Below are 72,089 nucleotides of genomic sequence, written 5' to 3'. Positions count from 1 at the left end.
GAACTTGAGGGAGTTGGTGGGGCAGACAGAGTTCACAGATGGATTGGAGGCTGGATCAAGACGGGGTAGTAACAAAATAGATGTCTTGGTGATGGGCATTTTAGGGTTATGGAGAAACCTGGCACTAGTGAAAGCCCTAAGAATCCACAAGGATAACCCCAGCTAAGACTCCTAGTAATAGTGAAGAGGGCACCTGAACTGTAGTTAGATTGGTGACTACACTAATTGTCATCAGAGATACTCTATCCACTAACTGATGGAAGCAGATACAGAGATCCACAGCTATGCACTGGGCTGAGTTCCAGGAGTCTTGCTGTAGCAAGGGAGGAGGGATTGTATGAGCTGGGCGATCAAGACTGGGAACCCACAGAGACAGCTGATCTGTGCGTGTAGGAGCTCATAGACACTGGACCAACAGTTAGGGAGCCTCCAAGGGGCCAACCTAGGCCCTCTGCATGTATATGACAGTTGAGTACCTTGGTCCTTTTGTAAGACTCCTGGCAGTAAGATCAGGATTTGTCCTTGGCACTTAGCTAGCTTTTGTTTCTCATGCTGGATTACCTTGCCCAGCCTTGATGCAAGGGGAGGAGCTCAGTCCTGTCTCAACTTGATGTGCCATACTTTGCTCAAGACCTGCCCCATTTCTGAATGGAGAAGGAGAAGGAGTGGAAAGAGAGGAGGATAGACAGAAAGGGAGGGCAGGGAAGGGGAGGATGGAATGGGAGGAGAGAAGGGAGGGGAAATTGCAGTCAGTATGTAAAATAAATGAAAAAAGTATTTTAATTAAAAAAGTACAGCTACATATATAAATATATTTATGTACACATGTTACACACACACACACACACACACACACACACACACATATGGAAATTATTCCAACAGAATTTTCTTGACATTACTATGAGTCTGAGGAATAGGAAAACTATATTGAAGATTGGGGCTTTACTGAAATATATTTATTCAGGACATATTTGTTGTGTGATTACTCTGTGAAAAGTGTCATGTAGGTGTTAAAGGTACAGTTATGGTACAGCTATGGCAAACATATCTACCACTGGAGTTGACTTTATGAATAAATGTTGGACTAGGATCTTGGAAATTGTGTATATATGTTATTAAGTGGTGACAGGACAAAGGGAGAAGATAGAAAAATAAATACTTGAATGGGGAGATGGTCACAGCTTTAAATTAGTACTAGGGTTCTCCTTAGTCATCATTGAGAGGGTAATGTCCAAGTGAAGACCTAAAAGAGATAAGAGAGTAACACATCTGGATGAATAGGAATAAATACTCCAGATGGGGAATAGCCAGGTTCCTCTGAAGATAAGATTAGGAAAGTTCAGCTCTTTATGACCATGAGAGAGCGTGAGTTTTACTGTGACTAAAGAGAAAAGCCATTCAAGATTTCAGTCCCAAGGTATGTTACGGTTTTGTTTTTACTGTGGTTGTTTTGCTTGTTTATTTTTAAGAATAGTATAAAACACCTGAAAGCAGGAGAGAATGAGTCAATAGTTTATTGGAACAATTAAAGCAGAGATCACCACCTCATTCCCCTGAAGAACTAAGCAGTTTGTTTAATTTTTCCTAGCTTTTCCAGTGCTTATCTATTGCACAAAGGCATTTTGCACTGTAGAGGATGCTCCCACAGTGGCATGTGTTTATACTTGTAAGAAATGAATATGAATTTCTGATTAAATTCACTGAAATATTTGTTAAGGAAACTTCTAGGGTTGTGCTAATTGAGCATTTGCTTTGTGAATGACACTGTTATCTGTGGTCATATGTTATTCAATGGCAGAGCATGAGTCTAAGCTATATCTTTCTCCCTCTCAGCTTTGCAATTTCTTCCCTGGTTCCACTTATTTTCACTCTCTATGTGTCAATCAAATTTATTAATTTGTGAAATTTTTTTTTCAATTTAGAGAAATGCTAAAAATCAAAATTAAAAATTCACTCTGACATATTACACTTTAGTAGGAACAGCAGAAGCCTTTTTCCCAATTGTCTCTGCAAGGTAAATTTATTACCAAAATAATGTACTATCAGGTACATGCCTTCCTTCCTACTAGGGTGAGTATAGTCATGTGATAGGCACTTTCCATCCCAGTTTATTGACAGAATGAAGCTGGCCATTTTCTCTAGGATAAAGATATATACTTTATCCTAGAGAGATATTTCAATGGATAAAATTATTTCCAATTATTTTGTACTTTCAGAAGTCTAGAAGACTTTTAGAAATTATGTATGTTGTGAAACCAAGTTGTCAAGAAATTGCATTTTTTTTCGATTTCAAATTCTTTTTTATTTCTTTTCTGAGTTTCAAGTGCAGATTAAACATCCCACCATTCCTAGCTCTTTTTTCCCCTCCCAACTCCTTGCTTTGTTTTTTTTTTTTAATTTTTTAAATTTTTTATTTTTTATTATTATGTGTTTTAATTTTATACATCAACCATGCGTGCCCCTGTCCTCCCCCCTCCCGCCTCCATCCCCAGCTTCTCCCCACCACCTCCCCTCCATTCCCATGTCCTCCAGAGAGGCAAGAACCTCACCAACACTTTATTCTTTCATGTAGAAAGCACTTCAACTATAGTTACATAGCTTAATCTGATGTTTAAGCTTTGAATACTCTCCAGTTCTTCCTCTGAGTTTTTCAGCTTTTTAGTCAGGAAATGAACACTGCACACACAGAGATTGCATGTGCTTAAACTTAAAGAGATACTAATAAAATTAAATCATGCATACTGCCATTAAGTCACTGGTAAGATGAAGTGCACAGTGTCATAAAAGCTGAAACTAAATAAAATGTTCCTGTGACTAAATGAAACTTTTTCAGAGATCAAATTCCATGACTTCACTTATTTCCTGGCATACCTCATCACAGGATCATATTAAACCATTAAAACAGATATATTAAAATGTCCTAGAGACTGTAAATATTTATTCTTACAATAAATAACCTTATTATGAAAAACATTTATGAAACCCTGATATAGTGAGGATTAATATCTTGATTTTAAACATGGCCAACATAAACATAGGAAAAAGAATTAATTTCTTATAAAAGAAGCAGAGCTGTAATTTTTAAAAATAATGTGAATAATTAACAAATAATAGTGTGTTTGAGATATAGTAATAATTATTTTAATGCAACAAATAACAAACACTTCAAACCATATAATTATCTTTTTATAGAAAATATTAAAAATGTATTTTTTCATGAATTCAAATATATATATTTTTCATGAATTCAAATACATACACACACACACACACACACACACACACACACACACACATTACACTAATTTTCAGCATCTCACTGACTGGAACAGTACCACTTGCCCCTCCTGATTGAAATGTTACTTTGAGACCATGATCATTCCTTTCCACACCTACATTCTTTCCCAGACCTATGGTAAGCACCACTGTTCTCTCTGCTCTATAAGATTTTTATTTTCCACATATAAGTTCAGACAATATTATATTTCTGTGGTTATCTTTTGTCCTTTTTTAAATAGTCACCATAAGAAATGTGAGGTGAAAACTTGCTAAATCATAATGTTCACATTTCTGGTGATCAGTTATGATAAACATTTTTCATAAATCTCTTGACCATGTCTCTTTTTTGAGTAGTATTTAATCTGATCCTTTGCCTTCTCTGGAGGTTTTTTTTCTTGAGACTGATTTGATTTCTTTATGTATTTTAGATACTAAGCCACTGTAGTTCTAAAAGCATTTTCTCCTCATCTAAGAGTAGGATTTTCACTGAAGTAATTGTGTGGAAGTTTTTGCATTTTATACAATCCTAATATTTATTTTTGCTTTTATTAAGCCTTCACTTTGAAAGTTATAGATCGGTCTCAGTTCTAACATCAAATACAATAATCTTATGGTTTCTAAATATTTATAAAATATTTAGTGCTTATAATGTATGGAAATAGCATCTCCAAAAGAGGTGGTGTGCTTTCTTTAGTATCTCTTGTAAAGACATGAAACAAATGTTTTCTGAATACATTCTGAGGTAGTGAGGAAATCTCACAATTTCTAGAATTTATTCTTCATAATTTTTTCTGTTTTTAGTTAGACTTGTAATTTGTAATTTCAGGACAATTCTAATAAATGGCCCTTGAGTGTCCTCAATTTTCTTTGGACTAGTGAGTTCTTGAAACTAGATTCAAGTTCAAACTCAAGCTTTGATTACAATGAGAAATGAATCATGAAATTTCTCTATAGCATTTTCTCCTATTTTTTTCCCTTTGGCCACAAAATTCACTAGTTACATTGGAGGCTAATAAAACTCAGGATACAAATGGAGAAAAGGGAACTTTGGAAGAAACAATGAAAATGAAGAAAATTGGCCCAGTTTGTATTTTATGAATGAACAGTAATTATGGATCTAGAAACATAAACAGAAACTTCTTTATCATATCAATTGATGAATAAATAGTTGAAAGTCTAAATTTATCATATAAAATCAAGGATTATCATTTAAAAGAGATGAAGGCTGCACTATAGCAGGCTAAAGGTCTCAGGCATTTATATATTGGTTTTACATTTTCTACAGGGCTAAGAATATTAAATTACCATTTGCACTACAAGAAAAGAAGAGATTTTTTTAAATCACTACCTCAAGATGCATAATATTTTATTCTTAAATTTCTGTTTCTTCCTTGATGTGTGTGAGTATGTGTGTGTGTGTGTGTGAGAGAGAGAGAGAGAGGGAGAGAGACAGAGACAGAGACAGAGACAGAGAGACAAAGTGGACAGAGAAGTCAAACCCAGAGCCTCTCACTGTGCTAGAACATATTCTACAGAGTCATACTCCTAACTCTTCCTATGATTTTTATTAGTCTTCTTGAGTCTAACACACATGTAAAAATAGCTGAAGTAAAATGTTATGAGATGAAATTGGGCACTGAATCTGGCAAATGGAAGTTTAAAACTAGAAACCAAACTGCTAATAATTACAAAATAAATGCAAGCAGAAGAAAAAGTGTTACTTGGAGGATTTTGGTGACAATACAGTTTAACAGTTTAAATTACAAACAAAATATTCATTAAACAGAGCCCACCTAACTAAGGATAAGGAAAGAGCTAGTCATTCAGCTTATCACTTTAATTGGATGAACACTGTGGTCTCCAGATAGTTGTGGGTTTTTCTTTTCTTTTTCACATTTTAGCCAGATGCTTCAGCACACAGCCTTTTCTTTTGTAGGTGTGATATTTCGCAGGTTCTTCCTTCCCTGCTCTTCAACTTTCTGCCATTGTTAAAGTTCACATTCTAAACACTTTACTCTGAAAGTGAAACATGGAGAAAAAAGGATTTGGATTCTATCAATAAGCCTTTTCAAAGCCAAAGTTTCTTTGTATAAAAATCTTATTATTTCTAATGGTGCTTACACCAGATCCTAAATAATTACTCATTCTAATTTAATAAAAACAAACAAATAAAAGTAAATGCTAGTGAATTTCTTTGATAACAAAAGAGTCATAAATTTCATATCAGAAAACCTACCATTACAAAATGCTCCCATATAATTGTTGTAATACCCAAGACTAGAACACCAAAAGCAACTATGCAAAACTCTGTTTGCAGCAGGAGGCATTCTTTCTCACAAAACCATTGACTTGCTCTATGGGAATTATCCTTTTCATTCCATAGCAATAATTTATTCCAAGGATTTTTTCAATCTAACATCTGTACCAATTTATATGTATTAATGGACAATAGGCAAAAAGAAAAAATATAGAGAGGTAACATTTAGACAAAGCTAATATTACCATGTTAGAAGAATGTTTCTATACCAACAAACAATTAGATCAAGAATTAGATACATAGTGGTTTCCAATGGAAAAACACTGATAATTTAATTTTTTTTTCCTAGTGCAGGGAAATTTTAAAGATATTTCCCTTAAAATAGGTCACAACAGAAAAAACAATTCTGTTCTTTCCTGTCAATAAATTTTATGTAGGTATACAAATGAAAATATGATGCCCTTCTTCTAGCAGGCCTGAATGAACCACAGAGGAATTTACTGGTCATGTAAATATCAAGAAGATATACGGAGATGGGCTTGTGTACTTACTTTAATAATGCTCTTTTTCCCACATGGATATACTATTGTTTGAAGTATTTATCTATACCACAATAAATAACTCAAATAAGTACAATACATCAAGGCAACTTTCCAGTTAAATGGATATTCCTGAAAAGATAACAAAATACGGAGAGTAGAAATGATAGGTAGTTGATAGATGATAGATAGATGGGCAGATAGATGATGGATAAGTAGATAGATTATAGATAGATAGATAGATAGATAGATAGATCTTTGTCATATGCTTATTACCTTAGTAGGCTTTTAAAATATAAGGAATATACCAAATAAAAATAAATCAAATTACTAAAGCAAGAGCGGAACAGGTTGAGCAAATATGAAAGCCAGAATTGCTCTTCATTGAAATGGTGTCATGGTACAATCAGTATATTGAGACTTCATACAGAAGTTGAAAAGACAGAATTGATTTTAAGTTTCTTGAATTAAAGCAAGAACCTTGGGAAAGTTCCTAAAGATATGCAAAATTCTCCACTATCAAATGAAAGCAAGTTTGAGAATAGTTTGAATGTTGACTTACATCTTTGTGATGTATCCATTTATATTCTAGAAATCAGATAGATATTTACAGTCAAGAAAACCAAACATGTGAAAACAAGGCCAATACAGCATAAATCAACTCAAATATAGGCAGTAGTCTCACATATTGATGAATTTGAAATTTTATAATTATAAACTGTAATAGCTATTCACAAAATCATGTTAACATGATCAGTCATCATTCCAAAAAGCACCATGAATGACTCCATAGCTTATTAATAACAGCAAAAAAAAAGAAAGACTATGAAAGAGGAAGGTTGAAAGTTCTAAGGTAAGAGTTTGACAATGCAAATGATCAAGGAGCAATGTCTACATGTATAGAACTGCTAATTAATAAGCAAGTAATATACTACAAAAAATAAAACGAAGTATAATTGTTCTTTGAGATGTATAGATAATAAAATAGCTGAATTTTTAAAAGAAGCAAGTGATAATGCAATATCAAAAGTGATCATTTATAAAACTAAGGTTTTATAAATGAATATATTTGGTTTTTTTTTCATTTTAAATTTATTATATTTGTATTTTACACATCAGCCATGAGTTCCCCTGTCCTCCCCCCTCCCGCCCCTGCCCCCACCTTCTCCCAGCCCCTTCCCTCCATTCCCATCTTCTCCAAGCCCAAGACTCCCCTGGGGATTCATTTAACTTTGTGGATTCAGTACAGGCAGCTCCAGTCCCCTCCTTCCAGGCTGAGCAAAATGTCCCTGTGTAAGCCCAAGGTTCCGAACAGCCAGCTCATGCACTAAGGACAGGTCCAGGTCCCACTGCCTGGGTGCCTCCCAAACAGTTCAAGTTATTCAATTGTCTCACTTATCCAGAGGGCCTGCTCCAGCTGGGGGCTTAATGTGCTTCCATTTGTTTGGCTATTTGTCCCTGTGCTCTACCAATCTTGGTCTCAACAATTCACACTCTTACACTCCCTCCTCTTTCTTGACAGTTGGACTCCTGGAGCTCCACCTGGGGCCTGGCCTAGGATCTCTGCATCCACTTCTATCAGTTATTGGAGGAGAGTTCCAGAACAACTGTTAGGGTGTTGGCCATGTCAGATCAGGATTTCTCTCGACCATTGCCAGCAGTCTATAGAGGATGTATCATTGTGGATTTCTGGGGACCTCTCTAGAACTCTGCCTATTCCGATTCTCATGTGGTAATCATTTATCATGGTCTGTTATTCCTTGTTCCCCTTTCTGTTCTTGATCCAGCTGGGATCTCCTGATGCCAGCTTTCTTTCCCTCGAACCTTTCCCTTTATTACTCCCACTGTCGTCCAGTTTGTTCATGTAGATCTCATCCATTTCTCTGTCATTGGGCAATCCCTGTGTCTTTCCTAGGGTCCTGTTTCCATTTTCTAGGTAGCCTCCCTGGAGTTGTGAAGCAGTCTAGTCATCTTTGTTTTACATCTACTATCCTACTAGGACTGAGTATATACCATGTTCGTCCTTCTGAGTCTGGGTGACCTTACTCAGGATGTTTTTTTCTAGGTCCACCCATTTGCCTGCAAACCTTTTGATGTCATTGTTTTTCTCTGCTGAGTAGTACTCCATTGTGTATATGTGCCATATTTTCTTTATCCATTCTTCAGTTGAAGGGCATCTAGGTTGTTTCCTGGTTCTGGCTATTACAAACAATATGATACGAACATAGCTGAGCAAATACCCTTGTGGTATGATTGAGCATTCCTTGGGTATATGCTCAAGAGTGCTACAGCTGGGTCTTGGGGGAGATGGATTCCCAATTTTCTAAGGAAGTGCCATATTGATGTCCAAAGTGGCAGTACAAGCTTGCATTCCCACCAGCAGTGGAGGAGAGTTCTCCTTGCTCCACATCCTCTCCAGCATAAGCTGTCTTCTGTGTTTTTGATCTTAGCCATTCTGACAGGTGGAAGGTGGTATCTCAGAGTTGTTTTGATTTGCATTTCCTGGATAATTAGGGATGTTGAGCAATTCCTTAAATGTCTTTCAACCATTTGAGCTTCCTCTGTTGAGAATTCTCTGTTTAGTTCTATAGCCCATTTCTAATTTGGACTGTTGGGCATTTTGATGTCTAATTTCTTGAGTTCTTTATATATTCTGGATATCAGCCCTCTGTCAGTGGTGGGGTTGGTGAAGAACTTTTCCCATTCTGTAGGCTGTCACTTTGTCTTGTTGACTGTGTCCTTTGTTCTACAAAAGCTTCTCAGTTTAAACAGGTCCCATTGATTGATTGTTTCTCTCAGTGTCTGTGCTACTGGTGTTATATTTAGAAAGTGATCTCTGATGCCAATCCATTCAAGACTACTTCCTATTTTCTCTTCTATCAGGTTCAGAGTAGCTGGATTTATGTTGAGATTTTTGATCCACTTGGACTTAAGTTTTGTGCATGGTAACAGATATGGATCTATTTGCAGCCTTCTACACATTGACATCTAGTTACGCCAGCACCATTTGTTGAAGATGCTTTCTTTTTTCCATTGTACATTTTTGGCTTCTTTGTCAAAAATTATATGTTCATAGGTGTGCAGGTTAATGTCTGGGTCTTCAATTCAATTCCATTGGTACAAATGCTGGTTTTAATGCCAGTACCAAGCTGTTTTTATTGCTGTAGCTCTATAGTAGAGCTTGAGGTCGGGGATTGTGATGCCTCCAGAGGTTGTTTTATTGTACAGGATTCTTTTGGCTATTCTGGGTTTTTTGTTTTGCCATATAAAGTGGAGTATTATCCTTTCCAGGTCTGTGAAGTATTGTGTTGGTAATTTGATGGGGATTGTATTTAGTCTGTAGATTGCTTTTGGTAAGATCACCATGTTTCCTATATTAATCCTGCCTATCCATGAGCATGGTAGATCTTTCCATTTTCTGACATCTTCTTCAATTTCTTTTTTCAGGGACTTAAAGTTCTTGTCATATAGGTCCTTCACATGCTGAGTTAGAGTAACCCCAAGGTATTTTATATCATTTGTGGCTATTGTAAATGGTGATGAATCTGTGATTTCCTTCTCAGCCTGTTTGTCTACTGTATATAGGAGGGCTACTGATTTCCTTTTTAGGTGAACTTGTATCCTGTTATGTTGCTGAAGGTTTTTATAAGCTGTATCAGTTCCTTGGTTGAATTTTTGGTGTTACTCATGTATACTATCATGTCATCTGCAAATAGGGAAAGATTGCCATCTTCCTTTCCAATTTGTATCCCCTTAATCTCCTTATGTTGTCTTATTGCTCTGGCTAGAACTTCAAGTACTATATTGAATAAGTATGAGGCGAGGGGACAGTCTTGCTTTGTTCCTGATTTTAGTGGTATTGCTTTGAGTTTCTCTCCATTTAATTTGATGTTGGCTGTTGGCTTGCTGCAATTTGCCTTTATTATGTGTAGGTATGTTCCCTGTATTCCTGGTCACTTTAAGTCCTTTATCATGAAGGCATGTTGGTTTTTGTCAAATGCTTTTAATGCATCTAGTGAGATGATCATGTGGTTTTTTTCTTTGAGTTTGTTTATATGGTGTATTACATTGACAGACTTTCATATGTTGAACCATGCTTGCATCCCTGGGATGAAGCCTACTTGATCATGGTGGATAATTGTTTTGATGTGTTCTTGGAGTCTGTTTGCCAGTATTTTATTCAGTATTTTTGCATCAATGTTCATGAGGGAGATCAGTCTGTAGTTCTCTTTCTTTGTTGCATCTTTGTTTGGTTTGGGAATCAGGGTAATGTTATCCTCATAGAAGGAGTTTGGTAATATTCCTTTTGTTTCTATTGTGTAGAAGAATTTAAAGAGTATTGGTATTAAGTCTTCTTTGAAGATCTGCTAGAATTCTGTACTGAAATTATCTGGTCCTGGGCTTTTTTTGGTTGGGAGACTTTTGATGACTGATTCTATTTCCTTAGGGGTTATTGGATTATTTAAATGGTTTATCTGGTCTTGATTTAACTTAGGTATGTGGTACCTATCCAGAAAATTATCCATTTCTTTTAGATTTTCCAGTTTTGTGGAGAAGAGGTTTTTGAAGTATGACCTGATGATTCTCTGGATTTCCTCTCATTGTCTATTGTTATGTCCCCCTTTTCATTTCTGATTTTGTTAATTTGGATGCTCTCTCTCTGTATTTTGGTTAGCTTGGATAAGGGCATTTCTATCTTGTTGATATCCTCTAAGAACCAACTCTTTGTTTCATTAATCCTTTGTATTGTTCTCTTTATTCCTATTTTATTGATTTCAGCTCTCAATTTGATAATTTCCTGGCATCTGTTCTTCCTTGGAGACTTTGCTTCTTCTTGTTCTAGAGCTTTCAGGTGTGCTGTTAAGTTACTAGTTTAAGATTTCTCCAACTTCTTTATGTGAGCATTCAGTGCTATGAATTTCCCTCTTAGCACTGTTTTCATGGTGTCCCATAAAATTGGGTATGTGGTGTATTCATTTTCATTGATCTCTAGGAAGTCTTTAATTTCTTTCTTTATTTCTTCCTTAACCCATTGGTGATTCATTTGAGCATTATTCAGTTTCCATGAGATTGTACGATTTCTGTAGTTTTTGTTGTTGTTGTTGACATCTAATTTTAAACCATGGTGGTCCAATAGAACACAGGAGGTTATACCAATTGTTTTGTATCTGTTGAGATTTGCTTTGTGGCCAAGCATGTGGTTGATTTTAGAGACGGTTCCATGGGGTGCTGTGAAGAAGGTATATTCTTTTTTGTTGGGGTGGAATGTTCTGTAGATATCTATTAAGCCCATTTGTGTCATAACATCATTTAAGTCCATTATGTCTCTGTTAAGTTTCAATTTGGCCGATCTGTCCAGAGGTGAAAGTGGGCTGTTGAAGTCTCCCACTATTAATCTGTGGGGATTTATATGTGATTTATGCTTTAGTAATGTTTCTTTTCCATACGTGGGTGCCCTTGTGTTGGGGCATAAATGTTCAGAATTGAAACTTCATCTTGGTGTATCTTTCTTGAGGTGAGTATGTAATATCTTTCATCATCTCTTTTGATTGAGTTTAGTTTGAAGTCTATTTTGCTGAATATTAGGATGGCTACACCAGCTTGCTTCTTAAGACCATTTGATTGGAAAATCTTTCCCCAGCCTTTTATTCTTAGAAGGTATCTATCTTTGAATTTGAGGTGTGTTTCTTGTATGCAGCAGAAAGATGGGTCCTGTTTTTGTATCCATTCTGTTAGTCTGTGTCTTTTTATAGGTGAATTAAGTCCATTGATATTAAGGGATATTAATGGCCAGTTATTGTTCATTCCTATTATTATTTTTATTTTTTGGTGGTAGTGTGTGTGTACTTCTCTTCTTTGGGGTTTTGTGCTGTGGTGTTATGTATTGCCTGTGTTTTTGAGGTTGTATCTGACTTCCTTAGGTTGGAATTTTCCTTCTAGTGCTTTATGTAGTGCTGGGTTTGTGGACAAGTATTGCTGAAATCTGGTTTTGTCTTGGAAAGTATTGTTCACTCCATCTATGATGATTGAAACTTTTGCTGGGTATATTAGTCTAGGCTGGCATTCATGGTCTCTCAGTGTCTGCATTATATCTGTCCAAGTCCTTCTGGCTTTCAAAGTCTCCATTGAGAAATCAGGTGTGATTCTGATGGGTTTGCCTTTATAAGTCCCTTGGCCTTTTTCCTTTGTTGTCCTTAATATTTTTTTCTTTATTCTGTATGTTTAGTTGTTTAATTATTATGTGGTGAGGGGTCTTTTTGGGGGGGTCTAATCTGTTTGGTGTTCTATAGGCTTCTTGTATCTTCATAGCCATTTCCTTCTTTAAGTTGGGAAAGTTTTCTATGATCTTGTTAAATTTATTTTCTCTACCTTTGAGTTGGTATTCTTTTTTTTCCCCTTGTCCCTATTATTCGTAGGTTTGGCCTTTTCACGGTGTCCCAAATTTCTTGGACATTTTGGTTCATGATTTTGTTGGCTTTAGTGTTTTCTTTGACGGATGAATCTATTTCTTTTAACGTATCTTCTACACCAGAGATCCTCTCTTCCATCTCTTGCATTCTGTTCATTATACTTGCATCTGAAGTTCCTGTTTGTTTACTCAGACATTCTATTTCCAGCATTCCTTCTGCTAGTGTCTTCATTTTTTCTCTTTCCCTCTTCAGGTCTTGGGCTGTTTCCCTTGTCTGTTTTGTTGCTTTTTCATGATTTTCTTTCTAGAACTTATTGTTTTCTTTTGCTTTATTTGTCCTTTCCTCTAGTTTTTTATAGCGTTCTTCCCATTTTTGTTTGTCTGTTTATATTTTATTTCTTCTATATAAGGTTCTAGCCTCTTCATGATGTTACTTTTATAAGGTTGTTTTCTTCTGCTTCATCCATTCTGTGATGTTCAGGTCTAGCTGTTGGAGAAGGGCTAGGTTCTGGTGATGCTGTGTTGCTCTTTATTTTGTTGTATGTACTTCTGCTTTGACGTCTGCCCATCTCCTTGTGGATTCATTCTTGGTCTTATCAGTGCACCTGGTACAGACAGAGCTGACAGATTTAGGGAGCCTCTCTCTGTTCCAGATGGAAGCTCTGGGCCAGATGGGAGCTCTGGTCCAGATTAGAGTGCTGGCTGGATGGGAGCTGGGGCCTGAACTCAGAGTCTCAGGAAATCTCTGTGGTCTCCTTATCTTGTCCAGATGGGAGTTCTGGGATGGATGATAGCTGGAGCTCTCTGGTCCAAATAGGAGTTCTGGGGCAGGATGGAAACTCTATTGTCCAGATGGGAGAGATGGATGGATGAGAGCTGGGGGCTGGTGTCTGAGTCTCAGGAAATATCTTGGGTCTCCGGCAGATGGGTGTGGGGGCAGGGTGTGGAGATTGCAAGGTCTGCCTGCAGTCTTGGAAAAGGGGAACCTTCCTGCAGGACCAGCCAAATGATAGGAAACTGGGCCCAAGTTGGGCAGGTCTTCCCAGGATGGCTCGGGCCAAGGGGTGGGGCCTAGAGGCAGGTACCTTTCTGACTATAACCCCAGATACTCACCTCTTGTCCAGATGGGAGTTCTGGGGTGGATGGGAGGGGGGGCTGGTCTCTGAGTCTCAGGAAGTGGCTGGGGTCTTTGGCAGATTGGTGTGGTGGCATGGCATGGAGATTGTAGGGTCCACCAAAGTGTCTTGGAGAGGGGGAACCTTTCCAGTGGGGATTAGGGGTCCTGCCCTATGGACAGAATCTTTGGCCCAGTTGGGCAGGTCTTCCCCAGAATGGCTGGTGCCCATAAATGAGGATATTTGTAATAAATATATTAGTTAATGCATTCAGTTTTTAGAATATGCCAAACTAAAAAGTGATTATTTCAGAGACATCAGTGAAAATCTTATTTAAAATGCAGCAAAGAGAAAAATGGGTAAAATAAATTTAGAAGAAATGTTAAGAAATATAGAAAACATAAATAAGAGCTAATATTAATTCATTTCTCCTATAAACATTCAACAAGTATTCTATGATTATCTGTTGTGTATACACCTCTAAGGGACAACCATAGAGGAAGACACATAAAATAATCAAAGCAGGTCAGATAGATGCCAGGGTCATTATAATAAGAAATCATGAAGGGACAGGTAGTAAACTCATTAGAATCACAGACATGAGAGAAAGAATAGAAGAGAAGATAGATTTACAACAATACTGAATAAATACAAATTGTCTAAGGCTAGAAAAAGAAATTAATCCAGATATAAGGGATCACATAATATACTAAAAGATATAATTGTGTCAAGGCTTTGTGTAGCTGCAGAAACTCTAAAATAACATCTTTGAAAGGTCATATGTTGTGATATTTTTATAAACTGTGTGAGGATGTATTTGCTGTGGTTGGTATAATAAAAGGCTGAAGGTCCAAGAGCTAGGCAGGATTTCTTGGGAGAGAAAGAAAGAGGAGGGAAATCTAGGCACACAGGAGATGCCAGAAGACATGGACAGAAAACAAGAAGTTCAAGATCGAAGAGAGGTAACACTAACTGTCAGAATATAGATTAATATAAATGGGTTAATATAAATTATTAAAGCTAGTGGGATAAGCCTAAGCAGTAGTCCAAGCTCTCATAATTAACAATAAATCTCCATGTTATTATTTGAGATCTGTCTAGCAGAACAGAAAAAGACTCATTACAGTCACATACATACACCTAATAATACCTATGCTCTTAGCATGCTAAACTAAGGCAGGAAATCTGTATGTTTGGTTTCAGATTGGGCATCCTAGTGAGTCTCTCTCTCTCCTTTTTAAAACAGTCATTTGGAAAGTTTTTTTCCATGAAATAAAAACAAGCAGAATAGTGTATTTTTTTCCACTACAAAATGGAAGCTGCAGCCATTTATTCCTTTATTTACCAAAAAAATAAATATGGATTGTGTGATACAAAGAAGTTAAAGAAAAAATTTTCCATATAATACTTATATTTCAGTGTATGAAGGTGGATGGTAAACTAGTAAATTAAACACACTAATGAAGAATGATGTATAGTCCAACTTTTTCTGTACCATGAGCCAGCTCCCAAATAGCTACAACACTGACTTATTAAATATAAAAGCTAGGTTGATAGCTTAACTTGGATTTTTATTAATCTATGTTCTACCACATGACTTTTACCTCTATCCCATTTTGTGTGTACAATTTGTTTGACATCTGGCTGGCTTCTCTCCATGTCTCTAACCTTCTTTCTAGCATCCTCTCTTATGTGAAAATCCTGCATAGCTATTGGTCAGTTTTTTATTAAGCCAATCTAGTGACAAATCTTCACAGTGTGCAGAAAGATTATTAAACATTTTCCCCTTTCTGTCTAAATAAAAAGGAAAACTTTTAACTCTAACATAAATAAAACTACAAACAATAAGAACAGATATGGCATTCTTATCCAGTGTCCAGGCCCCAAAGATTTTACATATGTTATCCCTAACCCTGATTCTGTTCCGTTGGGTGAGCTACTGGCTCTCCTCAGAGTTCTAGTAGAGTGCCAGATTGAACCTGTTAATATTTTTCTGACAGCCAATAACTGTATGGGCAGTTTGTGTGCTGGCCTTTTCTGGAGGCAAGATTCAGAGGACTGAACCTTGATATCTGTCACATATTAGATCTCATTCCAAATTACCCGGAATATTGGCTAGAGGAAATGAGGTCACAGACACCATCATATTAACAAGCAGTATGGATCTACTAGAGTAAGCCAGGGCTCTTCACCAGAAATTTCATATATCTCCACAGAATTTGCATAGACTTCTTTCAGAATTACTGATTTTCCGATGTAAACATTTGTCCTGGGCATGTGGCACTTGTGCTCCTCTTGCCCCCTTAGGACTGCTTCAACATGGGGTTTAACCCCCTGAGGCTTGTTGCCTAACTGTATCTGGCAGATGAGTGTCACAGATCATTCTCCCTTTAGCAATCATCAATATGTTCATGTGATAATAGATACCTGTTCCTCCCTTGTTTATGACCTTGCTCTTTCTGGAGAGAAGGCCATCAATGCTATCAAATCCCTTAAGTCAGCCATGGTAATAATGTGGGTACCTTGGGCACACACTAAGACTGATAATTGTCCTACCTATGCCTCTCACCAATTTAACAACTTTCTGGGGTCCTGGAAGATTTCTCATACCACAGCATACCCTACAATCCACAGGTACAAGCCATTGTTGAGAGGACCAACAGAGCTCTTAAGGAGCTGTTGATGAGGACTATTACACCAGAGGATAGAAGATATCCTCATCTGGCCTTAACAGGTGCTTTTCCGTATGAACTTTCTCAGGTTTGATGACAAGAGGCTCAGCCTGGCCTACAAGCACTGAGCGTCTCTGCCAAGGAGCACACCTCTCCCTCGGCGAGATGGAGAGATCCTATTTCCCTCCAATGGCAGCTACCAGCCCCCTGCTAATCCTTGGGAGAGGGGTATGCTTATGTTTTTCCTTAGAGTATCACTATGCCAATATGGGTTCCAGAAGGAGAGGTGTGCTTGGCCACAGATCAGCCTGCTTCCACCAAGGATGAAATAATCCTAGATGGGTAAAGTATATATTCCCCTTTCTTGCTCTCATTCCCTCTAAAGGCTGAAGACTTGTGGAGCCTTGCTTTTCCTCATTTTGTATGATGCCTTTTAAGATGAGAAACATTAGTGTAGCAGGCTGGAAGCTAGCTAAATATATTAAGGGCCCATGGTCAGCTAAGTTTCTATATTATACATTACAGATAACACATGAAATCTTCCAGTTAAATCAGACAAGAGCACATATTATGGTCTTTGAGTCTTTATTTTTTTCAAAAGGTTTGGCCTGATATAAAGAGACTGTTTGATCCCTCCTGGATTTCACTTAAGTTTTGATTGGTGGGGTGATAGTTTTGATTTCTCCTTTTAAGTGTTTCCTATAGCATATCCAACAAAAACAGGCTGCCACTAAGGGGACTCTGTAGGTGTTAATTGCTCTTAGACATCCAACTCATAGCCCTCCACAGTAGGTTATGCATGCCTGGCTTTCTGAAATTCACAAAGCTACTGCCTGATACTCCCCAGCAAGGGTGACTCCTCAGGAATGGACACTCTTTGAGGGCTGGTAGTCAAAGATAGATAAGAGCTTGTTTGGCAAGCCAACCTATGACAAGCATGGTCCAGTTGCTGAACCCCCTTAGGTGGGGTCAAGGCCAGAGCAAAGAACTCCAACTCCCACTGAATGTCCTTGTAATAAAATAAAAGGATGGATATGTAGTTGGACAGGCCCATAGGGTCCAGGAAATTGATTCAGACCAGTATGCCAAGGCATAACATTACTCCTTACAAGGCAACTCCTTAAGAGTCTGCCTGAGGGCCTAGCAACAGGAGCTGTCAGAGTTCCTGATCGTTCCTAGCCAATTAGGGATGACCACATAGACTGGGTGCTGGGAGGAGGGTATGTAAGGCCTTCCTTGTTATTGAATAAATGAGTTCATTATTTGTCTTCAATGGACTCTCAGTGTCTGTGTTGTTGATGCTGTGCCTTCTCATCCCCTCCCCTGGGGGAGCTGTTAGGATCCAGCTACAAAGCTTGATATAAGAGTTAGAAGGAAATAACTTCTGATCTATTAACTTAGTCAAACTTAAATAGAGATGTCTGGTCTAGTATTTCTGTAACCACAAGGCTTATGAGATCAATTTTAAGGAAAAAGATATTGAGTTAAAAGAATTGATTTTATCATAATGTTAGGTATCAGTTCTCATGAAACTTACTGTTTTCTAGTTTTGTTTCTTTTACTTTGATATGCTTGTATAATCAAGGAAGACTTTAGGAAAAATATGTACCATGAAAAGACTTTGTAATCAATGATTAAAATATATGAGCAAATGATTTTTTGTATAAAGCCCTTGAGAGATACCATACCAAGATATGCTTCCTTTCTGTACATCTCCCATAAAACAAAACTAAGAAATGTCCCATGTCTGATTTCTCTGACACCACTCTTGCAACCATCTACTTCAGACCATGCCTGTGTCCAGAGCTGGGCCCCAGCAGATGGTCATCTATAGCAGCTGTCCCCATACAAGGCTTATAAAACATCATGGTTGATAGGGAAACATTATAAGAGCTAGAAAATAGAGAGGAGAGCTCTGGGATGCTAACTTCTTGACTTGTCACATCTATTGTACATACTAATTCACAATATCTTTGGTTGCCTGAACAAGATCAAACCAGTCACAATTCCAGCATAATTCATGAAGGGCTCCACCCTAACCTTATGAGATATTGGCAATAGATGTCTCCTGAGAGTCAGAGAGTTACTCTCCTTTGGTGGCATAGCCACTGGTAGATTTATTGCCCATTCTCCTTGTTCCCTGTGGATGTTCCCATACCCAATAATAGACTCAGGGTTATTAATAATATAATATTAATTATTAATAATAATAAAAACAAGCACATAAGACTGGGAGATTGATGAAAGAATAAATAAGCAGATACTGGACTGCAGTTCTTAGAAGAAACATAGCCCCCAAATATATTTTAGATATTCTTCATAATTTACTGATTAGCAAAGCACTGAATTTTGAACGAAAATAGTTGTAAGGAATGTGTCTGAGAGGGTTTACACTAACAGCATATAAAGAATTGTCATAATTAAAAAAAGAAAGAAACAAACCACAAACATAATAGAACAGTTGTATTTCATGATGAAGTAAATATATGAAAAATACACGATTAATCATTGAAGAGAATAAAAGTATATTGACTTTAGGTGACTAAACTTTGTCTAATATTAAAAGACACATGCCAAACATAAGCAAAAATGTGACACAGGTGGAATTCCCAAAGTGCTGTTTATGTTATAAAATGTTAGATATTTCAGCAGTCTCATAAACTTAATCATGCATTCAGGCTAATTTTTCACTCATAGTGTTTGATTAAAGAGAAATAAATATACAAATATTTATAAAAAATTACTTCTCTAGTGTTCATAGGTGTTTTATTTAGAATAGCCTAAATAAATAAGCCAAACTTTCAAATAAAATTGGTAGAAAATTATGTTTATGTATGCAATAAATTTTGCTCATAATACCTATATTGATTTCTCCTTTGAAACAATGGAAGCCAAGTAACAATGGAATAGACTCATTAAAGTGCTAACGGGAAAAAAATCAAGCTATAATTACATACAAAAAATGTTTCTTGAAAATTAAAGCAAAATAAACCATTTTCATGTCAACGAAAGTTGCAATCTTTTGTTGCCTATTCATTTCCAGCACAAACAACTAAAAAGAAAACCTACATGTTGTCCTTCAGATGCATAGGCATAGTGTCAAATGATAACTTGTTTTATATGTTAATATAAAAAAGTAAATATTTATTGATTGCACAAGAAGAGAGTGGAATAATTCCTTTAGATTGGTGAGTTATACATAAAATGGTATAATGTTAGTTCAAAGTAAACTATAATAATTATATGCAATACTAATTTTCCTAGTATAAATACTTCAAAAATAAAGCTTAAAAAATAAGAAAACTCCATAATTTAAGAAACTGAAAAACTAATACAGAGCTAGAGAGACTGCCTAGTTTTTAGGAATGCTTACTGTTCATCAAAAGGACCAGGGTTCAGTTTCCACCACCCATGTTAGTCCACTCACAACCACTTTCATTCCAAAAGACCCAGTTTTGGCCTCTACAAACAACTGCACACAGGTGACATAAACACATGCAGACACACACATACATGCTCTCATACATACATAAAAATAAAATAAGTCTTTTAAAAGAAATCCAATATGTACAACAAACTTTAATTCTCAAAATTATTTGAGATCAAAAATGAAATAAATAAGAAGTGTAGAATTAAAGTCAAATGCATTATATTCAGTGTTACTCAGTTCAACATTCCATATAATAGACACTAAATCAGAAAAAAACAAAACAACACAAAACAAACAAACAAACAAAAAACAGACTAAACAACCCTAGACTTTGTGGTATAAACACAGGAGTTAGATATAAAAGCATACATGTTATTACACAGACTTTCTTGCTGTTATAACAGTCTGTGAAAAACAATTTAAAGGAGGAAAGAGTTATTTTGACTAGTGGTTGCAGTTTCTGTCTATAGTCTGTTGTTTCTGTAGCTTGTGGTACACTAAAGCACCATGGGGCCAGAAGCAAGTGATGGAGTAGGTTTCTTACCTCATAGTAACCAGGGAGCAAAGAAAGGACAGAATGGACAGACTTCTGTCCATATCATGATGTCAGAGACAGACTTACTCCAACTAGGCTCTACCCATCAGATTACAATCCATTAAAGGATTGATCTATCAATTAGGACATATCCTTCCAGGATCAATTCATTTTCTGAAAGCAAAGCTCTTGAATTGGTAGCAAAGCTTGTAATCTATGATAAGAGTTGCTGTGGTCATGGTGTCTCATGGTGTCTCTTCACAGCAATAGAAACCTTAAATAAGACACATTCCTCTAATGTTCACTCTAGGAGAACCAATTAATTTATTAGGCTCCCTTACAGAGCCTAGAAAAGGGGAAACTTAAAAGGGTGTGGGCACCCCAACCAGCAGCACCTAACAAGCTTTACCAAGCACCAATGAAGTCTTCTTCTAGCTGCCTAGATAGAGCCCTTGACTCTCATCTTTCCTGGCCTCTATATATGCTAGTCCATCCACTTGGCCACTTAAAGGCTTGATGGGTAGTAGGGAGCAGCTGGATATTCAGAGAAATATCCAAGAATGCTCTAGACTCTATAGGGATCTTGGAGGGGTGTCAATCAGTCCTGCTGAGTTAGTTTTTGCAAAAGGGCACAGCTGAATTACTCAAAATGGTGACTGCTTAGCTCAGAGAGCAGTTACTTGTTACAAGAGCACATTCAAAAATCAATGTTTGGCAAGTTGATTATATCATGTTAGTCTTTAATTGCCTTCCTTTAAGATTTATTTATTTATTATGGTTCTGGGGAAATGAACCTAGAGCCTTGTGCATACTGAACAAGTGCTACACAACTAACAATGGGGTATCTTCAGCCTCTAATTTTTATTGTGTTTATTTTTGTGGAAGCAGGCACATGGCAGAGGACAATTTACAGGAGCTGGTTATCTTTCCACCATGTAGGTTCTGGGAATCAAACTCAGGTCACTGGACTTAGTGGCAATAGCCTTTATCTGCTGAGCTAGGTAATGGGCCCTTTAGTTATTTATTTATATTTAACATAAAATAAAAATTTATGATCTATTGTTCCAGTTACTTATTCATTCCAACCCTTTTTTATTAGGCAAACATAGGCTGGTTCATAATTCTATTCTATCATCCAATAATATACACAGCCTGCTATGCTCATCTATTTGAAGATTTGTAACTTATACTGAGCATTTTGGCCAGATGTAAGTTCCTGTGATACAAAGAGGATGCATGACTTAGGCCAGTGACTGTCCTCTGAATCACATATTCTTTATCTGTAAGGCAAATGTTCATTTGTTTCAGATATTCATTCTTTTCAATTTTAATTAGAAACAGTCCTTCCATCTTATTTATCTCATTATGGCAAAATGGCAGCTTCAAATGAATAAATTAAGGAGAAATCTGGGACCTGATCACTGGTTCATAATTTTGATTACAGAGCAGATATAAGTGCATCTTCAAATTGAGATGATAGACAATAAAAGGGTAAAGAGTTCATTATAATTAATGCAATGATGTATATAATCCAAACGATACTGAGAGAATTTTGTATCTCTACATTTCTTGTCAAGTAATAAAGTCATTAAAGTTTCAAAACCCCGAAACAAAGAGGGAATATCGATTTAGAGATAAAACCAATAGTAAAATTGGCTTGTCAATTCATTACATTTCATTCAGTGAACTGAATATTGGATCTTCAAAAAGAAAGCTGTAATCTTCATAGAATTGAAGTAAAATAAATATGTATCATGCAACTTAACACAGGAGCAGTTTATTGTAATTCAGAAAAAATTATTATTCACTGTGAATTTGTGTGAAATTTTAAAGCTGTGTATATGAAGCTGTCCATTTCTTCACTGAAAAGGTTGGCTAAAGCTAGCAGTGATAGATTCTATTATAATCCTTCCAGGTTATTTGGTAACATAGCTCCTAAAATTGAATACATCCATGTTTCCCATCTGAAAACAAGTAAACTACATTTAGATGCTCTTTTCATTTTTAATGACACAAATTTATCCTGATACATACAGAGAATAAAAGGTGATGGTGATATTTCCTAGGCAAAGTATGGGTTTTTTTATTATTGTCAAATAATGACATGTTTTGCGTTATCAAGCCATTTACATTCAGCAAGACACTGACATATACCGATGTGTCATAACCAACCACTTCTATAATTGCTACTCAGATCTGAGGCTTAGAAATAGCTCACCTCATCCTGGAAATTACCCACCATGATGAAACTTTTCCTAAGACACTTGATTTCCAATATAATTTGAAAATATAGCACTTTGGAAGTCCAACTTAAGACACACACATGAGTTAACACACACACACACACACACACACACACACACACACACACACCACACATGTACATGAGAGAGAGAGAGAGAGAGAGAGAGAGAGAGAGAGAGAGAGAGAGAGTTCTTAAACACTTTTAGTGATCAAAATGTTATCTGTGGTCCCACTCTCTGCTTTACTGTGACCTAAGAACTTGCAATGATTATTGCTTTGCTTAAAAAAAAAAATTAAATCAAGAGAAAATGAGAAACCCCTTGATGAGAAGTAAAAGATCATCTACCAATGTGACATCTCTTCAAGTTGTAAGAAAAATTTAACAATCAAAGGTTGGTGTAGGGTTCTGTGTTTGTCTTTCCAGGATAATGGAAATACCCATCTTCCAGTAATCATAAGGCCTTGGATATCCGGATGCTTACAGCAGAAAGAAAGAATCTATTGGTACCAATTTACACAGGGTAAAATATCACTGTCTAACATCTATATCTCTATCAATCTAGAATAGTTGTGGTTCCAATTCAATTATAAACCAAGCTGGCTTTGGAGATGGAATTGGCTCACTCCTTCTCTAAAACCCAAGCATATTGATAAAAGAAAAGGTTGAGAGATTCTTCAGTCCCATATCAGAATAGCCCTCTGATGTGAGACAGAAGGAAACCAATTATAAGGGACCATTGTCTTCAAGATTCTAATTCTCACCATGCTTACTCTTGGTTTCTTGGAATCCTTCCTTGCATGTCATGTCATCTTTAAATCCAAACCTACCATTCTGATAAAAAATAAGTTTTTCTATTAGCAATCTCTGAAGTCTCCAGAAGGAAGATGGGGCCCCAACAACAACAACTCTACCCAATTCAGAATGATACCGTGGTAATCATCATCATACCACACTTCTTGCCAGAATTTCAGACAATCTTACCCATTACTCTGAGAGTTGCTTCAGAATCTGCAGTTAGTCCAACTGAGATTTAACTATCTGAGCTTTCTCACAATACCCAACAGAGATACCATTGCCCCCTAAACAGCAGGAAGCAATTCTAAGAAAACGACACCCCTTCTCCCTAAGGTTTCATATTTCTCAGGGTTATGGATAATGGTTCTAGGGTTGGGGGTGGAAGAAACTGTTAAACTCAGTATTCTCCTTAAGGAAAGAAAATATTTCTCAAAAAAAGGGGGAAAGAAGAAATGGAATGGATAGGTATAAGATATTATGGTAGACTATCATATACATTAGTAAACAAATTTAGTAAAATAGCAACCTTAGATAATTTGCACTGTAATTCACACTGTTATGAATTCTTATATGTTGATACAAATATAAACTTTTTATATTCCTATTTAAGATAATTTGTATATTGATACAAATACAGAACTATGTTTGTTATAATGTACACATATTTTTACTCTTATTTGAAATATTTGTATATTGATATGAATGTAAATTTATATCTGTCATACTATATGTATGCTCTACTTCTGTTTAAGATATTCTGTATACTGATATATATTTAGGATTATTATCATATTGCATATTGCACTATATATTCCTACCTCTGTTAAAGATATTTTGTGTATTGTCACATTTTAAAGTCATTGTCCTTTTACTGTACATTTGCTTACAGACCGTTGTCTTATTTATAGGAAGCCTTAGTCCTTAGGTTGTTTAGGTAGGTAAGACTTACAGATTTATTGTCACCTATGCTTGTCATCTCTATAATTATGTTAGTTAGGTTATCCAGATTTAAAAATACATAGGTCAGATGGACAGGTAATCTTCAAACACTTCATGGACCTAGAAAATATGGCATTTAAATAACTTAGAATTCTGTTGACGTGAGACACAATTGCTCCTGGCAGTACCAACTTGATCCTGAGATAATGTTGGGCTTCTAAGAAATTTCCATTTGGAAGTTTGTCTTCTTGGCACAAAATAGCCTGCTGGGCAAAGAACTGCCCTTGCCTCAACTGCTGACAATACAAATGCTGTCCTTTCTGGACAAGCTGGACACAAGGAAAGCGACCACTGTACTTTGACAAGACAGGGTAAATGGTCTTTCAGAATTCCTGCTTCTGAAAATGGTCTGTCAGATACTCTAGGTCTGTAGCCAATTTGAATGCACCAATGATGCGAGAAACATTAGGTGACTGTCCAGGCTGCCAGCTGTCTCTGTCTACTCTTGCAAGACTCCAGAAAGTTGCTTGTGTCCTTCTCCCATTTCTCAGGTATTATTATATTCCTTCTCAGGTCTTTGATGAGGTTGAAGACTAGCAGTTATAGTTACAACTTAGTATATATACATATATAATATCTTAGATAGAATATATTAAGTATTACACTCAGGTTCTTTAGGATAGCACACCTTTTGGAATGATCTTTGTAATATGCCACCTACCCAAGCTCTAGACTTCCCTGGATTTAGTATGTGTTTTTTGCTTGATATTGTTTGCATTTATTGTAATTCCAACTTATCTAGGTCATTATCCCTCATTACTCCTGGACAATATTTGATAACCATTTCTTTGTATATAGTCTTGTATTAGGTTAGAACCTTCTTATTTAGACAAAAGGGGGAGATGTAGTGGGTAGCCATCCCAGCCTTGGCCTGGAAGTTCCAACGCCCATTGAGGATTCGGTAATGGTCATGCCCATAAGGCGGGGCCGAGGGAGGAAGCTGAAGACCCAGGATCGAGAGGAGAGGTCTCTCTTGGTTCTGGGACCCTGGATGCTGGAGGTAGACTGAGCAGAGTTCTCTAGAGAACACTGCTGGTCTGCACCATACCTTTGCCAGACCCTACAACCTATCCCTTCATTTGAAAGTTACCCCACAAAACCTCCCTTTTAACTATGTGGAGTGGCCTTAATAATAGTTTAATTTTTTTAAAGTTAATGTTTCTTGATCTACATGGGTACATTTACCTTCTGAGGAATTTAGGTTACATTTTAGTTTTGGTCTGAATTGTATGCCCTGGCCTCATTTGTATGTTCAGATCTCAACTCAATGCCTGAGTCTTCACAACTGTATTTGAAGATAAGTTCTATAAAGGCAAAATTCAATTAAAACGAAGGTAACTTGGCTTGGTCTTAATACAACGAGACTATGTAGTTATGAAAGAGTAGAAGGGAATGAACATATACAAAGTCCTATTGTTGAGTGTGCTGCATGTGTGTGGCTTTTCTTTATATTTTTGGTTGTGAGCCTAGCCTTCAATGGCTGAGCCATCTCTCCAGCCCTGGTTTTTCTTTATAAGAACAAGAAGAAACCCACAGAGAGTACTCCTCCCTCATGGAGTTTTTCTTTCTTTTTCATATCCTACCTAACAAAGAGAAGAGTATAGAACGTTAACATTTATTAAAGATGTAGTATTCAGGAAGGAAAACAAACCAAACACGACAAAAATCAGTGGTCTGCCCTGTTCTGATGTGAGTGAAACAATCAAATCCTTTCCAGGTCTCATCAAAGTTAATTTTTCTGAGGTAGGGAATCACTGCTTGGCTGTATTGGAGATAATATCAAACCAAGGACATCCCCTGCTGCCATTCCTGCACCCACTTCCTCTCCTTGATCCCTCCAGAAATGTGTAATGTTCTGTGAGTCCTCTCAAGCGAAAAACATTACATTCCTACAAAATTTCATTTTTTTTTGTTATGAACAATTCCAAATCAAGCTATCATTTGCTTTACTTTTCTGGGCCATTAAAAATTTGAAATGAAGTATGCTTTTTATTTTCTCCCTAAATGTGACAGCAAAAGAACTGGCATTTTTTTCTCTATAAAAATAATACAAGAATGATATGCTAAATAATGTAAAATAACCAAAAATGTAATCATTTTATAATATTAAAATCAAATATTCAATTGTTTCTTGAAATTACCTACCCAAATTCAATTAAAATAATAAAACACCAATAAATTTTCCTATAACAAATTGATGGACTATAAATTACCTTTTTAAGAACATTTGTTTTTCTAGAATAACTTCTGAACTCAACAGAAATATAGGTGTAATATGCTGTTGAGTTTCAATTAAGGATGATAGCTGTATTTGCCAAAGCGGTGCATAACTTGCAAGACGATATATCTTCTAGTCACAGCAACCAAATTTTAATAATATTGGTGGAAAAACACATAGTTGTTCTCATATTAAGAAACCACAAGGGTAATGGGTTCTATTATATCTACATAATTGCTGTCAACATGCAGCAGGAGGTGCACATTGAATTTGTTGTGAAATGTCATGACAAAATATATCACAAATACGTGCTCTCTCTGGCCTTGACACATAAGGACAACACAACATGAATTATACTGCCTGTAATCCTCTGTAGCCCACTGTCTGAGCAGCATCCTTTCCATGGGGACATTTCCATTTGGCTCTCTTCTTTCTGAAGCACTGCCAATATTGTCTAACTGTTTGGAAGGTTTGACTCCATTACTTTCAAAGCCAGTAAGTTTGTGTGGTCCAATGTAATTTAGGAAGACTTTGGAGCCACATGAAAATTTCAGATACAGTCTGTGTTCTCAAAGAGGTGAATTCTTTTTATGTACCAGATTTATAAAAAATAAACTTTTAAAGTCACTAAAATTAGAAAGTCTTTTTGCGGAAGCTCTTGGAGTAGTTATGTCATAATAGCAAAGAAAAAGTACCCAACACTGACACACACAAATGCAGTAGAAGCAGCCTGGCACACTTCTGAAGGGACCAAGTGTACATTTCAAAACATACTGTGAAACTGATTCCAGTAGAAACTGCATTCCTGGTCCCTGGCTGGAATTAAAGTACCCCAAAACATCATCAAGAAGAATGAATGGGTCTCTGACTATGATTCTGAGAATCGAACTCTAAGAAATTTAAAAAATTACCTGCTACTTATTTAGAGTCCCCTGTTTGGTGTCTATGATATTCCTCCTGACACCATCATAGCTTATCATCATTTCTATGTTTCCAAATTCAACCAAGCTAATTTCTCCCTAATTCCACAACTATGCTATGAGTTGTGTGCTAATGGATTCCCCCTACCCATTCACTCAATCTCAGAACTTAAAGGTTTATGTAATAATCATTAGGGTTGCATGATTCTGTTTCTCCTAATGAAAGGGAGTCCCTAGTCACTCAACCTCTCATTTTTGTTGTAGTCAAGTGTATAGTAATCCAAATAAAATAATTACAAAAGAGTTTAATAGGTGACTATTTTGTATCTTAGAATTCACATCTCACCACTCAATTCCTGAAGAAAAAAAAAAATCTTTCTTACTAGATGTGAAAGTGAAACAAACTTTTACTCCATCAGATGAAAAGGTTAATCCAGGCTCAGTTTGCAAGTTCAGAAAACTTGACACTATTCCTTAAAGGAGATTTATTACCTTTTTGGGATTGTCCTATTGATTTTCTTCAGAGCTGAACACCTGTGCTTCCTGCTACAGCACAGCATTTTGTTTTCTATTTAGATACTTATATTTTTCATGTGCTAACTCTAATAAATTTTTAATGTATTTTTTTGTGTGAACTTATAAAACCATGCCATTGTTTCTTAATTTAAAACACAGATTCCTTTCAAGTAATCTCTGGAGATGGGGGGTCAAGGTCATCTCTATTTCTACAAATAGGAAAATAAATTACAGGTTAAGGTCCAAGGACATTATGTACTTCCATCTATAAAACAATATCCTAACATTAATAGTATTGATACATAAATACTATTAGATAACTCAAATTTAACAACTGAAGACTAGTATAAATGAAGTGAACATGGATATATATGACATTAAAAAACTTTTTCTGATCTAGCATGATTTATAACAGAAAATTACTGAATAGTATTGAAAAGTAGGTTAGTCAGATAGTTTGTTTCACGTTGTAAAATATACAGCAGTGATTCTACTGGATATTTGTCCAGGAGAAACGTTCTCAGAAAAAAAAAAAAGAATTATCTGAGTCTGCTATAAAGACCAAGTTAAATGTGGGATTTCTTAAAATGGAAATACAGACACTTTTGTACAGTTACAGATAATGACTACTCCTGTGGAGGAAGGTGATCTTCAAACACTGTAAGAAATATCATTTAATCAATTAAGAAAATTCTGATCATTTCATTTCTTTTTGGCTTTGTTTGTTTGTTTATTTTTTGTTTTTTCAGGACAGGATTTCCCTGTGCAGCTTTGCCTTTTTTGAGACAGGGTTTCCCTGTGTAGCTTTGTGCCTTTCCAGGAACTCATTTGGTAGCCCAGGCTGGCCTTGAACTCACAGAGATCTGCCTGGCTCTGCCTCCCGAGTGCTGGGATTAAAGGCGTGCACCACCACCGACCTGCTCTTTTTGGCTTTTTGAGACAGGGTTTCTCTGTGTAGTTTTGGTGCCTGTCCTGGATTTCACTCTGTAGACCAGGCTGGCCTCCAACTCACAGAGATCCGCCTGGCTCTGACTCCCAAGGCACATGCCACTGCCACCAGAAATTCTAAAAATTTCTGTTGGTGGTTTTTGTAGAGACCATAAAACTCATGTCTGGCAGTCTATTACACAAAATGCTACCTCACCACTACAAAGCTGGCAGTGGGGTACCACTCTTCCAGAAACAAGGGATTCTGCCATTATGAATCTGTCATATGTACATTGTTTTATTGTTTTGACCTCCAAGCCTGTCTTTTGTAAAGAAAGTAGACTAACTCACTTTAAGTTTGGTCTCTCAAGACTTGGAAGGAGCTAAACATTATGATACCTCTTTTTTTTTGCATCAGCCAATCACTGATGGACTTTTAAGGACCTCATTGAAAGTTTTGCTTTGTCCCCCATTATATTTTGTATATACATTTTATCAAATTTATAATATATTTTCATGGAGTTTTTAAGAATTTTTTTAAATATAAAAATAAAGTCAAACCAAGAATAACCAATTCCAAAACTTCACAAATTCTAATGTAACACATCTTGTTCATTCCCAATTCTATCTACCTTCATTTTATGGTTTTACTCAAATTCATTTATCTATAAATGAAGAGAATGATCCTTAATTTGTTTTAAATTCTGTGTATCTTATGCATGTATGTATGTGAGTGTGTATGTGTCTGTGTATTTATGTAACTTGATATGTCTATTCTGTTACTTTATTTCCTCTAGTAATTGTCTCATGTTTATTTGGGTTGGTACATATCCAATTAATTTATTTTAATGATTGAATAAGGACAGAATCTTCTGCTGTGAGCAATCTGTTTATTCAGGATGTGTGCAAATTTCTCATGGGTATACAACTAGACATGAAGTTCCTTGGCAGTAGGCAAAGAGGTATCTTCAACAATTAGCACTCCAAAGGGATTGAACCAATTTACATGCATACCAGTAGATTTATACTATATTTTCTTGTCAATGTGTAGCATGAGACTTCACTTTTTACCAGTCTAGAGGGAATTATGTTTCATTGTGGCTTTATTTTCAGTCTGCTATTTACCAGTGAGACCTAGTGTCTTTGCCTAAGGTTCTTCACAATTAAGCATTCTTTTCTAAGAATCATCTGTGTATATACTGTCTTTTTCTTTAGAGTTTGTCATGTTTTATTTTTTCACTTGTTCTTTCAAATCCTCCCACAGTCTTGTTTATCAGTTTATTTACAGTCCCACAAACATTTATAGTTATAATGTCAAATATATGAATATCATCCTTTATGGTTTGTACTTACTGCATCTAGTCTAATCAAATCATTCCCTACTGTGGGATCATAAAAATAATCTATAATTTCATCAAAAACTTTAAAAATTCTGGCTAATACATTTATGCTTTTAATATTCTTCAGATACTGCCTTGTATATATTGGGTACTGCATGATAATTTTTACACATAAAGGTAGACTTTGTTTCTGTCTTTCTGAAGATGACTTACAATATCACCTCTACTGTAGCAGGAATCTTAAATGGTCTTATTAATAAAATCAAACCCAGAGCCAGATAATGGGGTTAAAGCTGGAAGATCAGAGAAGCAGAACAAGCTACAGCCACCTCAACTTGCCAGTTCCTCAGCTGATCCTGTTTCCTCAGACTGGAAGCTTCTGAGTCCTCATCCAAATGGATCTCATCTGAACTGTGCTGCTCAAAGCCTAAAAGCTTAACCCGCCAAATGCTTCTAGTTTCTGGTCTTCATGCCTTATATATCTTTCTGCTTTCTGCCATCACTCCCTGGGATTGAAGGCTTACTTCTTGGGATTAAAGATGTTTGTCACCATGCCTGGCTGTTTCCAATGTGGCCTTGTACTCACAGAGATCCAGAGGGATTTCTGCCTCTGGAATGCAAGGATTAAAGGTGTGAGTGCCACCATTTTCTAGCCAATGTATCTAGTGTCTGTTCTGTTCTTTGACCCCAGATGAGGTTATTAGGGTGCACAATATTTTGGTGCACACAATACCACCACACTCTACCATATTTTTATATTGGCATGCTTATTTTAGGATTCTTTATTATGCATTATTCTAGTGTCAAATCCATGATGTTAAAATCACATTTCCCCACACTGTTTACTTGATGTATTATATAATTATCCTGGTGTCTGGAAAGGAAGAATTTCCATCATGCCCCTCTGCTTTACAATAGCTTTCAATGTACTTGGTGCTTTGCTTATATGGGCAATCTAGGACTCCTTGTACAGCAAAGCTTTAGTGGAGGTATAGTGAAAGTGCATACATTTATACATTAAGTAATATTCTCACATTAATTGACCCATATATAACAATTTTATCACTCTCCTTTTAATCAGAGTATTAAAGCTTTCTTCAATAATGTCTAATTTTTTCTCAGTAAGAATTCTCGAAGACTGTTATTGGATTTATTCTTAGTCACACATTTTTTTAGTTTTATAGGCACTTCAAAATTATGTGTATTTTGTACATATAGGTAGAAATTTTAAATGTACTTTGCCTTCTGTTTCAGAGATTTTAAATTTTCAAATTTTTAAGTGTATTACAATGACATTTTGTAGAAAATTGATAAAATCTCCCACTGTGTGCATCCTAAATTAGCCTCTACCTTGCCCATGATGCATGGATATCTGATCTGTTGCCTGTGTTTTCATCCAGTATCCTGGAGAACATTGAATGATGGACCTTAAATCAACCATTGTTGATGAACACTGTACAAAATATATTTTAATAGCTTCTTTTAAAATTAATTTACATTAAGCTTTCTTTTCCTTTTGAAACTTTTGATATTAGATTTTACTTGTTCTAACACCAGTTTGATACAGTAGTTTTAATACATACTTACTGGTATACTGCTTTCCTTTCTTTCCCTTCAGTTCAAATATCTATATTTTAAAGGCTGAGTTATGCTAATATCAAAGGAATTTATTCGTTTATTGATTTTGATTTTATGTGCCTGAGTATCTGCCTGCCTGTACATATATTTACTACATGTGTGCCTACTGGCCAAGGATATCAGAAGAAAGGTATTTGACCCCCTGGAAATAGAGTTACAGAAAGGAAAGTTACGAGATTGCATATGTGCTCTAGGAACCAAACCTGGGTCCTTTGTAATAGCAGCAAGTGCTCTTAATGACAGAGTGACCTTTTCATCCCTGCACCATGAATCTTAAAAGGTCTTATTAATAAAAAATCCAGAGCCAGATACTGGGGTGAAAGCTGAAAGATAGAGAAGCAGAATAGCTAGCCACTAACTTACCTCTATGAAATCCTCAGCCTCAAGAGAGAGAGAGTTCCTGTTTCATCATGCTTTATATACCTTTCTGTGTCCTGCCATTCCTGGGATCAAAGGCATGTGTCACCACTACCTCATTTTGTTTCTCTCATGTAGCCCATTGTTACCTTGAACTCACATAGATCCAGGCAGATCTCTGCCTCCCAAGTGATAGGATTAGAGGTGTGTGGCATCACTGCTTGACCTCTATGTCTAATTTAGTGGCTGACTTTGTCCTCTGATCACCAGGTAAGCTTTATTGGGGTACACAATATATCACCACATATCCCCAAAGGATAAAAATTTTTAAAGTATAAGTTATAACCTATGTAATTTAATATGTTGATGATTACTACTATCCTGATTTGGCTTCTATTCTTGAACCTTCATTATGGCTTGTTTTTATTTCCTATTTAGTTTCCACTTATTGGAGTTATTTAAAACTATTATATTTCCCTTTTGCTAATAAATAACATTGATTACTTGTGTAAACTATTAGCAATTATCTTTTTTTTGTTATGTTACCATAGTAAATGTACACAACAGAAAATTTAACAATAATCAAATTTTAGTTCTAAAATTTAGTAATCATATTATTCATATCTGTTCCCAGGGTTCTTTTTGTCTTACAAAACTTAAATGTATATGCTTATTAATCAAAGATGACACATTTTCCTCCCTGCAGTTCCTGGCAGGTTATATCTATGAACCTGACTTTGTAGGCAACTATATAAATGGGGTCATATAGGGCCTACAGAGATGGCTCAGCAGCAAAGCACACTGGCTGCTTTTGCAGAAGCCTGGGCTTAATTTTCAGCACCCACATGGAGGTTCACAACCTTCTGTAACTCCACTTACAGGGGATCCAGGCCCTGTTTTGTTCTACTTGAACATGCTTGTAGTACATTTAAATAAATGTACACAAAATATTTGTACATGTAAAGCAAAAAAAAAAAAAAAAAAAGGAATATTATAGAAACAAAAAGATTCTCATGGTGTTGGTTGCTTTGTAATTGAGTTTTTATTTAGCATAATGTCTTAGAGGTTGGAACATCCAAATTGAAGCACAAGTGAGGATTTGAACACTGAACATCATGTCATATGTTCAATCCACATTTTACTTCCTCCTTTATTTATGGCGACAGTTAGGTTGCTTTTACCTCTTAGTGATTTTGAATAATGTCATTATAAATTAGACATACACAAAACTGAAAGCCCTCCTTTTAATTGCACAGAACATATATCCAGAGGTAGAATTGTCAGATCACAGACCTCCTTACTAATTCACTTTTTATGTTGTAAGAAATTCCATGATTCTTTCCAGGCCAACTCTACCATTTTACTAACAGTGAACAAGGTTTCCAACTTCTTGGCATCCTCACCAATATTTGTAATTTTCACACCTCCCCTTGGAAGCTATTGTAGTGGATAGCCATCCCAGCATTGGCCTGGAAGTTCCAACCCCCAATGAGGCTTCAGTAATGGTCACACCCACAAGGCAGGGCAGAGGAGGAAGCGGAAGACCAAGGGTCAAGAGGAGGGCTCTCTCTTGGTTCCGGGACCCTGGACGCTGGAGGAAGACCGAGCAGAGTTCTCCAGAGAACACCGCCAGACTGCGCTATACCTTTGCCAGACTCTGCAACCTACCCCTTCATTTGTAAGTTACACCACAAAATAAACCTCCCTTTTAACTACGTGGAGTGGCCTTAATAATTTCACCAATAAGCTATTGCGACTGAGGTAACATTTGTCCTTAAAATTTTGACATGTACACTTAATTATAATTTTTTTTTGTAAGACAAAAGTAGTTTTAAATGTCTAACACATCACAAATATGTCACAATCCAAATTCAGTTTAAGAACTAAGTTAAACTTATTATCACCTCTAATTCTGCCTAGTACTTTACATTTATCTTTTTCAAAATTCATTTAATAATCAGTATACATATTATACATGTTATTAATTTCTGTGATATCATTTTTCCCTAAGGTATTTCTAAATAAAAGTTTTACCTCTGAATTATTAAGATCTGGGAAGAAAATTACTAAATCAGCTGAAAATGTGATTCCTAGCTGAACGTCATCTCGCTGTGGCACTTTGAGGGCAACATCCTGCTTCTTTAGAAGACTCCATTGGTGAGGAGTCCACTATGAATGAGTGGCTTCCACTTCTCTTGTCTTGCTGGTTTTGTTTTGACTGACTTAGTATACTGTCACAGCAGTCTATCAACATTTAAATTTACTTTATTCATTGGTTCAGTCTTGGAACTTGAGGATTGAATTTTGAAAATTTGTAGGTTTTACTTCTGTTGGTATAGGTGTTTTAACATTTATACCACATTCTTCAAGACCTTCTTCAGTTTTTCTTTGGACTGTCTTCTTTGCCTCTAAACAACTCATTTACATGTTTTCCTTTCACTTTTTATTTTGAGTTACCCAAGCTTACTTTTAACTCACTCACATAGGTCACGAATGTGTGGTCCTCCAGCCTTAACCACTCAAGTAAATGAGATAACAGATTTGCACTGCCAGACCTGATTGCATCTTTTTTTAAAACACAAGTTTTCTTAGAATGGTCTAGGTGATTTCATTTTAGATAATCTCTTTGAGAATGATTATTCAGAATGTTGATGGATTCTTTTAAGACATCGCAGCTATTCATTTGTTTTTGATTTGGTTGCATGTTCATTTTGAAATATTCAGTTTGATTTTTTTTTTAATTTTTTTTTTCTGTTTACGTTTCGAGTGAGAGGCCTTAAAATTGCTGCTTTCCAAACACTGAGAACTCTTGTGTCTTTGGACAGAATTCTGGGGCCATTGATAAAATGTCATGCCTAGCCAGTAAATTAGAGCAGTTTTACCTAGTCCTGGCTAGGTAGCTGGGCAGTAATTTCCATTTCTATGTCTCAACTACTTGCTTAAAGTCTGTTGTAAACTGAATATTTGTTACCCTGTAAAGTTAATTTCAATTCTTTTAGATGTGTTAGCATTAGGAGGCAGGGCCTGCAGACATTCATTCAGTTAGCAGAGTAGAACCTTCATGAATGAGATTGTCCTTATGAAAGGAAATCTGAAAAAACCTCCTCTTTCTTCCATAAGAGAAACATAGAGAATCACAAATCTCCTGAAAAGTGATTGGATTTGAGACTTTTTTCTGGTGCTTCATGTTATATGAGGTCCCTTTAAGTAATTCTTTTTTTCACATTATAATTTAGAAATCCAAAGCAACAGTTTGGTTCTAGATACCTAGCAGAATGGCAGTCTTGCTATTCAAACTCTGAGTATTCATAAACCACCATTACAAGTTCATTGTCACAGTTTCCAAAACTTTTGGAATCTATAAATTAACTTTAAAATCTGTTGCCACATAACTAAAATATAGCAAGCAACAAAAAAGAATACTTGGGTAGAACTCAAATGGATTCTAGCTACAGCTTATCTACTCAGCTTTAAACAGAAGTGACTGAACCAATATACGGGCATTGCTAAACATGGGATTTTACTATAAAATGGAGAGAAAAATAGAATTAGAGGAAAAATAGGCAAAGGAGAAAGCAGTAGGGAGAATAAAGAAAGGAAAATTATATTCTTCATTTCAGGAACACATGCAACAGTTAAAGAAACAAATGTCAAAGCATGGAGGTATTTATTGCTAAACATCAAAAAATGTTAGCAAACAGGCTGAGTCAAACAGAACTTGAAAGATTTGACCAAATATAATAACTAATAGTCGATGAGAAGCATTTCTAAATGAGAGCAAGTTGTGTACCTGTGAGGTAAGCCAGATGCACATCTAAATATCAGATTCCAGGGTCCTTTACCAAGTTCTCCAGGTCCTAGAATCCCATGACTAAATCCCAGGCCTGAGAAAAAACATTAGAAAAATTTTAACTTTGCTCTGAGTTGATTTGATCCATTTTCTCATGATTTAAATCTATTATTTGTGAGCCTATATCTTTATACCAATAAAATTATTGTCATCTAACAGAGAACTACAAAAGGTATACTGAAATCTAAGTGGCTTAGGAATAAAAAAAGAGAATAATATGTATGAATAAAAAAAGAGAATAATATGTATGCTTTCCTAGAAACCAAGGGCACCTTACAATCTGCCCTTAAGAAAAAGAGTTAGTACAAGTTGATAATGCTTTGGAATCTAAATTGATTCTTATTATCCCAGAAGATTGAAATACTTATGACATAAGCAGCAACAGCAACTCCTTAGTGATTTTTAAAATAGCTAGGCATAGAGAGGCAAGGAAATAAATTACAAACACATATAAATACATTCAGACAACTCAGTAGGTTTTACAAAATGCTTGATTTCTCTAAAATGTTTTTATTTAATTGTCTCTCATTTAATTAATTACATGTCTAATTTTCAGAGTCATTTACTGTTCGCTTGGTTTATGTTATAATTTCACAACAAACCTAGAAAAGCATTGTAATTTATGCATAAATTAATAGAGCCCCAATCTTTTTACTAGTACATTTATTTAATTAGGAATGAACTCATTACATTCTCCTACAGACAAAACATCTAACTGTAACAAATATATTATGCGCTCACTGCTCTATTTTCTTTGATTATTTTCATCCTGCTATCTTTCAGAGTTTTGATTTAAAATTTTGCTTTCACTCCCAAAGTATTAGTTTAATCCAAGTTTCTGAGAATTGATTGTAAGTTATGACCTGGGTCTGATTTTACTGTCCAATAAGATAAGCTGTGGGATGTGTTATGCCTTCCTTGATGGGCACCAAACTACTAAGAGAGCAAAAGGAAGAATTCTTAGATGTAAAGACCTAGAGAGACAAATAAAAATGGCCTTAGAAAAAACTTTACTGTTGAACATGGTTATGAATTACAGTAAGGTTATTTCCTACCATGCAAACATTTGGGTAGAAAATGGAGGGTATGCCAGAATGACCCCTGTTCCAAAAATAAGTGTTGATTTCCAGGTGTCCTGGCATCATTTCTTGAAAATGCTGTTTTTTCCCAATGTATGTTTTGAACTCTTTTGTCAAAAATCAGGTAGTCATAGTTGTGTGTACTTATATTTGGATTCTCTCTTCTATTCTATTTAAACATGTCTGATTTTGTATTGGTACCATACTATTCTTTTTGAAATGACTCAGCAGTGTAACTTGTAATCACGTATGGAGACACCTCTTTATAAGACAAATTGCTAGACTGTCTTATTAATAAAAAGAACCTGCGATGGCATGAATTCACAAAAAAGCTGCTTACCTGTGGCCTTGCTGTCCCCATCAGGCCTGAGCTGCAAGCAACTGGTTGTGATAGCACATGCTGGTAAGATTTGCTGAAGGAGGCAAAGGCAGGAGGTTCCTGAGTTTTAGGCCAGCCTAGCGGCCTGGCCAGGCCACAAACAGTGGCAGCAGGACCATGGAGGCAACAGCTACTGTTCTGCATTGCCAACTGATTCTCATCATGTTGGTGGTTACACTGCTCCCAGGAGCAAAGGGTTTACCGCTTGTTCAGAGAACAATTGCCAGGACCATCGTGTGACAAGAAAGCATTTACAAAGGTTGGTTTGGAGAAGTTTGGTGAGGATAGTGGCAGGGAGTTATTGCTGTGAAGACATTCTTTTCTAGGGAAGAAAGTTTGTGGTTCCCAAAGGCAGAGATTTATCAGACTGTGATGTTACACCATGAAAACATCCTAGGATTTATAGCAGCAGACAACAAAGACAATGGCACATGGACTCAGCTGTGGCTGGTGTCTGATTACCATGAGCATGGATCCCTTTTTGGTTATTTGAACATATACTCTGTTACAGTGGAAGGGATGATCAAACTCCCTCTGTCCATAGCAAGTGGTCTTGCCCATCTTCACGTGGAGATTGTTGATACTCAATGAAAGTCAGCTATTGCTCACACAGATTTGAAATCAAAGAATATCTTGATGAAGAAGAATGGAACCTGTTGCCTGTTGTATTTTCAACTTGGGGCTGGCTGTGAGACACAATTATGCCAAAGATACAATTGATATTGCCCTAAACCATAGAGTAGGCACACACAAAAAAAGTTCTACTGGAAACCATGCCCATATCTAACAGTGACTTTGAAGTCTACACAAAGAGAATAGGACCCTAAAATGATGATTCAATTAGGACACTGATAAGGCCATTAAAATGACAAACACAAGCTAAAAATTGGCTTTGGTTTGTAAACTGCTTAGGGTAATTTCTAGATGGCTAGTTGAGATGATCCAGCCTCACAGGCTACTAGAGCAAGGACTTGAGACAAGCCCTATGCTTTTCCTTTATACAGAGACTGGACAAATGATACAGTTACCTCTTCCAGGATTTCACAATTAACCCCAAAACTTTCTTTTCAGGATTCCCTAAAGATGTCTTCACCCCCAGACAGCAGGAAGTAATTTTAAGAACAAAACACCCACGTTCCCAAGAGGTGGAGTGGGTGGTTTTTGGTCATTCAATGGGTAATTATCATTATTTAGGATGGCTAGTTACAAGTTGTTAATTGTTAATGGTTAGGAAAGAAGTTAAACAAAGAAAATTAGATTCAAGGTTGTTTTTTGAAAAAAGAAGAGGATATAGATAAGAGGTAGATTATTGAATCTCCTCTGAAAAAAAAAAAGGAGAGAGGCCAGGCAGTGGCGGTGCATGCCTGTAATCCCAGCACCTGGGAAGCAGAGGTAAGTGGATCTCTGTGAGTTTGAGGCCAGCCTGGTCTACAAAGTGAGTTCCAGGACAGCCTCCAACCTACAGAGAAACCCTGTCTTGAAAAAAAAAAACAAAAAACAAAAAACAAAAAAAAGAGAGAGAGTATGGATAGTATACAATAAAATGGTAGATTATTGAATCTACATTTAGAAGGCAACTACTAGTTTTAAATATTTTACATTGATTTATTTTTGTATATTATATACAAATTATATATATTGATACAAATTTGACACTGATTTTGTTAGAAAATACTATACATATATTTCTAATCTTGTTCAAGGTATACCTATACAGTTCATTTAATAATGTAATGCAATTTGCTAATCTTTGAAAATTACTACCAACTATTTAAGAAATAAAGAAATGCAGATTAGTAGTTAGTCATTATAATCGAACTTTTAGTCATATTAGGTATGTTTTCAATGTCAAGCAGAGATATATTTTAAATAGACAGGTCATCTTCAAACACTTTAGGGATCTACAAAATATGACATTTATGATGTTTTAATAGCATATATATTTTTTTCTTTTTTTATGACTATGAGACATGTCTGCTTCTGGTAGCACCAATCTACTTCAAAAGATGATGGGCAATGAAGAAACTCCATATGGAGTTCAGTTCATTGTGGCAAAAGTTAGCCCTCACCTCAACTGCTGACAGTATGCTGTCCAAGATGGGCAAGCAAGACACAAAAGAAAGGACTGCCAGTCCTTGACTAGACAAAATAAGAAGGCTCTTCAGAAAATCCTGATTCACAGATGCGTCTGTTAGATATGCTAGGCCTTTAGGTCAAAGGTAGATGCCCCAGCTTGCAGAGAAACCTTGGGTTAAGGTCCAGGCAGCTAGTAGCTTCTGTCATTCCTCAAATTTTTTGGAAGTTTCTTGTTTGCACTTCCTTTTAACTAAGTAATATTATTTCCTTCTCAGTCCCTGAGGGAGTTGAAGATTAGATAGTTATAGCTATAGTTTTCCTTATAAACAATTTCAGAAAAGAAACTCACTAAAGAGATATAAAGTGTATTAGTTTGAAAGACATTAAAAGGTAGTTTTGGTAATGCAAATTAAGATAAAAGGTAAATAGATGCAATCCTTTAGATTCACAAAGATAGGATAGATAATGGAATATTTACTCTGAATTTGTTAAATGCCATTGGAATGGACATTGTTCACATATTTATTGCCTGTATGTATTGTATATAGTTATTGTACTTATTGTATATAGTTTTTCTTATATTAGTTATACTTTTTTATATTAGACAAAAAGGGGAAATGTGATATTTTATTTGTGCACACCAATAAAGCTTATCTGGGGATCAGAGGAAAAAGCCAACCACTATATTAAATATAGAAGTCAGGCAATGGTAGCACATACCTTTAATGCTAGCATTTGGGAGGCAGAATTCATCAGGATCTCTGTGAGTTCAAGGACACATTGGGAACAGAGACAGGTGTGGTGGCACATAACTTTAATCTCAACACTAGTTAATCATAGAGGTCTAGAGATCTGGCAGACAGACAGGAAGTGATAAAACTGGGTGGAAAGAGGAAATGATGAAGCTGGATGGATAAAGAAAGTAAGATGGCAGGGCACAGAAAGGTTATAGGTGTGAGTATAAAGGAAGTAGCTCTCTCTGGAGGCTGAGGAGTTGGTCAGGTGAGGTTGATTGTGGCTTGTTCTATTCCTCTGATCTCTCAGTTTTTACCCCAAAGTCTGACTCTTCATTTTTTGTTAATAAGGCCGTTTAGCAATTCATCTTATACCTCTTGCTGTATGTTTGTTGTTGTTTTTCATGATTCCTTTGGCTACATTGGTGTCCATTCTCCTTCCACATACATTTTAAGATTGCTTTTCTTTTCTACATCTGAGAAGAACAGCTGTAAAATTTTTATTAGGATTGCACTGAATCAGCAGATTGCTTTTGGTATGATGACCATTGCTGTGGGATGTTCTGTATGTCAAATGTGTTGTTCTGATTGGTTAAAATAAATAAAGTGCTGATTGGCCAGTAGCCAGACAGAAAGCATAAGACAGGCGGGACAAGGAGGAGGAGAATTCTGGGAAGTGAAGGCTGGGGCAGGGAGACACTGCCAGCCGCCGCCATGACAAGAAAGATGTAAGGTACTGATAAGCCACCAGCCACGTGGCAACTTATAGATTAATAGAAATAGGTTAATTTAAGATAAAAGAAGCAGATAACAAGAAGCCTGCCATGGCCATACAGTTTGTAAACAATATAAGTCTCTATGTGGTTACGTGGTTGGGTCTGAGTGACTGTGGGACTGGTGGATAAGAGAGATTTGTCCTGACTGTGAGCCAGGTAGGAAAACTCTAACTACAGACCATTTTCACAACATTAATTCTTCCAGTCCATTAGCATAAAAAGTTCTAGATTCATCCTTAATTCTTCTCTACAGTGTCTTGAAGTTTTCATTGTGGTTTTTGTTTCTTTATTGGGTTTATATTAAATATTTTATTTTTGTGTAGCTATTCTGAATGGGATTGATTCCCTAATTTCTTTCACTTTATGCTGTCATTAGCATATGCAAAGGCTCCTGATTTCTTATAGATGAAGTCTTATTAAATAAGAAACACAGAGCCAAATGCAGAGTTAAAAGCCCAAGAGGTCAGATAAGTAGCTTAAAATTGTTCTCTTTCCTTCCTGCTGCTGCTGTCCTTCCCCTCAGCAAGCAACCTCCTTCCTTTGTATCTGTCTTTTTATTGACTTTCTGTTTTGCCTTCTCATTGGTTGTAAACCCAACCACATGACCTTCTTGTCACTGCCTGTCTATAAAGACCTCCAGGTCCTCTATGGTTGGTCTTGAGATTAAAGGCGTGTGTCTTCATGCTGACTATATCCTTGAACATAGAGATCTGCCTAGCTCTGCCTCCCAAATGCTGGGATTAAAGGTGTGTGCCACCACCAACTGGCTCTTGCTATGGCTTGCTATTAGCTCTGATCCCCAGGCAACTTTATTTATTAACATACAAATAAAATCACATTTCAGTATAAATAAAATATCACCAAAATTTCTATCAGCCCTGACAGTATTTTTTTTTGGAAATTTTATTGTTATTGCAACATTTCTGCCTTCCCTCTACTTACTGCAAATCCTCCCACATACTTTCCTTGCTCTCTTTAGAATGGTTCCAAAACCACAACAAAAGGCTTGATATTTTGAAAACGTTAGGGGAAAAGTAAAGAGTATATTTCCCCACATAGGTATAGGTAATGGTTTTCCGAGTAGAACCCCAGGAAACAAGACCATCAATTGATAAATGGGAAGTCATGAAGTTAAAAAGGAAAGGAGACTTACAAATGATTAAAAAAGGAAGATCACACAATGTTGAGAAACTCTTGCCACCTATATATTTAATAGGGCATTGTAAAGAAAATGTGCAAAAAATTCAATACCAAGAAATAAACAGCCTAAGTTATATGGACTACAGGCCATAGGAGATGAAGCAGTAGTTAATCATGACTGTGGCTCTTCTAAAAGACCCAAGTTCACTCCTTAGCACGTGCAGAGAAACCCACAACTACCTGTAATTCCAGTTCCAGGGGAATCTCAAACATTCTCCTTACTTCCACAGGCACACACACATTTGTCACGCATTACAAAGACATACACATAAGGAAAAATGTGCTATAAAACCAAATAGAAAATTCTGAAAAGGAGTCATACACATGGTTAGGTAACACTTAAAAGTATTCAAATTTCATAGATATTAGAGAAATTCAGATTAAAACTAGTTAGAGGTTCCATCCCACCAACATCAAAATAGCCACCGTAAAGAAGAAGAGTCAAAACAATGCTTCCATAGATATGAGGAAAGGGGAATGCTTACATGTTGTTTATGGGAATAAAATTAGTACAGCCACTTTAAAAATGAGTTTGGAGATACGCAGAGAGCCCTGCTGCTAGGTCCCATCCCTGGGCACCAGCCATTCTGGGAAGACCTGCCCAACTTGGCCCCAGGTTCTGGCCATTGGGCAGGACATGCCACCCACACTGGGAAGGTTCCCCTTCTCCAAGACCCCAGGCAGACCCTGCAATCTCCATGCCCTGCCCCCACACCCATCTGCCCAAGACCCCAGCCACTTCCTGAGACTTAGAGACCAGCCCCCAGCTCCCACCCAGCCCAGAACTCCCATCTGGACCAGAGGTGAGTGCCTGGTGTTATATCCAGAGAGGCCTGCCCCTAGGTCCCATCCTTGGTCACCAGCAATCCCAGGGAAGACCTGCCCAACTTGGCCCCAGTTTCTGGCCATTCATCAAGCCTTACAGGAAGATCCCCCTTTTCCAAGACCCCAGGCATACACTGCAATCTCCAAACCCTGCCCCCACACACATCCACTGAGACCCCAGCCACTTTCTGAGATTCAGAGACCAGTCCCCAACTCCCACCCAGCCCAGAATTCCCATGTGGACCAGAGGTGAGTGTCTGGTGTCATATCCAGAGAGGCCTGCCCATAGGCCCCATCCCTGGGCACCAGCCATTCTTGGAAGACCTGCCCAACTAGGCCCTATGTTCTGGCCATCAGACAGGATCTGCCCACCCCCCACAAGGAAGGATCCCTTTCTCCAAGACCACCAGCAGACCCTGCAATCTCCATGTCCTGCCCCCACACCCATAAGACCAAGAACCCAGCCACTTATGAGACTCAAAGAACAACTCCCAGCTCCCATCCAGCCTGCACTCCCATCTGGACCAGAGACCCCACCCACTTCCTGAGACTTAGAGACCAGCCTCCAGCTCCCATCCTGTCCCAGAGCTCCCATCTGGGACAGAGAGCTTCCATCTGGAATCTGTCAGCTCTCTCTGGACAGAGTGTGTTGATAAGACCAAGAAGGAATCCATGAGGAGATGGGCAAACATCAAGGCAGAAGTATATACAACAACATAAAGAGCAACATAACATCACCAGAACCTAGCCCTCCTCCAAAACTAGACCTGAACATCACAAAATGGAAGAAACAGAAGAAAACAACCTTATGTAATAACATCATGAAGATGCTAGAGGATTATAAAGAAGAAATAAAAAATGAAATGGAGGAACAGACAAATAAAATAAAGGGAAGAACGCTATAAAAAACTAGAGGAAATCATGAAAAAGCAATGAACCAGATGAGAGAAACAGTCCAAGACTTGAAAAGGGAAATAGAAAAAATGAAGAAGATACCAACAGAGGGAATGTTGGAAATAGAAAATCTGAGTAAATGAACAGGGAATTCAGATGCAAGTATAACCAACAGAATGCAAGAGATGGAACAGAGAATCTCTGGTGTTGAAGATACAGTAAAAGAAATAGACTTATCAGTCAAAGAAAACAGTAAAGCCAAAAAAGTCATGACCCAAAATGTCCAAGAAATTTGGAACACCATGAAAAGACCAAACCTACAAATAATAGGGATAGAGGAAGGAGAAGAATACCAACTCAAAGGCACAGAAAATATATTCAACAAGATCATAGAACAGAACTTTCCCAACTTAAAGAAGGAAATGCCTATGAAGATACAAGAAGCCTATAGAACATCAAACAGACTAGACCCTCAAAAAAAGTCCCCTCGCCACATAATAATTAAACAACTAAACATATACAATAAAGAAAGAATATTAAGGGCAGCAAAGGAAAAAGGCCAAGTGACTTATAAAGGCAAACCTATCAGATTAATACCCGATTTCTCAATGGAGACTTTGAAAGCCAGAAGGACCTGGACAGATGTAATGTAGACACTAAGAGACCATGGATGCCAGCCTACAATAATATACCCAGCAAAACTTTCAATGATCATAGATGGAGTGAACAAAACATTCCAAAACAAAGACAGATATAAACAATACTTATCCACAAACCAAGCACTACAGAAAGCACTAGAAGGAGAACTCCAACCTAAGAAAGTCAGATACACCCTCAAAAACACAGTCAATAGATAACTCCACAGCAGTAATCCCCAAAGAAGAGAAGTACATACGCACTACCACCAAAAACAAAAACAAAAAAACAAACAAACAAAAAACAGGCATGAACAATCACTAGTCATTAACATCCCTTAATATTAATGGACTTAATTCACCTATAAAAAGACACAAACAGAATGGATACAAAAGCAGGACCCATCATTCTGCTGCATACAAGTAACACACCTCAAATTCAAAGATAGACACTACCTAGGATTAAAAGGCTGGGAAAAGACTTTCCAATCAAATAGTCTTAAGAAGCAAGCTGGTGTAGCCATCCTAATATCCAGCAAAATAGACTTTAAACTAAAATCAATCAAAAGAGATCAAGATGGGCATTACATACTCATCAGAGGAAAGATCCAAGATGAAGTTTCAATTCTGAACATTTATGCCCCAAACACAAGGTCACCACATATATAAAAGAAATATTAATAAAGCTTAAATCACATAATATAAAACCCCACACAGTAATAGTGGGAGACTATAACACCCCATATTTACCATTGGACAGATCTGCCAAATTAACAGAGAAATAAAAGACTTAACTGATGTTATGACTCAAATGGATTTAATTGATATCTACAGAGCATTCCATCCTAACACAAAAGAATATACCTTCTTCTCATCACCCCATGGAACTTTCTCTAAAATTGACCACATACTTGGCCACAAAGCAAATCTGAACAGATTTAAAACAATTGAAATAACCTCCTGCATTCAATCAGACCATTATGTGTTAAAATTAGATTTCAACAACAACGAAAATTACAGAAAACCTACAATCTCATGGAAACAGTTTAATGCTCAACTAAATCACCAGTGGGGTTAAGGAAGAAATAAAGAAAGAAATTAAAGACTTCCTAGAGATCAGCAAAAATGAATACACCACATACCCAAACTTATGGGACACTATGAAAGCAGTGCTAAGAGGGAAATTCATAGCACTAAATGCCCACATAAAGAAGTTGGAGAAATCTCACACTAGTGACTTAACAGCATACTTGAAAGCTCTAGAACAAGAAGAAGCAAAGTCTCCCAGGAAGAACAGATGCCAGGAAATTATCAAATTGAGAGCTGAAATCAATAAAATAGAAACAAGGAGAACAATACAAAAAATGCAATAAAGAATTAGTTCTTTGAGAAAATCAATAAGATAGACAAGCCCTTACCCAAACTAACCAAAACACAGAGAGAGAGCATCCAAATTAACAGAATCAGAAATGAAAAGGGGGACATAACAACAGACAATGAGGAAATCCAGAGAATCATCAGGTCATACTTCAAAAACCTCTACTCCACAAAACTGGAAAATCTAAAAGAAATGGATAATTTTCTGGGTAAGTACCACATACCTAAGTTAAATCAAGACCAGACAAACCATTTAAACAATCCAGTAACCCCTAAGGAAATAGAATCAGTCATTAAGAGTCTCCCAACCAAAAAAAGCCCAGGACCAGATGGTTTTAGTGCAGAATTCTACCATATCTTCAAAGAAGAGTTAATACCAATACTCTTTAAATTGTTTCACACAATAGAAGCAGAAGGAACATTACCTAACTCTTTCTATGAAGATATAATTACCCTGATTCCTAAACCAAACAAAGATGCAACAAAGAAAGAGAACTACAGATCTATCTCCCTCATGAACACTGATGCAAAAATACTCAATAAAATACTGGCAAACAGACTCCAAGAACACATCAAAACAATTATCCACCATGATCAAGTAGGCTTCATCCCAGGGATGCAAGCGTGGTTCAACATATGAAAGTCCATCAATGTAATACACCATATAAACAAACTGAAAGAAAAAAAACCACATGATCTTCTCACTAGATTCAGAAAAGGCACTTGACAAAATCCAACACCCCTTCATGATAAAGGTCTTGGAGCAATCAGGAATACAGGGAACATACCTAAATGTAATAAAGGCAATCTACAGCAAGCCAACAGCCAACATCAAATTAAATGGAGAGAAAGTCAAAGCAATTCCACTACAATCAGGAACAAAGCAAGGCTGTCTACTCTCCCCATACTTATTCAATGTACTACTTGAATTTCTATCCAGAGCTATAAGACAACACAAGGAGATTAAGGGGATACAAATTGGAAAGGAAGAAGTCAATCTTTCCCTATTTGCAGATGATATGATAGTATACATGAGTGACCCCAAAAATTCAACTAAGGAATTGATACAGCTTATAAACACTTTCAGCAACATAGCACGATACAAGATCAACTCAAATAAATCAGTATTCTTCCTACATACAGTAGACAAACAGGCTGAGAAGGAAATCAGAAATAAATCACCATTTACAATAGACACAAATGATATAAAATACCTTTGGTTAACTCTAACTAAGCAAGTGAAGGACCTGTATGACAAGAACTTTAAGCCTCTGAAAAAAGAAATTGAAGAAAATGTCAGAAAATGGAAAGACCTACCATGCTCATGGATAGGCAGGATTAACATAGTAAAAATGTCGATCTTACCAAAAGCAATCTACAAATTCAACACAATCCCCATCAAATTACTAACACAATTCTTCACAGACCTGGAAACAATTCTCAACTTCATATGGAAAAACAAAAATCCCAGGATAGCCAAAAAAATCCTGTACAATAGAACAACCTCTGGAGGCATCACAATCCCCGACCTCAAGCTCTACTATAGAGCTACCATAATAAAAACAGCTTGGTACTGGCATAAAAACAGACATGTGGACTGAAGGAATCAAATTGAAGACCCTGACATTAATCTGCACACCTACAAACATATAATTTTTGACAAAGAAGCCAAAACTGTATAATGGAAAAAAGAAAGCATCTTGAACAAATGGTGCTGGCATAACTGGAGAAAGCTTGAACTGACCTAGTCTGGTGATAGGATGGCCAAATACCCTAACTGTTGTGCTAGAACTCTCATCCAATGACTAAGGGAAGCAGATTCAAAGATCACTGGCCAGGCCCCAGTTGGAGCTCCAGGAGTCTAATTGAAAGAAGAGGGATTGGATGAAAGAGAATTGTTGAGACCACGATTGGAAAAAGCACAGTGATAAATAGCCAAACTAATGGAAACGCATGAACTATGAACCAAAATCTGAGGAGCCCCCAACTGGATCAGGCCCTCTGGATAATGAGATAGTTGATTACCATGAACTTTTTGGGAGGCACCCAGGCAGTGGAACAGGGACCTGTCCTTAGTACATGAGCTGGCAGTTTGGAACCTTGGGCTTATGCAGGGACACTTTGCTGAGCCTGGGAGGAGGGGACTGGACCTGCCTGTACTGAATCTACCAGGTTGAGCTGAATCCACCAGGGAGTCTTTGCCCTGGAGGAGTTGGGAATGGGGGGAAGGCGGGGGGGGGGGGGGGGGGGGGGGGGGGGGGGCAGGGGCGGGAGGCGGGAGGACAAGGGAATCCATGGCTGATATGTAAAACTAAATTAAATTATAAAATAAATAAATGAGTTTGTTGGTTTCTCAAAAAAAAATGAAAAGTAAAACTTGTACGTAATTTAGTTAAGCTGTTCTTGAGCATATGCTTAAAGAGTATACTTGTAGACAATATACTTAAAGAGTATATACATATAGTTAATGGCCCTCACAAACATTTGCATTGTTATATAGCTGTTATAACCATCCATTTCTGGAACTTTCTTCATCTTTTCAAACTGGAAATTTATCCTTATCACTCTTCTTTCCTTCCACTTCTTCCTAATGCTTCTCTTTTTTGGGGCATCATGTAAGTGGTATCAGATTTTTGTTTCTTCGTGTCTGGCTTATTCACTTAGCATAATGTCTTCAAGTCCCACCTAAGCTATATTCATCAGAATTTCTTTGTTAGTTGTATCACCTTGTTTATATATATATATATATATATATATATATATATATCACATTACTTATCTACTAATCTGTCAATATGGGTTGCTTGTACCTTTGTGAATATATTGTAAATGTGAGTGTGCAAATGTCTCTTATAGATTCTGCTTTGGATTCCTTCAGGCACATTTAATTCTTCATTTGATTTTATATATGACAGAAACTTCATAGTGGTTGGCACAATGACAGCAGCATGTTTGCACGTTACATGGGGGTACACACTTGTGTGTGAGGGTGTGCATGCATGATAAAGCCCATGTATATAGGCCTAAGGCCAATCTTGGCTGCAATTCTTTTTTAAAGGATATTTTATTTTATATGATTGAGTGTTTTACAAGTATTCCTGTGTACCCTATGTGTGCCTGGTGTTCACAGAGGCCAGAAGAGAGCATTGGATCTGCTGGAACTGGAGGTACAGATAATTATAAGCTTCCATTTGGGTGATGTCATTTGAACATAGATTGAAGAGCAGTCAGTGCTGTTAACTGCTGAACTATCTTTCATGCCTGATTATCATTCTTTTTTTTTTTCTTTTCCTTTATAATCAATGTTTTTCCCTGTACAATATGTCCTGTTTGTGTTTTTCTCTCCCTCTACTTCTCCCAGTTCCTTACCATATTCCCTCCTGGGCAGATCCATTCCCTTTCTGTCTCTCATTAAAATTAAACAGGCTTCTAACAAAATTAATATAATAAGATAAAACAATAACCTATAATAATAAAATATAATAAGATAAAAAATCTAATACATTGGAATAAAACAAAACAAAATGAACAGAAAGGAAAGAGCCAAGAAAAGGTACAAGAAACATGTAAACATGAAGACCTACTTATTTACATATTCAGGATTCCAATAAAAACATTAAATTTGAAGCTATAATTTATATGCATAGGATCCATAGGGTAAAAAGAGAGAAAAATAAGATGTATAAAAAAATGAAATGAAAAATCATATTTATTTATTTATTTATAAAAGGAGAAGCTCTGACACAACTAGATGAGATAAGAAACATCATTTGACATCAGGAGGACCCTCCAAAGATGCCATTAAATTAGTTTTCTGTTGGCCTTGTACTTCTGGGCCTGCAGCCTACCTTTAATAGTGGTTTGTTTCCCCAATGAGACTTCATTATAGAAATTTAAATTTTAATTTGCAAGTGGTTATCCATTGAAGATAACTTCTGGGTTAGGGATGGGGACATGAATCTTCTTCTCTTTTAGCTCTAGGATCACAGCAGGTGCAGATCCTTATAGACCCTGTATATGCTGCCTCAGCTTCTGTGAGATCATGTGTGCATTGACCCCATTGAATTAGAGGAATTTGTTTCCTTTATGTCCTCCATTCCCTCTGGCTCTGACATTCTTTCTGTCTCTTCTTCCACAGGGTTCCCTATGCACTGAGGGAGGGATTTAATGCAGATACCCTGTTAGAGCTGAGTGTTCTATGGTCTCTTACTATCAGCATATAGTCAAGCTGTGAGTCTCAGTAGTTGTTTCCATCTGCTGCAAGCGGAAGCATTTCTGGTAGTAGCTGAGCAAGGCACTAAGCTATGAGTATAGACTAATGTCATTAGGAGACATTTTATTACTATGATCCTTTAGTAGAAGAGTAGTATTGGTATTGGTGAAATTATTAAGGCCACTCCTCATAGTTAAAAGGGAGGTTTATTTTGTGGGGTAACATACACATGAATGGATAGTTTACAGAGTCTGGGAAAGCCATGGTGCAGCCAGGCTGTGTTCTCTGGAGAACTCTGCTCTGTCTACCTCCAGCGTCCAGGGTCCAGAAACTAAGCGAGCCCATGCCTGGAACCTGGGTCTTCAGCATCCTGTTTCAGTGCTGCCTTGTAGGCATGACAATTACCAAAGCCTCAGTGGGGGTTAGAGTTTCCAGGTCAGAGCTGGAATGGCTATCCACTACAATTCGGTTTTACCCTAGATCCCTGGGCTATTTAGTCTCAGGTTCTTAGTCATTTAATCAGTGTTGGGTAAGGAATCCATCTCATGGAGTGGGCCTTAAATCAAATCAAATCTTGATTGATTACTCCAACAAGCTTTGTACCACTATTGCAATGTTGTGTCTTGCAGGCAGGTCGCTATTTTAGATCAAAGTCTTTGAGGTTGGATTGGTGTTTTCATTGCTTCTTTGATAGCCTGTAAATTACCTTTCAGAACTATGAACATTAGTTCCTAGGGGTAAAGGCTGTAGATGAGTCTCAATTTGACATCTCCATGTTCAATAAATTCTGGAATTGTTTTTTTCAGCAACAGAGTTTTGTTGTCAGTTTACAGAAAACAACCTACAGTCTGGAAAAAGCTTGGGTTGTTTGGGAGGTGCACATGGGACCTATGTGGCCAATGACTTAATAATCTATAACCCATTACAGGTACTAGAAGCTTCATCTGGTGATAAGAGATGTCAAGTTGGGGCTCTGTTCATCTCCCCCATTATTTTCCTATTTCATTTGGATCTCTTTCATATATGTGATATTTTAGGAAATTTCTACTGTATTAAGTTTTATTACTACCCCTCAGTTTTAGCTCAACTAGTATTCTTTCCTTTATTCCTCTCTTCCCTAAGCCTCCTGATCCTGCTCTTGTGGAACCCCCAATCCATCCATAACTATGTATTCTAGGGATATCTCTTTATTCTCCCTGTTTCCTAATCTATGCATGATATCTGTAGCTCTATGGCTTGCAGCTTGGTTATTATTGATTTCACAGCTTATATCCACATATAAGCAAATGCATACATTATTTCTTTCTGGGTCTGGTTTACCTCACATGGGATGATTTTTATTTCTTTTCTTAGCTACATCTATTTATCCAAAAAGTTCATGATTTCATTTTTTTTCTACCTTCCTTGGATGTGGTAGCCGTTTCTCAGGCTCCCTCTCCGGAATCGAACCCTGATTCCCCGTCACCCGTGGTCACCATGGTAGGCACGGCGACTACCATCGAAAGTTGATAGGGCAGACGTTCGAATGGGTCGTCGCCGCCACGGGGGGCGTGCGATCGGCCCGAGGTTATCTAGAGTCACCAAAGCCGCCGGCACTTTCATTTTTTAAAGGGTGAGTAATATTGCATTGTATAAATATGCCAAATTTTCTTTATCCATTCATCTTTGAGTGATAGCTAGGTTTTTTCTAATTTTTACTATTATGAATAGAGCAGCAATGAGTATGGCTGACCAAGCATCTCTTTGATGGCATGAAGCATCCTTTAGTTATATATGCCCAAGATATACATAGCTTGATTATAAGGTAGATCAATTTCCACTTTCCTGAGTAACTACCACGTTTATTACCATAGTGGCTGTGTAAGTTTGCACTTCCACTAGCAATGGATAAATGTTCCTATTACTCTGCATCCTTTCCAGCATGAGCTGTCATTTGTGGCATTGATCTAAACCATCCTGACAGGCCTAGGATGAAATCTCAAAGTAGTTTCAATTTGCATTTCAATGATGGCTAAGGATGTTGAACATTTCTTTGTTTCTCAGCCATTTGAGTTTTCCCTTATGAGGATTCTGTTTACAACTGTATACTTATTTTAATTGGATTACTTTTTTTGATACCCCCTTTTTTAAAGTTCTTTACATATTTTGGATATTAGCCATCTATTGAGTGAATAGTTGAGAAAGATAATTTTTCATAGGTCCTATTTACTAATAGTTGATCTTAGTGTCTGTGTTAGCAGTGTTCTGTGGAGAAAACATTTTCCTATGTCAATTAGTTCAAGATTATTCCCTACTTTTTCTTCAAACAGGTTCAGCATCTCTGGTTTTGTTGAAGTATTAGATCCATTTTCACAGGGTGATAAGTGTGGATCTATTTGAACTCTTCTACATGAAGCTGTACAGTTTGAATAGCATCATTTGTTGAAGATGCTTTCTTCTTTCCAGTCTGTATTTCCAGCTTCTATAAAAAATCAGGTGTCCATAGGTACGTGGATTTATGTCTTTAGCTTCAATTTGATTCCACTGATCAATGTTTCTTTTTTGTGTGTCAGTACAATGTTGTTTTTATGACTATAGCTCTGTAGTACAATTTGAGGTTGGGGATAGTGATACCAATAGCAGTACTATGATTATTCAGCATTATTTTTACCTATCTTGAGAATTTATTTCCCATATGAAGCTGAAAATTGTTCTCTAAACATCTGAGAAGAATTATGTTTGTATTTGATGGAGATTCCAGTGAATGTAGATTGTTTTTAGTAGGCTGACCATTTTTTTATATTAATCCTACTGATCCATAAGCATGGGGAACCTTTCCATCTTTAATATTTTCCTTCAATTCCTTTCTTCAATGATTTGTGGAAGGAATTGTTTCCCTGATTTCATTCTTCACTACTTTGTAAATTGTATATAGGAGAGCTAGAGTTTTGAGAGTTATTTTGGTATCTGGTTACTTTGCTGAAAGTATTTATCAGCTATATTAGTTCCATGAAGAAAAATTTTGGGTCACTTATATATAGTATCATATCATCTGCAAATAAAGATACTTTGACCTCTTCCTTTCTAATTTGCATCCCCTTGATCTCCTTCAAGTGTCTTACCGTTCTAAGTAGGACTTTAAGAATTATGTCTATTGAATGAGTATGGAGAGCATGGGCAACCTTGTTCCTGATTTTAGTGGGACTGCTTTGACTTTCCCTTTATTTAAGTTGATGTTGGCTATGGGCTTGTTGCCTTTACTATGTTAAGTTGTCTCCCTTGTGTCCCTAATCTCTGAAGGACTTTTATTGTGAAGGGGTGCTGGATTTTGTCAAAGGTTTTCTGCATTTTATGAGGTGATCATGTGCATTTGTCTTTCAATTTGTTTATAATGAATTATATTTGTTGATTTATGTATATTGAACCACACTGCTTCTCTGTGATGAAGCTTACTTGATCATGGTGGTTGGTCTTTTAGATGTGTTCTTAGATTCAATTTGCAAGTATATTATTGAAATTTTTATTGATGTTCATAGGGAAAATTGTCTGGAATTATCTTTCTTTGTTCAATTTTTGTGTGTTTTGGATGTCAGGGTACTTCTGGGCTTACAAAATGAATTGTGAAATGTTCTTTCTGTTTCTATTTTGTGGAATAATTTGAGGAGTATCAACCTTAACTATTCTTTGGAAGCCTATTCTTTGGAAGCCTGCACTGAAGTCATCTTGCTCTGGGCATTATTTGTTTGTAGACTTTTAATTTCTTCTTCTATTCACCAGAGTTTACAGTTCTGTTTAATCTGTTTAATTGAACTTTATTTAAGCTACATAAGTACTATATTTCTAGAAAGTTATCCATTTCCTGTATATTTTCCAATGTGGTAGTATAGGTTTTGTTTTTGTTTTTATTTTTTTGTTTTTTGTTTTGTTTTGTTTTAGTTTGTTTTTTCAAGATAGGGTTTCTCTGTGTAGCTTTAGAGCCTGTCCTGTGACTTGTTCCATATACCAGACTGGCCTCAAATTCACAGAGATCTGCCTGCCTCTGACTCCTGAGTGCTGTGATTAAAGGCTTGAGCCACCACCACCCAGCATTTGAGTAGAGGTTTTTAAAGTATGTTCTTACGAGCTTCTGGATTTCCTTAGTGTCTGTTGTTATGCCCAATTTTCATCTCCTATTTTGTAAATTTGGATCTTCTCTTAACTTTTAGTTCATTTGAATAAAGATTTGTTAATCTTACTGATTTTGTCAAGAGCCAACCCTCTGGGTTTTTTTTTTATTATTATTCTTTGTTTCATTTTTGTTGTTGTTGCTGTTATTTCTTTTGTTTATTTCAGCCCTGGGTTTGATCATTTTTTGCTGTCTGACTTTGGTTGTGATTCTTTTTTTAAATTTTTTGCTCCAGAGCTTTTAAATGTCTCTTAAGTTACTAGCAGAATTACCCTCATTATGTTCAACAATTTTGGGTATGCTGTATATTCAATTCCATTCAATTCTAGAAAGTTTTAATTTCTTATTGGCTAATTTTTTAATTAGTAGTAAGTTGTTCAGTTTCCAAGCCTTCTATTATTTCTGTTTTTTTGTATCTAGCTTTAATATACAGTGGTCAGATAGGATTCAGTGCATTATATCAATTTTCTTGTATCCATTGAGACTCCCTTTATGCTCAAATATGTGGTCAATTTTGAAGAAAGTTCCATGGGACGCTGAGAAAAATGTATATTTTTTTTTTTGTTTATGGGTGAAATGTTCTGTAAATATGTGTTATGTCCATGTGGTTTATGATGTCAGTTAGCTCCAGCTATTGGTGAGAGTGAGGTACTAAAGTCACCAACTATCAGTGTGTGAAGGTGAATATGTGATTCTTACATAAAACAAAAGACAGATCTTGTTTTTACATCCACTCTATTAGTCTCTCCTTTTTTTTTCTTAAATTGGGACTAGATCCCATTGGTGTTGAGGCAAATCAATAATCATTGCTTGTTTATACCATTTATTTTGATATTGTGGTTTTCCCACACTTTTCAATTTGACTGTTGGGGATTATTTATTCCTTGTATTATCTTGTGTGTGGTTAACCCCTTTAGTTGGTGTTTTCATTCTAGCACCTTTTGTTGGGTTGGGTTTGAGGGTAGATATTGCTTAAATTTGGTGCTGATTGAAATTTTTGCTGGTTATAACAATCTTGGCTGGCATCTCTGTTGAGTCTGTAAAAAAATTATGTAGGTCCTTCTGGATTTAGAGATTCCATTGGCAAGTCAGGTGTTAATAGGGATGCCTTTATATGTTACTTGGTCTTTTTCCCTTGTAGTTTTAATATTCATTTTTGTCATTCTTGTTCTGTACATTTAATGTTTTGATTATTATGTGCCTAGAGCCCAGTCTATTTGAAATCCACTATGCTTCTTGGACCTTGATGAGTATCTCCTTCTTTAGGTTTGGGAAATTTTATCCTGTAATATTTTGAAATATTCTCTGTGCATTTGGCCTATGTTTCTTTTCTTTCTGTTTTTATCATTCTTAGATTTGGTCTTTTCATGGTGCTCCAGATTTCCTGGATGTTTCATACCATATTGATTTTTTTAGATTTAACACTTTCTTTAACTGATGTATTCATTTCTTTTATTATGTCTTCTATGTCTGAGGTTTTTCTTTTCCATGTTTTGTATTCTGTTAGTGAGGCTCATCTTTGAGGTTCCTTTTGATTTTCTAAATTTTTAATTTCCAGATTTCCCTGAGTTCGAGTTTTCTTTATTGATTTTATTTCCACTTTCAGGTCTTAAAATTTTTCATTCATTTACTTTTATGATTTGCTTCCATTTTCATAGGTTTATGTAAGTGATTTATTAATTTCCTCTCTAAACACCTCTATCTTATTCACGAAAGCTATTTTAAAATCTCCATCGTGTGCTTCAGGTAAATTGCAATATTCAGTGTCTATGGTGGAAGCACTGCTGAGCCTGAATAGGATCATATTGTCTTGTAAGCTATTGATCATAGTTTTATGCTGGCATCTAGGCATCTGAATTTGAGATGACTGTAATTCTAGGTGCTCATATCTAGTCTTGTATTTGGTTGGTCTTTTCTTGTTTGTTTTCTGTTGCCCTCTCTGGTTCTTAGGAGTGTGTAGTGGCTGTGTATTGTCCAAGAGGGAACTTTTCTAGTTTCCTTCTAGGAGTGGCCACCGAGTGTTTCAGGTAAAATGTATTTCTGGGTATTGGGAGCTGACACTTAGGAATGGTTGTGAAGAGAGGTGAGGTCTACAGGAAGGAGAAAAGCAGGATATTCTATCAGGATTCGCTTAGTCCCCTGGTAATGTGTCAGAGAGTGAGAAGAGTACATACCAAGTAGTCTGCTACAGACCTGGGAAAGGGCATGGGGGTCTGGATTTGGAGGAAAGCTGTGGGAGGAAAAAAATCTAAATTGCTGCTACCTGTTTCATTTGTCTGCTGGTGGAATGCATTCTGAAATTGGGTCCTGGGGTAACAGAATTAGTGGGAGAACTTTTGGAGGTGTAGTTCTGCAATTGTATGTTGGAGACGTGGGCAGAGAGGATGTGGTGGCCACAGCAGGTGGTCTGGTACAGAGTTGGGGTGAGGATTAGGGATTACATTAAGAGGAGATGACTCAGAGATTAAGATCTATAGTTAGGCCACCTGCTTTCTTGTCTGTAAGGTTCTGGGGAATGGCTGCTGGTGGGGGCTTTGATAATATTGTATGTGGGGGGAGATGAAGGTTGAAGAAGAAGGTTTATGTGATCTATTGGAGATGGGGGGCAGAAAAGAAGAGGGCCTGGAGCAGGTGCTCTGCTACAGAATTTGGGATGATCCTGGGGTTTGGATTTGGAGGAAAGGAGAGTGAAGTGACAATCTGCAGTTAGCTACCTGCTTTCCTAACTGGAATGGCCTGCAGGATCCCAGGGAATATACGCTGGAGTTGGGGACTGCAATAGAGTGATGATGTGGGGGAAGGGCGTTTTGAGGGAAACATCCTTGAGATCCACTGGAGTCAGCAGCAGGAAGCTCAAGTAGGAGATATACTGGAGAGCAGAGTAAGAGACTGGAAGGTTATATTTGGAGGAGAGGAGAAAAAGGTGAGGATCTGCAATTAGCCTATCTTCTTCCCTGGCATGGTGTGGACTGCAGGTGCTCAGGAATTGTGAACTATCCCTATAATAATGGAGCTTGCCCCAACACTTCTTTTTCAAAGGTAAAAAGGAATTGTTTGCAATTGGAGGGAATGAAAGTCAGTCAGAAGCTGAACTGAAAAGAGACTATGACAGACATTCTACTAAGAAGTCAAGAAAGCATAGGCAGTTCTTCTGAGCACACTCTTGCTACTCAGTCTTGGTATTTGGCCCTCCTTTTCAACAATCTTTCATGGAAGACAAATATTAGGCTAAGGAAAGAGAGAGACAGAGAGAGAGAGAGAGAGAGAGAGAGAGAGAGAGAGAGACAGAGAGAGACAGAGAGGGACAGAGAGAGACAGAGAGAGAGAGAGAGAGAATGGTTTTATGTGTTTATTGCACCTTTTATGCTCAAACCTAAAAATAAGATTACAATTACAAATAAAATTGTTATTGGTTGGTATGATGCATCCTTCAAAAAGTGATTAATGAGTTATAGGCCTAGCTTTAATCTGGTTATCTAATGATTGAGAAGTAGTTGAATCGTTAGGATTCCAATTTAATCAATGTATAAATCTACTGATAGATTAATAATTTATTGGCATTATTAGAAAGTGATGGAAACTTCCATGTGAGGCCTAGATGGAGAAACAATGTCACTGAAGATATTTGACTAGAGGCTCTATATTATCTTAGGTGCCTTCCTTGATTTCTCTCACTGCCTCTTATCTGTCACATTATTAACTAATTTGACTCTAGTCAATTGTGTACTGAAAATTTAAAAACCATATGCAAAAAAAAAAACCATCCATTTTTTAATTCTTCTTGATCCTTCAGATGTCATGGCAACCAATGTATAATTAATACACATTAGATTACCCAGTAGAATTTTTCTTTTCTTTTTCTTTTTTTGTTTTTGTTTTTGTTTTTCGAGACAGGGTCTGTGTAGCTTTTCTGCCCTTCCTGGAACTCACTTGTTAGCCCAGGCTGGCCTTAAACTCACACAGATCCACCTGCCTCTGTCTCCTGAGTGCTGGGATTAAAGGCATGCTTGGCCCCAGTAGAATTTTAAAATATTACTTGGGTTAGTTTTGTCAATATTGAAATTTAGTTGCAGCTTATGTATATATACCACTATTTATGGCTACTGTGACTTGAATATCTTTAGGATAAATTATTATTTTTATATTTTTGGAATAAAATATATGCATCACATTAACACTGTATAGTTGAAGATGAAAGTAACTTCTACTCTAAAAATATTTCTACTTTGTATAACCATGGCTCATAAGAAAATGATAAATGGAAATGGGCCTTGATAAAATGGTTTTATATTTCTATTTTGGAGTTTCAGAGCCCTTTCCCTGGATTTTTAGAAACCACTCTGAGGGAAAGAATTTTTGACGCTTAGACCTCTGTAAAGAGCCATCAGTTGTCCACTAATGAAAATCACCAGTTCTGAGAGCACCACAAGAGCTTCCAGGGAAAGCATATGGACATCAGGAGATTGAGTTGCCTTTTGATCATGATCAAATCATCTGCATGTGTCCCTAGAGAGGTAATATTGGACCAGAACTTCATTTTCAAAGAGAATTGATGGAGCATTGAAGCCAAAAGTGTGTGGGACCAAGTAGACAACCCAATCAGCTTATCTCTGCATGAATTATGACACACACCAAATGTAACTCCCAAAAATCATCAAAGCAATTGCTTGTGGATTCTGCCAGTAGAAGAGAACACTGCCAGTTTTTTTTTTCTTTTCATTCCTGGCTTCACTGGCATCTCAAACTTTTTTAAGCATAAGCTAAAACAGAAGAATAAGGAATAAAGAGTTAATCAGTCTTATTAAATATCTATCACTTTTTATGTACTTGGCTGACAACATATTTTGTGCCCATCAGAAACTTTTCTATGTTACTTAGCACATTCTATTCAACTATTGTTTTTAATATGTGTTCCTTTAGAGTTAGAATGAAGATAGTAGGTAAAGAAAAGAGATATTTTAGATGCTTCAGAGACATTAACTGTTTTAAATTCTATTTCACTCTATGAAATGATAGTTTCCATTACATTTACACACAGGATATCATGTACTTTACTCATATCCATCCTGCACTGCCTCATTTATCACTCAGTCCTCTTTTTACTGAACCTATTCCTCTTCATAATTATGTCTAGCACTCTTCTGTTTCCAGAACATTTTCTCTCTCTCTCTCTCTCTCTCTCTCTCTCTCTCTCTCTCTCTCTCTCTCTCTCACTCACACACACACACACACACACACACACACACAGATTCAGTATAAGAGAAAATATGTAGCATTTCTCTTCCATCTATAACTGCAACAATTTTCTTGAAAATGGCATAAATTTGTTCTCTTTTATGACTAAGCAAAATTCTATTGTGTGTAAATGCCACCACATTCCCCAGATTATTTCACCTAATAATGGATATACAAGACCATTCTTTCCTTTCTGTATATATTTCAAGAAAAATCCTCACTACTCTATTTATAAAGAAAAAATTTCTAGAACTGACACAGTTGGAAAGATCAAAGAAACTCAGAAGTATGTTAACCAAAACATGACAGAAGCTCTGTGATGGCTTTCCCCATTTTAGACAGCTTTCAGCAGCCTGTTCCTACACAAATTATGGAAAGATGAACTCCTCAGATTATAAAATTGTTCATGTCCTCCCTAAAAATTTGTCCCTTTCTAAACCTGTTGTCATAGACTAACCTACTGTTTGTGTCCCCTCTCTACTGTTAGTTGACAACTCTAGATAGACTCTCAATATTCCATTAGTTCTAGAACAAACCTCCATTGTATGTGATCATATCATGGGTAATCTTTGAGCATCATCACTCAATATATTTTAGAGTTAGGGAGAGTTCAGGTATAACGCATGTTCAAATGACTGAATATAATAAATACTGTAGAAATCTCAGGTACCCTCTCTTTTTTTTTCTTAAGAAAATTTTATTCATTTTACATACCAACCACAGATCCCACTCTCATCCCTTCTCCCACTGACCCCCCACATTCTACCTCAACTCACCCCCTCCCCTCCTCTGAAAAATTAAGGCCTTACATGGGGAGTCAGCAAAGCCTGGTACATTCAGTTGAGGCAGGTCCAAGCCCCTCCTCACTGCATCAAGGCTGTGCATAGGTAATGGGCTCCAAAAGGCCAGCTCATACACCAGCAGTAGATCCTGCTCACATGCCAGGGGCTCCTTAAATAGACCAAGCTACACAAATATCTCACATACTCAGAGAGCCTATTCCAGTTCCATAGCTGTTGGTCTAAAGTTCATGAGTACCCACTAGCTTGGTTTTGTTGTCTCTGTAGATTTCCGCATCATGATCTTGATGCTTCTTTCTCATAGAATCCCTCTTTTCTCTCTTTGACTGGAGTCCTGGTGCTTGGCCTAGTGCTTGGCTGTGGATCTCGGCATCTGCTTCCATCAGTTATTGAATGAAGGCTCTATGATAACAGTTCGGGTATTCACCAATCTGATTACCAGAGTAGGCCAACTCAGGCACCCTATACATTATTAATAGTAGTCTAAGCTTGGGTCATCCTTGTGGATTCCTGGGAACTTCCTTAGCACCAGGTTTCTCCCTATCCCCATGATGTCCCCTTCATTCATAATATCTCTTTCATTGCTCTCCCACTCTGTCCCTTTTCCAGTTCAACCATTCAGTTCCCTTTTGTTCTCATCCCCCATGCCCTATCCTCTTTTTATCCCCCTCATCTCCAGTATACTCAGGTGATCTCATATATTTCCCCTTCCCAGGGCTATACATGCATCCCTCCTAGGGTCCTCTTTGTTAGCTAACCTCTCTGAAGCTGTGAGTTATACTCTGGTTATCCATTACTTTACATCTAGTATCCACTTATGAGTGAATACACACCATGTTCGTCTTTTTGAGTCTGGGTTACCTCACTCTGGCTTATATTTTCTAATTCTATCCATTTGCCTATAAATATCATGATATCATGTTTTTTATTGCTGAGTAGTACTCCATTGTGTACATGTGCAACATTTTCTTTATCCATTCTTCAGTTGAGGGTCATCTAAGTTGTTTCCAGGTTCTGGCTACTATAAATAATATTGCTACGAACATAGTTGAGCAAGTGTTCTTGTGGTATGATTGAGTATCCCTTGAGTGCCCAAGAGTGGCTATCATTGGGTTTTGAGGTAGATTAATTCCAATTTTCTGAGAAACTGCCATACTGATTTCCAAAGTTGCTGTACAAGTTTGCACTTCCACCAACAGTGGACGAGTGTTCCCCTTGCTCCACATCCTCTCCAACATAAGCTGTGATCAGTGTTTTTGGTTTTAACCATTCTGATAGTTGTAAGATGGTATCTCAGAGTCATTTTGATTTGCATTTCCATGATGACTAAGAATGTTGAGCATTTCCTTAAATATCTTTCAGCCATTTGAGATTCTTCCTTTGAGAATTCTCTGTTTAGTACTGTATCCCATTTTTAAAATTGGATTGTTCAGTATTTTGATGTCTAGTTTCTTACATTCTTTATATGTTTTGGAGATCAGCCCTCTGTCAGATGTGGGATTGGTGAACATCTTTTTTTCCATTCTGTAGGCTATTGTTTTGTCTTATTGACCATGTCTTTTGCCTTACAGATGCTTCTTAGTTTTAAGAGGTCCTATTTATTAATTGTTCCTCTCAGTGTTTGTGCTACTGGTGTTATATTTAAGAAGTGGTCTCCCATGTCAAGTCTACTTCCTACATTCTCTTCTATCAGATTTAGTGTAACTGGATTTATGTTGAGGTCTTTGATCCACTTGGACTTGAGTTTTGTGCATGGCCATAGATATGGATCTATTTGCTGTCTTCTACATGTTGCCATCCAGTTATGCCAGCACCATTTGTTGAAGATGCTTTCTTTTTCCATTGTATAGTTTTGGCTTCTTTATCAAAAATCAGGCGTTCATAGGTGTGCAGATTAGTGTCATGCACTAATGCACTCCCTTGGTCCACATGTTGGTTTTTATGCTAATACCAAGATATTTTTATTACTATAGCTCTATAGTAGAGCTTAAGGTCAGGGATGGTGATGTCTCCAGAAGTTCCTTTATTATAAAGGATTGTTTTAGCTATCCTGGGTTTTTTGTTTTTCCATATGAAGTTGAGTATTATTCTTTGGAGGTCTGTGAAGAATTGTGTTGGGATTTTGATGGGAATTGCATTGAATCTATAGATTGCTTTTTGTAAGACTATTGTTTTCATTATGTTGGTTCTACTTATCCATGGGAATGGGGGATCTTTCCAGTTTCCCATATCTTCTTCAAATTTTTTCTTCAAAAACTTAAATCTTGTCATATAGGTCTTTTGCTTGGTTTGGTTAGAGTTACCCCAACTTATTTTATATTGTTGGTGGCTATTGTAAAGGGTAAATTTTTCTGATTTTCTTCTTGGCTTATCTATCATTTAGATACAGGAGAGTTACTGATTTTTTGAGTTAATCTCGTATTCTGACACCTTTTTGAATGTGTTTATCAGCTGTAGGAATTCCCTGGTCGAATTTGTGGAGTAATGTATGAATACCATCATATTGTCTGCCAATAGTGAAAGTTTGACTTCTTCCTTTCCAATTTGTAGATACCCTCTCCTAATGTTGACTTTGTGATTAAATTGTCTCATCTTTAAAAAAAGTGTTAAAGAGCATGGTCTATACCCTATGTTTACTGGCATATACACTATGCAATGTTCACCCTATTTATTGAATCAAATTTGGCTTTTTGTCACATATCTATGACACTCTAAGCTTGCCATAAACTCACCTCATCCTCACCTTAATATCACCACAAAGCACCAATGCTCACTCTAAGTTTACTATGATTTCATTAATTCAAACCCAACTATGTTTTTTCTAATCTTCCTTTTATCTCACATCAAAAAATCTTTTTGTGGCCATTTTGCCTGAGCGTGCGAGCTAGTGGGAGTGGAGCACTCCAGCCATTGTCATCGTCGCCTTCCTCCTCCCCACACTCCAGACAGTGGGGTGACTAGGCCGTCGGCCCTCGAGCCGAGACTTGTCTCTTATTTAGTTCTCGGGAACTCCTCGCCAACATGAGTAATGTAGAGGAGAACATGGCTCTAAGTCAAAATTTCCAACGTGAATTCCTGCTCGCGTAAAATCAGGTCAGGATCTCGTAGTCCATCAAGAGTTTCCAAACATTCTGAATCCCATTCTCTATCAAGATCAACATCCAGGTCAAGATCAAGGAGGCATTCTCATAGATGCTACACTTGGTCCCGGTCCCACTCTCATAGAAGATGATCTCGAAGTAGATCCTATACGCCAGAGTATCTTCCACTAAGAAGCTAGAGTCACTCTCCAATGTCTAATTGCAGAAGACATACAGGCAAATCCAGATCCCAACACTTGCCTGAGTGTCTTTGGCCTCAGTTTGTACACAACAGAGAGAGATCTTTGTGAAGTATTCTCTCAATATGGACCATTGAGTGGTGTCAATGTAGTTTATGATCAGCGAACTGGAAGCTCACATGGATTTGCTTTTGTGTATTTTGAGAGGATAGATGACTCTAAGGAGGCTATGGAAAGGGCAAATGGGATGGAGCTGGATGGTAGAAGAATTTGTGTGGATTATTCTATCACCAAGAGAGCACACACGCCTACACCAGGCATTTACATGGGCAGACCGACTCATAGTGGTGGTGGTGGAGGAGGAGGAGGTAGCGGTGGTGGTGAAGGCACGGTGGTAGATGGCGGGATTCTTACTACGATAAAGGCTATGATTGAGGCTATGACAGATATGAAGATTATGATTACCGGTACAGAAGAAGGTCACCTTCTCCTTATTATAGTCGATACAGGTCACGGTCAAGATCTCGTTCCTATAGCCCAAGACGCTATTAATAATGGAGTGGTTGTGGCCAAGGACTACCCCTCCCCCGCCCTTTTGATTCTGGATTTCCAAGCTTCTAAAAAAAAACCTGATTTATTTAATCTATAGTGTGGCCAGTTGTGTTGCTGTTTCCACCCTTTGTTAGACTCTTAAAGGTGTAATTGTCATTTAAGTCCTTGAACATCTGAGTAAAAAGGAGCCCAGTGTTAGACTTTGTGGTTCTTCTCTGCCTTTACTATGAGGAAAGAAATGATCTTTTGAAAGCTTTTGTGATGGATATTGTAGTAGATGTCCTTTTATTAGAAATCTGCAGTTACAATGAACTGCTTTTTATCCTTCTTTGGGGAAAGATACATAGCACTTTAAGTAGATCAGTCATGTCAAATGTGTCTGGATTGGCACGGAACAGTTGATTAGTTGAGTGTAGAAAGTTTGAAGCTGAAGGAGAAAAATATGAAGAATGTAACTAAAATGTAAAATTAAGTCACCTTTTAGGAATTAAAAGCTTGTAGATTCCTATAAAACTTGTTATATTTGAAATTACATGTTAAACCATATAAACTTCAAGTGTGATTTTTTTTTATGTTAAATTGACAAAAACTGAAGTATTCCCTTAATCACCGAAGGAAAACCTTTATTTATTACCTAGAACAATTATATAACTTGCTGTTAGAAATGTTGGTATTGGTTGGTTATTGGTTTCATGGGTTATTGTATAGGATAGGATCCTAAAATTCTTGTGGGGAAGAGTAATTTCAAATAAACGTTAATTTGAAAATAAAAAAAAAAATCTTTTTGCAAGGTTTTATTAAAATTAATTCCATTTGGTAAACATCATAGCATCCTTAAGCTTATGTAAATAGTGCCATTATATATGAACACAGGCATATATTTGCTCTCCTTTTGTAAGCCCGTTGAAATCTTCCAAAGGATACTGAATTCAATACTTGAGATGTAGTTGGATCAGCATGGAGGACCAAAGAAATATCACTGTGAATGAGTAAATACGGTCAAGAATATAACCTGAATTTGCATTACCTATCTAAGAAGTATGGTGACATGTCCATATTGAACTTTAAATCTATGAAATAATGAAGCTCTTTTCATAGTAATAACTTGAAATCTATCTAGCCAATGAATATGTGATATTAAATAATGACATGTATATCACAATGAATATATGATATTAAATAATGACAATGTAAATACTTCAGGATACTGTGATAGTCAAATATACATTTTACCTAAAGAAAGGATGGGCAATTTGAACATATGTATAATTTCAATATTCACCTATTCAATCTACTGTTATCTAACATCCTTTATTTAGCTAATGATTAGTATTTTATTCATAGTTTAAGGTAAGGACTTTTATTAAATCATATTAGGGTGGCATATTAATTTTTCAGACATAGCTAGGAGAGGAAGGCCTTGGCAGACAATGAGGGAGGAGCATAAATATAATGCTAAATATATAGAGTAAAATCAGCAAGAAGGCTACTGAATATTAAAGCTGGGAGCATTAAGAAGCCCTAAGTTTCACCAGACTGCATTACCCATTATATTCATTACAGTTAGTTCTATTGATGAATCAGAAAACCTCTAGCCAATGTGTCTACCTTCCTAGGAAAATGGACAAAAAACAATTTCCACAAATCTTGAAAAATAATATTTGCTTAGTATGGAAACTTCTATTGCTAAGGGAAGGAGAGAAAATGTGCTCATTCTTCATTATGTTAGGTTTCATGGTTTTGTTTTGGGAGAAAAAATTGTGACAAGTAAATTGTATTCATTAGTTTTTTCAAAGATCTTGACTAATTTGGGTTAGCTTTCTTTTTCTCAATTTGTGCTGTAACAAAGACTTAAAGGGGAATGAGCAAAGGTAGTGTAGTTTCAAGGGATTTTACTTAGTGCCTAAGGGTTCGTCAACAGTCAAAATTAAAATTCAGAATTATTCAGGACTTGCTATATTGATTTATACTCTAAATTTGTCAGGCAGCCAAACTTAACAGTAGCAAGTTGGATTATATTAGCTAATTTATATAAAAAATTCAGTGTCCTAGCCTAGTTCTCCTGGATTGTGACACTGTAGAACCATGGCAACTATTGTGTACTTTATTCTACCTATTGAATTCTTTAGATTAATACTAGGTTTCAAGAATTAGGTTTTACCAACAATGATAATGAATATAGAAGGCTCTGCTTGTTTTGGTATGGATCATTTTTGTCTCTTGGCGGCCTGCTCCTTATCTAGGGGAGAAAGGAGGTAGAGGATAGCTGGGAGGAGTGTAAAGAGGGGAAATGGTGGTTCAATGTATTGTGTGAAACAAGAATCTGTTTTCAGTAAAAAATAAAGTAAACAAAATAATCACAGACAGAATATTGTTTCACCATCACAAAAAATTTCAGGAAACCATCCTAATTTGTTCAGATGATTTATTATTCATTGAGAATGAATTTATATGTGCAGCATCTACCAAGGGTCACTGAACCTGCAGTGGTAGAAGACAAAAGGTGAGAAAATCAATCTCTATGTAGTATTTCTAGAGCACTGCTCTAACAGCTGAGAAGTATCAACTTCTACTCAGAAATGAGCTATGTATATGTCAAGCCTGATGGGAGATGTCATGTAGAGAGAAGCTGACCCCATGACATGACATGATGCCATGACCATTGCTCAGTGATGCATTAATGATAACATGAATGCCTTTTGCATTTGTGACCCAGACAGAAAAAGATCAGAGTCAAATGATGCTTTGACATCTCTGCAGTAAATAAACAAAAGAGGTTTAGGGTGGCATAAGAATAAAGAACACCATCAAAACTTGGCACACAGAAAGAATATCATCACCTTTAAATTAGCAGAAAGGTCAGTTAGAGTCTGAAGCTCCAAAGAGTGGCTACGGAGAATACACACATGGGACTTTAATCTACTTCCCACTGCATAGTATTGGAAACAAAAGTTTCTGCAGAAGCAGAATATTTATATTTGTTGAGTCTTTGAGTTTTATCCCAGAGTCATCCTAGTCTATGGGTTCTTAGGGCATATACAGTACATTAAATAAATAAATTTAAAAAAAAAATCTCTCCTAGAGACGCAATCCTTGCATATCAATGTCAGTTAACAGAAAGTGTTAGTTGTTGTTGTTTACTCTTCTGGCCCAACTCATTGAAGGACAGCCCTGAATTTGCTAAATGGAATACCATACTTGTTGCCTCAGTGCTGCAGCCCTCTTTTTCCAAGCCAAGAAATGTTTAAGGAAATCAGGGTTACAGGTCCCCCCACTACAATTAAATGATAAAGAGTTTTGTTTCTTGAGAAGTATTGAGTTGACCCAATTTTCCCAGATGATATATTTCCCAAAACTGTAAAAACAGCAAATACAAAGAATTACAGACAAGAAGTGCTAATATTTTTGTTGTTATTGTTGTTTGCCAAGTCATCTCTGATGTGCTAGCATAATCAATCCAGTTAAACTACAGAAGTTTGTTTCCACTGAAAATGGTGACTTATACCATATCATTACAACAGTTTATTCACTTGTCCTTTGATGTTTCTAGACCACTTCTGCTTGATTTTTATACTTTGACTGCCTAAGGATTTGATAGTACATTTCTCTTCTTTGGAATATGTTCTCATAGGATTCTGTCAATCCATCACATCTGTTGACCAAGTTGAATTCTTACCTAAAATTCTTTAGATACAAACAATTGGTTTATTGTGATTTTCCATACCTTCAAGGAAGTGGATGAAAACTTTACCATAGTCTTCATTGTACAAAAATAACTCTAGGGGTCTATTTCTTGTGTCCTCCACATCATAAAATTGAAAACTCCATCTATGACATACAAACAGATAACATTCTAGGATCAGTCATCTTGGGATTAGACATTTTATAACATTGTTCTTTAGTTGAGTAGGCCTGTTTCAAATTGCTTGTGGGCTATCTTGAATTTGATGGATAAGAGACATGATTGATTATATCCCAGATGGCCTTGAGAGGTTCTACCACATGAATTAGCATAAAAGAAATCTTTCTCCTTACTTTTTAGTTCATATATATTCTTGTGGCAGAAGAGAAAAAATAGATCTAATTGATCTCTTCATATGTCTGACTTTTTGGGAAAGTACTTAAACCTTTTATCTATCAACAACTGAGATTCTGAACAAGTAAACATACAAAGTAATATTTGCTTTTTTGTTGTTGTTTTTTCTGTATTAAAAGTACCCATTATAGACAAACAACTAAAGTTTTCAAATTCTTTGAAGTAAAATGAATTTTCTTTTTCTTTTCTTCTTGCATCACAAAATTTAAGAAAGGCACTTACTCCATAGGAATCAAAGACAGTCTGATCAGCACAGTTGGTAAGTGGTTCTAAAACAGAAACAAATGAAAATGACAGTGAATAGAAAATAGAGGCTTCCTGTAAATTGGGAAAGAGTTCCTTGTATTTTAAGGATTATTGATGTCTCAAACTACTACAGGGATAGTCCATCACAGCCTCCCTTGATCATTCTCCTCATACCAATTTCATTTTTATTTTAAAAGTTGTATATGCACAGCAAGCCCATGGAAAGCTCAATAATGTGCATGGCTTTAAAGGAAAATGACAAGCTTCCTTTTTTTTTTTTTCTTTCCCAGTTACACTGGAAATAAATTACATTGACTGATTCACTGAACTTTTGATTTCTGTTGGAGTGCTGCCCCTGACCAAAACGAGTGGAGCATATCTTCCATTTACTACTACAGTAGTTTGTAGGAAACAAACTTGAAATTCATTTCTTAAAAAAAGGTCTTTATGTTTCATCAGCCAAAAAAGTAAGCTGAGGGAAGTTATGGGACGATTATTCTAGGAAAAAGAGAACCATGTTGCTGTATTATCCATAAGTGGACCACAGAGTTGGGTATAAGTGTTACTATATTGTTAGGCATTGACATATGCTAGATTCTGCCAGGCACTTAACATATAATTACTCACTTTTCTCAGTGAAATATATATAAGTGTGTGTATGTGTGTTGTGTGTACATTTATATGACTATAACATGTAAAGCATATAATATAAAGTATGTATTGTATTCATATCAAAATAAAGAATTTAACAATAGCACAAATAATTGAGAGGGCAAGAGAACTGGTTGGGATTTGTTTGTAGAGCCATTTATTTATACTGAAATATTTTACCCTCAATGAAGTGAAATGCTAAAATTATCCAAATAGACATTTGATCTGAGTATTAGTCTATGCCTTATTGATAGCTGAGAGAAACAAAGAGCTATTTGCACACATCATCTTCCTGTCTCCTTTATAACATATACTCATTCTGTAAAGGCCCAAATTATTTGTTTCAAAAAACCCTTAACCATCAAAAAGTTATCCATGTATGTAAGTGATTCTGGCTACCCTCTTTATGAATCTTATTTTACTATAACTTGTATCATGAGACAATCAAAACTGTATAAACCACAATTCTATGGTACTTTACCTTGTGATTTAACAAAGAAAATGGAGCAGCCAGCAAAGCAGTGGAGCTGCAGCAGTGTGTGACCTTCAGCCTAAAGGGAGACCAGGAACAGTCACTATATAAAATGATTTATGTTTTAGTCGCCCATTGCTTGTTACCTACGTAGCCAAAGGCCTAAAGAGGAAGCAAGAATGCAAGCAAGCACAGCAGTAAGGAGACTACTGAAGATGCCAGATGAGGGATCGTGGTGTGTCTCCTGCAGAAGTCCAGATGCAGAACTACTATGATCTCTGCAAAAGTGTTCAGTGGGAGGTTTAGGGATAAAGATAGTGGTGGTGTTGACAGCTCTTGCTAAAATATTGGCCATGAGGTAAATGAGCTAGATGAAGCAGAGACAGATTCCAGGTTTGCCACTTACAGGTGGGATGTGTCAGACGCAGGTAGGAGATGATGCTCTTTACTTGCCCACAGCACCTCCATCTGTGCCCCTTCTCTCCCACTGCTTGCCCAAAGCTACTCAGATGTTTTTTTTTTTTTACTTAAGTATTAATCATTCTCCAACTTCTAAGCCTCAACTCCAACTTCTAAGCCTCAAAGTGGATTAGCTAACAGAAAATATTCAGTCAAGTCATCTCTATCACATTAGGATTTTGAAAAGAGCTATTGTCACCTATGTAAATAGTAATTTCTGTTTTATATTTTGCACCAAAATTAGGTTATATGCTGGCTCTTCTTTTTGTCTCCATGATACATCAGCAAGTCAATATTAATTTGGTTAAGAAAAATAGTGTATGTTTTCATTCTTTTAACTAATTAATTAATTAAATTTTATTAATTTAAATTATTTATTTTACATCCTGGCTGTAGTTGCCCCTTTCCTACTTTACTCCCTCTCATTCCCTCCCTCCTCACCTCTGGCACCTCAATCCACTTCTCCTCTCTTTCTGTTCAGAAAGGAGCATGCTTCCCATGGGTATCAGCAAAGCATGGCTTATCAAGTTGCAATAAGACTAAGCTCCTCCCCTTGTAATAAGGCTGGGCAGTGCAATCCAGTACAAGGAACAGGTTCCCAAGAGCCAGCCAATGCATTAAGGAGAGCTCCTACGCTCATTGTTGGGAGTCTCACAAGTAGACCAAGAAACATAACTGTTTCTATATGTTTGGGTCTAGGTTGGTCCCAAGCAGACTCCCTGGTCATTGGCTCAGATTCTGTGAATGAGCTAGGGTTCTTTTTTTTTCTCTCTCATTTCTTTTCTTTCTTTCTTTTTTTAAAATGGAGCCTTTGACCCCTTTGGCTCCAACAATTCTTCCTCCCTCTCTCTTCAGCAAGATTTCCTGTGCTTGGCCTACTGTTTTATTGTGGGTCTCTGCTTCTGTTTCAGTTAGTTACTGCTCTCTGATGACAATAGGGATGGCCACCAACCTGATCACAGGAAATGGCCAGTTCAATCTATGTATTTACTGTTGCTAAGAGTTTTATATGGGGTCATCTGTGGAGATTTCTGGGAGCTTCCCTTGCATCAGTTTTCTACCTGATCCCAAAATGCATCTACTTTCAGTCCTCTCTTTCAGTACTCTGCCTCTCTCTATCCACTCTTCAATCTCATACCTGAAGTTCCCATCCTTACCATTCCCCAGTCTACCCGGAAGGTTGCTTCTATTTCCCCTTCCCAAGGAGATTCTTGTGTCCTCCCTTAGATCCCCTTTATTACCTAGCCTCACTGGTCTTTGGATTGTAGCATGGTTATCCTCTACTTTACAGATAATATTCACTTGTGAGTGAGTACATACTGTGTTTGTCTTTCTGGGTCTAGGTTACCTCAGGATGAATTTTTTTCTAGTTCCATTCATTTGCCCTCAAATTTCTTAATGTCATTGTATTTAATAGCTGAGTAAAACTCCATTTTATAAATTTACCACATTTTCTTTAACTATTCTTCTGTTGAGGTTGTTTCCAGATTCTGATTATTACAAATAAAGCTTCTGTGAACATACTTGGGCAAGTGTCCTTGTGGTATGATTGAGCATCCCTTGGGTATATGCTCAAGAGTGGTATAGCTGGGTCTTGAGGTAGATTGATTACCAGTTCTTTAAGAAATTACCATTTTGATTTCCAAATTGGCCGTACAAGTTTGCATTCCCACCATCAATAAAGGAATGTTCCATTTGCTCTACCTCCTTTCCTGCATAAGCAGTCACTTGTTGTAGCTGGAAGTTTTCCTGTGTCCTGCCCGGTCTACAACCACTCAGACCCAAATAAAAACATACAGGCTTATATTATTTATAAATTTATGGCCATGGCTCAAGCTTTTTGCTAGCTAACTCTTATATCTTAAATTAGCCCATAACTGTTAATATGTCTATTGCCACATGTTTCATGGCTTTACCTGGGG

The 72,089-nt window shown here is 36.8% G+C and overlaps 2 pseudogenes; both read left to right on the top strand.

Annotated features, from left to right (window-relative positions):
- The first annotated feature begins 37,619 nt into the window (after positions 1 to 37,619).
- Positions 37,620 to 38,289, top strand: LOC118571477 (annotated as a pseudogene).
- An 18,374-nt stretch (positions 38,290 to 56,663) lies between these two features.
- Positions 56,664 to 64,278, top strand: LOC118571476 (annotated as a pseudogene).
- Positions 64,279 to 72,089: the final 7,811 nt, after the last annotated feature.

The sequence above is a fragment of the Onychomys torridus genome, chromosome 21, assembly GCF_903995425.1.
Source record: "Onychomys torridus chromosome 21, mOncTor1.1, whole genome shotgun sequence".
Classification (NCBI taxonomy): domain Eukaryota; kingdom Metazoa; phylum Chordata; class Mammalia; order Rodentia; family Cricetidae; genus Onychomys; species Onychomys torridus.
This window is presented reverse-complemented; position numbering and strand designations above follow the sequence as displayed.